Genomic DNA, 72089 nt, shown 5'->3' with positions numbered 1-72089 from the left:
CAATCTGCAGTTAATCTCTCTAGCTTAGCTAAATAACTTTTGACAATATGCATCTAACATATCTTGTAATCTTGACTAAGTAAGATTTGAAAAGATGACAGTTTGTCTCGTTCTTATTTCTATCTCTATAAAAGCAGTTTTGAACTTCATCTAATTTGCATCAAATCTTTTTCACATCTCTATAATTCATGTGCATTCTCATTCTACAATTTTTCAATGGCTCATCAATCTTCTTTCAGTAATCATCGTGATCAATATATGAGATATTATTAACCTTAGTCACAAGTTATTTCTGCATCTATCATAGGTGCCATGATGCAGCATGAGAGTGATTTGACTAACAAGTCAAATGATGATGCCATTTATGAACTTGTGAGTATTGATACTCGATACTCATCGTCCATTATCGCATTTTTCCAGAGGTAGCAGTCTAGAACTCATGAGGTTGAAAAATTTAACGAGAATATTTATGTACTTCTACGACTCGTTCACGAGTCTAACAAAAAAAATGAGACTTCAAGTAAGAAAATAAGGATTTAAAATCATTGTTTGTCTCTTCATTTTGACTGCTTAATCCTTTATATAAGGATAACATGTTGATATATGAAGAGCAAGAGCGATTGAAAAATGAGGCTAAAAGTCTCAAGTTTTTGTAAGTCATTTGAGATAATAAAATAAAAATATTTAACTTTTTTTGGAATGTGATTGTACATGATCTTAAAATTCTCAAGTTGTTGCTTCATGTAAAAAATTTGAGCACTACAACTAGCCGCAACAACATATTCTGCCTTAGCAGTAGATAATGTAACATAATTTTGTTTTTTACTAAATAATGAAACAAGTGCATGACCTAAGAAATGATATGTTCCACTAGTCTTTTTCAATCAACTTTGCAACCAGCATAATCTGCATCTAAGTAGCTGATTAGATTGAAAGAAGTGTACTTAGGATACTATAACCCTAGGTCAATTGTACCAACAAGATATCTAAGAATGCACTTAATTGTAGTCAAAAGAGATTCTTTTAGAAATGATTAAAAACGTGCACATAAGCATACACTGAACATAATATCTGATCTAGTGGTTGTCAAATATAATAGACTACCAATCATACCTCGATATACCTTTGAGTCAACTGGCTTACTGGTTTCATCCTTGTCAAGTTTGGTGGATGGGTTCATTAGTGTTTTAATTTCCTTCGTGCCTTTCATACCAAAATTTTTGAATAATTCTTTGATATATTTTGATTGATTAATAAATGTCCCACTTTTTGCTTGCTTGATTTGTAATCTAATAAAGAAGTTAAGTTCTCACATCATGCTCATTTCAAATTCTTCCTGCATACTCTTAGCAAAACATTGGCACATATTTTTATTAGTAACACCAAATATATCATCCACATAAATCTGAATCAAAAGAATATTATCCTTTTCGTGTTTAATGAAAAGGGTTGTGTCGATTTTTTTCTCTTCAAAAATATTTTTTAATCAAGAAACCACTAAGCCTCTCATACCAAACTCTAGGAGTTTGTTTCAGTCTATAAAGTACTTTTGTGAGCTTGAAAGCATGATTTAGAGAAATATAATTTTCAAAACCTGGAGGTTTCTCAACATATACATCTTCATTTATAAAACCATTTAAGAAAGTACTTTTAACATCTATTTAAAAAAGTTTGAAATCTTTATAACAAAATGACTAATTGAAATGGTGCGTTCCACACAAACACAAGCCCCCGTAGCAAATGAAACGGTGGGTTCCATTTTAAACTCAAAACTTACTGTTTTATTTTTCTTCCCTTGCAGACTAAGCTCCCGACCCCTCCCTGCGCCTTCTCTCCTCCATCTTCTCCATCCCACTCCTACATTATCAAAAGCCATTGTAAATTGTAAATTTCCCATCTACCAGTGACAATACTCTACAAAATCCAACATTTGATGCTTGTATTTACCAAAACACAATAACTTTCTTGTGAAAAAAAGGCTTTAAATCAGATTTAAATATAATTGTAGGCTTGAAAAATATGAGTAGCCATCACCTCTACTACATTCCCATGCGCAAGGTCTGTCAAAAGTCCATCTAGGGATTGGTCTTCATTTGCCGCCTTCTTTTCCTACATGATTTTTTAAGAAAATAAAATTAACTTTCCCTTTCTTCTAGACCAATTGAAAAGGAACTTAACCCAGTTGTGTAAACATTTTTTAACGTTCAACCCATAATCTAATTTAGTCAAATATGTTTCCTTAGCAACTAAAAGAATCTTCGCAAGAACCAAATTCAAGTTACAAAATCCAGAAAACCATGATTACAAAGATACCATTACTGGCACATCTAGGTATGGGTGGGCAAAAACTCCGAAATTCCAACTCCAGCCAAATTCGACAAGGCTCCGCCTCCGACAGAGTCGGAGTTTTCCGAATTCAGAGTCAGAGTCGGAGTCGGAGTCCGGAGCCCGGCAACTTCGAACTCAAACATTTTTTTTTTAAATCACATAATCAAAACGATGCCGTTCCACTTCAAGAGGAACTACGTCGTTTCGCTCAGAAGGGGGTCCAAAATGCAGGACCCCCTACTGAAGTAACTAAACAATTTCCTTCCGCTTTGACTTCGTTTCGTGAATAATGGGGTCCAAAAAGCAGGACCCCCTTCTTCCTCTCTCACTTTCGCACAATATCCACCTGCAACTCCCTTTTGTCTCCCTCCTCTCCACACTGTGCTTCACCTCCCCCGCCATCTGCCGTCACCTAAGGCCGTCGCAAGCCACCTTCTAGTGTTCATCAGTTGATTGTATTTGTAAGCCACTCACTCAGGTTTTTTGTAAATTTTAGGATTCCAAATTCATTTAATTGTTATATTGTGGTTTAAAATTTGTAAAATGTATGATTTGTTGTTTATTTCAATGATGTGTTGTTTGCATTTCAATGATTTCGATTTTTAGGCTGTTATATTTAAGAATTGAGATATTAAGGTTTTGGAAAATTGGGTCTTTTTGTTCCAAACAACGTTCGCTCGAGTGTTGCTAGAGCGATGTCACATAGATTATTCAATCGAGCCTTCGCTCGAGTGTGGCTTGAGCGAACATCACATAGATTGTTCGCTTGAGCTTTCGTTCAAGTGTGGCTCAAGTGGACATTTAGTTTTTTTTTTATTTTATTTTTAAAATCACAAACACGACTAGACACATAGATTTTTCCTTTTCAATATGTTTCCAATTTGTAGATAATTTTCATAACATGTTAAATGACGGTTGTTTGTTAATTATTTCAAATTATTCACATAGCAAATTATGGATGCTACACCATCTTGCTACAATTATTCACAAGAGGATGACGTACAACCGTTGGCGTCACCGACAAGTACTTCAGGCCGTAGACCCCCATCTAAACAGCTATCTCCTATGCAAATAGTTGAGTCTCAATAGAACTAAAGGATGTTGATATGCTTAATGAGAAGAAGGAGTTAATGAATGTTGAGGCTGATTGGTTAGCATGACCAAGTAAAAAAATGTTGTGGATATGAGAACATTTCACCAAAGTTCCCAGTAATCGCGAGAACCTGCAGGCTCGATGCCACTACTATGGAAAACTATATGGTTGTTATTCGAAGAAGCAAGACACATTTTAAAAATCAGAGTTTTCCTTTGTAGAACCACCCACAAATGACGAAAATAGAGAGTATGAAAATGTCAGTGGGAAAACAAGCGTAAAAAATTGGATCTTGGAGAAACAGAACTCTTCTGTTGTCTTCTTCTTATTTTTCTTTTTCTTTTTTTTTTTAATATAAAACAATTGCCACTTCAGTAAAATCCACAAAAGATGCTGCTACGTCAACTGAGGCTTTCCATCAACAGTGCATTTTGCACTTTTTTTTTCAAGAATTTTTTAAGTTCCTTTAAACATTTTTTTTAAAAAAAATATTCACAAATTTATTAAAAAAAATACTTCCTTAATCATGAAGTTAAAAAAAAAACAATTCAATAGAAATTGCCGGCAGATATCGCTGGTGATTTTATCATTTTCCATTTATAAATTCATTCAAAAAATGGACTGCACGTAGCAGTTTTGTAAATAAATACAGATATAATGAAGACATGGAAATTATTAAGACTGAAATTGCTCAACCATTAGGATCTCATCTTGTTAATACATATGCTTCTTCGAAATGGCGTGGCTACAATTTCACTCTTTTCCTCGTCAAACAAGAAACATGTTAAAAGTCAATTTGTGGAATCCACCGTCACCACCATCCAAATAATTACTACCCATCAAGCCAATGGGACCTACCATTTTTTCCAAAACACTATAAAAACTCCTAACTCAAAGATTTTAAGTCATCCTCTCATCTCATTTTAACATCTAAATATCATTTAAATATAAATACTTTTCAATTTTAAATCTTCAATTTTTCATCTAATTATTACTTAATCATTATCATTTTTTCAAACTTCTAATTAAAGCACAAAAAATAATTCATCTTCTTTAAATCTCGAAACAAAAATAATATTAAAAATAATATTTTAACAATATTTTAACTTTATAATATTTTTATTAAACTTTTTATCTCTCTTTTCCTAAAACCTCATAAAATATCTTAACTCAAACTATTTCACTATTATTTACAGATTTTTTGTCTCATTTCAACTCAACATCAAAACGAGGCCTAACTATTATTCATGAAATTCTGGGTGATTTAAAACATGACCTTATCTATTTGATTAATATTAGATATAGTTTTAGAGGGTGCAAGTTTCGCACATCTATTTTAAAGAAAAGTGGGATCTACTGTTAAAGAAAAATGCTAAAGTCAGGCATATGGGAGAGGTCCCATGCACACAATCCAGGGTGTCTTAATGAAACGAAATGTTTCATGGCAAAATGCCACAATCGGGTTCCTCACTACTAATGCCTCATGAAACGGTGTGTTTCATGTAAACACCTTGTGGCCTCCAGCCTCTAGCCTACTTCCCATAGGAAGAAGCTCCACTTTCCTTTCCATTACAGAACCCTAAGCCCTCTGAATCTTGTCGCATCCCTCTAAATCTCGGTGACCCACTTCAAATCGCGAGCCTTTCAAGATTTCCACTATTGGAAGACGATGATTCCCTCCTCCTTTGTCATGGATTGCCTTCGGAGGACCTTGATGCTCTAGTATCGATCACGTCCGATGAGAATCTCGCTAATCTCATCATGTCTATGAAGATCAGAGCGTTCCTATCGTTGGCCAAATCCCCCAAAAAAATCATTTCTCCTCTTCCTTTGTCGTCGTCGACTTCATCTTTATTAAGATCGTCATCATTGTCATCTTCTTCGTCTCACGATTATGCTTCTAGATTTTCGGTGCTGGTAGCTTATTAGAAATTGGCCCCAAAGATTCATCCTCATTGTGCTTACCATGCTCATGGAAACCCTAGGCAGATCTATCTCATCCACAATGGTAACCACTGACAATAACCCCAAAAAGATAGGACGAAAACCACTGCGAAGAAGGCTAAGCAAATCTCTAAAGAAAAATACTACCCAGAAAAGGAAAACAACCTAAAAACAAAAGTTCTTTCTCGTTGAGTTTCCTTTATATTACGTGTGTGTGTGTTGTAATGGGACCGTAAGTTGCTTTTGAATTTGACACCATTAATGAGTTTTCAGTCCAATTTCGTTATGCCTCACAAAGGAAAATGTGGTGGTGAGTTAAATGTTCGTTTCGTTTCTGAGAGAGAGAAAGTATTCGTTGCGTTTTCTTCTTGTTTTTGGATGAAGCTCAAATGAATAGATGAAGATAGAATTAACTTCTTACAAGTTTCTTTCCTTTTTTTTTTTTGTTTTTTTAATAATACAATCGCTAACATTAACGGTGTGCGCTTGCATGCACAAAATTTGTGCCTATATGTAGCAGAACTGACTATTAAAAATAATAGTTTTTTCATGTGTGTTTAGGTTTATCCATTTTTTTCAAATTGAGCATACGAAATTAGCGCATCTTGAAACTACAAGTATAATTTCTCTATCTATTACATGTAAATTGTTATTTTGCGGAGGACGTTAATACAGAAGACGATCAGATATGGTAGAAATTAAGTGCCTAGGCTCTTTTACGTATAATATAGGCCTTAGATCTAAAAAGAGTTATACAAATTGATATATATTTCTTCTTATGTTTGATAATTAATAAGTTTATTGCTTACTTAAAAGGATGTTTTAGGTTAATGGAAAATTGGGTATATACTATATTTTGATATGCATAGAAGAAAAAGAAGTGAGAAATCGCTTATATGGCAGGTTAGGTGCACTCCCAAGAGTTTTTGTAGTAGGCTTGGTCCCAACTGGATTCTGTTGCATGATACGATCTTAAATTATAGTCATTGGGTATTTAATGACGTTATAATGGAATCTTAGATATCACATTATGTTATAGTTCTCTAGTGACATCATGAATTTCATGGACATGACTTAAAAAAATTAGCAGATTTTGCTTCCTAGAGTATGCCATAGTAGAAGTAGTTGCACCTTTAAACTATTAAGTCCTCGTTTGTTTTCGCAGATGAAATGAGATGAGTTGAGATAAAAGTTAAAAGTTGAATAAAATATTATTAGAATATATTTTTTTAATATTTTATTTTAGTTTTGGGATTTGAAAAAGTTGAATTATTTATTTTATTTTGTGTGAGAATTTGAAAAAATTGTAATGATTAAATGAGATGAGATGAGAATGACTGTAAAAACAAATGAGGCTTATCTCTGGGAACTTTGAATATTTTTTTTTTCAAATCAAATAATAATTTTTCAATGGTGTAATAAAAACATCTCTCACCTGACAACAACCCCCTTCCCACCTCTTGGGTACGAATATATCTACAGTTCTTTTGCATACAACCGCGGTGGGAAACTGCAGTACAATCGGCTAATGCCACGTAAGAGAACATATTAAAAAAAAATGAAGAAGAAGAAAACGAACGAAAGTAAATAGACAAAAGGAGAAAAACCAACAGATCCCCAAACTTTGTTAGGAGAAAAAGCAGAGCAGAGGGGTGTCTTCTACAACTCAGATCTGGTTGTCTTCATGGGTAGGAGAAAAATCAGAGATTGCTTGTTCATCTTTAGTCTCAAATCTGCCAGTTCAAAAAATAAAGAGTGATTCTTCCAGATCAAAATGGACTAACAGAATAAAGAGATTTCATCCCATCTACCTCTCGGCTGTGCTTGAGTACCTCGTTGCTGAAGTTTGTTTCCTTTCATTTTGGTCTCTGCATGTGTCTCCACCTGTGCCCATACCTATGCCTCAAGTAAACAAATAAGCTTTCGAAATGATGGGTCGGTTGTGGATTTGAAGAAAGTTTGGTTTGATTTTGAATGATGGATTGTTTTGATTGTGTCTTTGTGTGTAAGAGAAAAAGTAGAGAGAGTAGTCGTCGGCGTGGATAGGAGAAAAGAAGCAGAGAGAGGTCTGTAGAAACTGAAGCAGAGAGAGGTCTGTGCGAGTCATCGTGGGTAGGAGAAATTTGGACAGCTGCAGATTTGCTTTCCAGGATGCATCTCGTCTAGATCTGTAAAATAAATGTCTCGTTCACATATACTTACGCCATTACATTGAATACTAGAATCCCCACCAAAACGAAGCACAACATAATCAGGTACTGCAAGAGAAGCGTCAAGGTCTACCCATAAAAATAAAAAATAAAAAAAAAGAGAGAGAGAGAGAGAGAAAAGGAATAATGTAGATAGCACACAAATACTCATTTTGAAAAGGATACTATCCACAAGAGTATGGGATAGTTTTTTCTGAGCTAAAAAACCCGATTATAGATCTGAAGTTACGGAAAACAGAAACGTGAATGTGAATGTTTAGAGAATAAAGTGTAGGGAAAAGAACTGAAGTATGTGAAGGTGTCAGCGTCCATTAACAAAGAAAGAAAAACTTACTTGACAAAGATAAAAGCACCAAGTCCTAAAACAGGGAGAGTGAGAGACCTTCAATTTATGACAGCTACAGATAACATGAGTGCTCATCCATATTTCAAAAATTATGATAGCTACAGATAAAAGTTGTACACTGATCAGTTCTAGAGAAATGAGATAATGGGTAGACGAAGACGATGAGACGAGACGTTTTGACAAATTAAATTAGACGGTGCCGTTTCATTCATGCTACGTGGATCGCATTCCCCCGTGCTTCCCCCAGCCGATTGCATCTAGCATTTTTCATATATCTATCGTTGACAAGAAAATGTTAGTTGGCAGACAATGGTGGAGTCACGAGGAACTCACGTGACCGATGACAATTAAAGAATAAAACTACATAGAATACACCCATCGGACCTAGAGATAAATCCTAGAAGGATGGCATAATCATCGTGGAAACTTAACCAACCATATCTTTATAAGTTCAGGATCCACAAGATAAGATCGAGTGAGACATCCGTGTTGGAAGAGCACTTGCTATTGACTATAGAATCATACTCAGGAAGGTAACAAGAATCGTGCCCCAAAGGGGTTGTGCTATAGTAGAGCACCTCAACCTCTATAAATAAATAACCATGCATGTTCTAGAGAAGATTACTAATTATTATTCTTTACTAAGAGAAGTAGATCCCTTCCTAACTTAACCATTGGAGGCTTCTCCCACTGGGTACTCTTAAGTATCCAGGTGTGTAACAGATAACTAAGAAGTAGATCCCTTCCTAACTTAACCATCACAGCAACTTCTTAGTCGTAAATTATTCATCTGTTCATCCATATGACATAACATAATATGACATGTACGTGAGATTAATGACATGGCATGAAACATATAAAATTTCGTGACATGACATAATGTGTAATAGATAATATTGTTGACATAGTATATTGTGTAATAGATAAATATTTTGTGACGTAGCATGATGTGTAACGGATAAACATTTTGTGACATAGCATAATGTGTAACATATATATTTCATGACATAGTATAATGTGTAACATATATATATATTTTGTGACATAGTATAATGTGTAACAGATATACATTTCATGACATAGTATAATGGGTAACAGATATACATTTCATGACATAACATAATATGACATGTATAAGATCATAAGAGCATGAATAACCATTCTCTTATCAACACACATACACAATATCCTGACTGTAAGTTAGAGGCCAACTTACAGTGAGCGTAGCGTGACAAAGAAACTGTAAGGAGAGATTTCTAAACGTTAGAAACTCCTCATTAACAATTTGGAAACATAAAAATACTGACTTAGAGTAAAATTACCATTTTACCTCTCTACATGTGGAAAAATGATTACTTTACCCATAACTTAAGGATTTCACGAAATAACTACTAGGTTAACCATTTTACCACAAAAAGTCATAAAATCACTCTTGATACAGTCGATTTCACCCTTTCACAGAAATCGAAAAATATGTGGTTTGGTTTTGATCAAACCCTTAGATCCAAAATATATTATGAAATAAATCATAAATGATCAACATAATATGGTTAATAATCAAGTTCTAGAATAGATCTAAGCATCAAACCTAAGATCACATAGCAAAATTTGCATCAAAACATAGATCTATCCAAAAACCTCACATACAAGACCTATCCGGACCTTTGCATGCATAAAAATTCATATATTTAAAACCAACATCATAAATCCTAAAACTAACATCCTAACATGTAAATCAAAGTTCTAAAAACATCATATGTGAATATTAAAGCCATTAGAGCATGCTTTCTCAACAAAAGATTCAAGCTTATTCAAAACAAAATCTGTTTTCAACCTCTCAATTTTTAACTTTTTAGATCCTTGCAAAACACTTATCCAAAACTTATAACATCCAATGAATCTTCATCAAACTTTTATATTAGCATGTTAACTATAATCCATAAAAAGATCAGACTAAGATCTTGTCAAGGACATAAAAAATCAAAGAATCACACACTGTTCATTTTATCACCGAGAAGGACCTCTTCATGCTTTAACAAAATTTTTAGCCATCAAATGACCATGAATTTATATAAAATATACCAACATAAACTAGACTATAAGAGGAACAACTTATATGAAGGGTAGTTTGTAAGAAAACACTTACAACATTTTCAAAAAAGTCGAGCAAGGTAGGCTAGAAAAACTAAGAGTCTTTTTTATTTCCTCTCCAAGAAAATGTTTCAAAAGTGATCAAATGCAAGGGAAATGGACAAGGACGGCACTTAATCCTCTAGAGGGGTGATAAGAGATGTGTGAAAGGTACTTTGGGTGATGGGGTGTCAACCAAAACCATGGGTAATATCATGTACTACTGCACATGGTTTTCAGCTATGGAAGCTTCCAAGTGAAGGGTGGTGGTGAGGTGGCTTTTGGCCTTCCCATCAACCACTATTTGGAGTTGATTAGGCAATTAAAGGATTGTCATGGCAGGAGGAAACTTCCTCCACAAGCCTTGCCTTGGTGGTGTAATTTCGTGGGCCTTAATGGACCTTAATCAAAAGGGCTTTCGTTTGGGGTTTCAATGAGGTTTGGTTGAGATTAGGGTTTCTATCAAGCCCAAATATAATTTTTCTTTACCCAATAAAAATAACAACGTTTAAAAGAATAAATAAGGATATAATAATATGAATTTGAGTGGTTAATAGTATGTAGAAATAATTTAATCAAATGATTAAACATTAATCTAAAACCGAGTTCAATTAGGGTTTGAAGGTAAACTTTTGGGATTTGGGAAAACCATTTGGGGTTTCGGTTTTCACCAAGATTTTGGGGGTCTCAATTAGATTCCAAGTGTCTAAGATTCTCTGGGGCTAAAACCGTATTTGGTTTGGTACAAATTTGATTGACATGTGTGGTATATAAACACTGACTCTTAAAGAATTGGTTTTAATAATAATAATAATATATAACTAGCTAACTTTTGTTAATCCTACTTTATGATTAAGCTACTCATCTCGCAATGTTAATCCAATATTTCCGGCATGAAATCGATCATATAACCTAGAAGGAGTGCGAAAACATGAGAGATGTTGTGAGAGGAATGAGACAGTCGGCTATTGGTATGGTGAACGTGGGACACACACGGTGCTGGATTGGGTATTTTGGGTTTGGCCGCTGCACTTATGGAGGTTTATGATTTTTTTTTTCAAATAACACACGGAAGGAAAATATTTATAGAGAGATTTGGGAGAGGGTGCCGACAAGTTTAAGTTGAACTCGGTTAATACATGTAGTGATACAAATATGCTAAACATTCAGTCATGATCATCTAAAAAAAGAGTTTAAATTTAAAAATATGATCTAACAGTTCATTCAATGTATGATTATTAATGACTAAAATTGCGTTGGAGATTTCAATGAAATAAATTTCTAATGGTCAATCTTTAAATTCTAAAAGGAGTCCAACTTGTTCAATAATAAATTGGATTTAACCTAGTTATTGAATTTAATTAAAATTTTTAATTAATTTTAATAATTTATTACTTGTGAAGTTATCTAATGTAACTCATTAAATATAATTTAAATTTAATAAAAATTATGAATATTCCAACTTCAGAATTATTGGATGTTCTTTTTCTAGGAAATTACTTCTGCACACCGGGCACGAGAATAGAAATTTTCCATTCTAATTTTCGTTTCGGCTTTGCCTCCTGCAAGAGCTTGACAGTCGTTGTTTATAGAACCGGTCTCATGGTGATGGCCCATGAGTCTGTGATTCGCTGACCAGTAATAAATAATATTTAAAAAAAAAGGAAAGGAAGAAGAGAGCGAAAAAGCTAAAGCCAAATTGAGAACCCACGAGAACAGAGGAATTATCAATTGGATGGTGAGAGCGAGTGCGAGATGATGGAAGCACAGAAATATGTATGGGAAGGGGCGATTCCGCTTCAGATTCATCTCCATGAGTCGGAAGTCACCACCCTCCCTCCCCCACTCCCCGCTCTGGTACTTCTTTCTCGCTTATTATTATTTCCTTCTTCGTTACTTCCTGTTTTCGATTATTTTTGTTCGTCTACAAACTGATTTTCTTTTTGGTGGTTTCTTTCAGATCTTAGCTCCTCGTATAGGGTACCTGCCTTTGTTGATTCCTCATATAAAGCCTCATTTCAATAGTTCACTTCCTCCCGGGGTCGATACCGTTTGGTTTGAGTACAAAGGGTTGCCCCTCAAATGGTATACCGTGTTTCAGTCTTTCTTATTAATTTAACGTGATTGAAACTAACCCATGTTCATAGCAAAGGCGAGATGATGGTTCATCAGGATTGGAAATTTCTCTACTTATTTAGATCCATAGAGCAGACTCTTTGCATGTAAGAATGATGCATAGATAAGGGAAAGAAAATTGCAATTAAATACTATAATAAGGGGAAGAAAATAGTGGATTGGTGGCGTCTGTGTAAAGTTAGTGGCAATGAGTTCATCCTTCTTTGCTGGACTATGCTGCTGTTGGAGGTATTCTCTTGCTGATATGCCTAAGACAAGTTTTGAGTTGCCATATTGGAAAGTGATGTTTCTTGGCATAGAAATTGTATTTTTTATTATGTTGAATATTTAGAAGGAAATGAATAGCTGGACTTTTGATGGTGTCGAGCTACCTCAAAATAAGCTACAACTAATGTTCCCAAGGTCTTTATTTGATTGGATGACACATACGCATTATCCTGACTTCCTCTTAATTGGAAGACACAAAGTGATGTTTTTAGTGTAGGAACTTATAGTGCACACAAATAGCAGATACCATCCACCACTCTTTTATGGAATACTTTATTTTCAAGTTTTTTGGAACTCTTGTTTTTTCAATGATTCGTAATAATTGGAAGCTGTGATATACTGATACAATGTTATCACATTCTAGGTTTTAGGTGAACATTTTGTGAATGGCAATGCAGGATTGGATATGGTATGATTGACTATATGCTTTTATAGGTTGAGGGTACTAATATGTTTAACATGTCACATCTTTCGTTTCATTTTGTTTTTATTTTTCAAATTTTGATGCATTTGTAATGATAAGGTATATACAACTAACAATTTTCTAATTCTTGAGATGTGCCCTTAGTAGTGGCGACCGACTGGTTAATGGTCACAATCCAATTTGACACCTTATAACTACTTGAAAGCTTGTTGGCTCATGCTCTTTTTTCTACAAAATGAATAAATGTATATTTAAAAGTGCATAAAGTGGTAGAAATGAAGTACAAAGGGAGTGCGCAAAATTTAACACCATAGAAAGAGAAAACACATACGAATGAGAAGATTATAAAGTGCGAACAAATTTCAACCCTAAGAAGGGATTATTGCAGTGAAAGCAGAAATGTGATAAATGGCATCTTGTGATAGCCTATGTATTGGCTCCTATGTTAGATGTATTTGTTTCATTGTATTGCAGGTTTTGAGGTTTTGCCGATTAAATTTGAATCCTTTTTGTAGGTATATTCCAACAGGGGTTCTTTTTGATCTTCTATGTGTGGAACCTGAAAGGCCTTGGAATCTGACAGTAAGTTCATTTTATCTTGGCATTTGCATAATTTAAATTGATGAAATTGTCACTTGGATTCCTTGCTTTGAAACTGGGGGTGACGTGATGTATCAATTGCCATTGCGATATGATATAGCTGAAACGACCTAGATTATGCAAGAAAAGGTAAAAAGAATATAGGGTCTGAAAGTGTCCCTGAAAAGTTGATAAATGATGGCGTGCTGGCCACATTGATGGACGTGTCACCATTATAATTCCTTTCTCAAAAACCTGAACCCCCAGACCTTGCACCCCTCTGCCCCACAACAAAACAAATTTAAAAAATATCTGAAATAAGCCCTAAAACAATTATAAGAAAATGCGTAGTAAAGCGAGTAAAGTGATAAAAAGAAGTGTTTTTAAATCACAAAAATCAACACACATCTTGAAAGAGAACGGAAATGGTATTTGAAACTTGAAGACGTCCTTGCACTACACATTGGTGTTCTTTTTATGGCACTAATTCCTTACATGGAAACTAAACAGAATAAAGTACTCTAGTTGAAAAAGGATAATACAATGACCATATAAACCTAAACTGTCTAAAGTTGGAAAGAAAAATAAGACTAAATTATTATGGAATTTATTGTTTTCAAATTTGGAACAAAGTTGGTTGGAAATAGATTGCCCTGAAATTAGGGAAAAAACTGACTGCCTTGTATTTGTTGGAAATCTTCTGGATCTGCGGTGTCGTGACAGTCTGGCTGACATGCTAGCTGACTTTTCTTCTGGAAGTTCTGCGTCAGCGAGGGTTTGCTACTAACTTTGCTGATAACACATTTTGAAACTTTCCTGGGCAACTGTGTCAGGTCTGCTTGTTGACAGCCTTGCTGATACAACATTCTATTCTACATCAGTCATTCCTTCTTGAAAGGAACTTATCGTTGAGTTGACTTCTTGATAGATATGGTCTTTTGGTAGGTGATACTCGAATAAATCTGCCTGTTAAGGTGGAAAAGATGTGTATATTGTCTGGAAGTTCCACCACTTGAGGTTCCTCCAGTGGTATATAAATTAGTGTATAGGCATTATAACTAATTTTCTTCTTTATGGGGAAAGGCCCATACTTGAGGTTCCTCCACTTGTTGTAAGTGTTGATGAGATATTTTTGTGCAGTTCCGCCATCCCTTTTTACTTGTTAGCCACAACAGAGTCTTCTAACTTGCCATCAAAACTTTGTGTCATTTGTATCATACTGTCATGGCCTTCCTAACAACACATGACACAAATCCATCTCTACTACATCATGACAACCTCATCTTTGTAAAAAAAAAAATTTCCAATAGAAAATGGAACTTGACAAGTGTTGTTTACCCATTTGTCTGCCCCATTCTTATGAATCTTATCCAATCAAATGGTTTGGGTGCTTTTTCTTCCTTCAGTTGTAAGGCTGATACAAGTGCCTTGGAGATGATATTCCTGCAACTTGTATTGAATAACTCCCCTTCATCATCCACCCTTGCTTATTGTGTCCTCATAGGTTGTTGTACCCATTGCAACTTGATCTTCATGGCCAGATTTGTCTACCAGACTACCAATAACAATGTCCTCATAGTATGAAGAGTGGCTTGATCTTGGATATCCACTCGTAGACCATCAGCATACCTTGGGACGACCTGTTGCCCCTTCATCTTTGAAAGGTTGTTTCACTAATTCAGTAGATAAAACTTCTCTGTAAATTTGCTGATAGCCCAGCTTCCTTGTTGAAAATTTTGGTATTGCTAACATAAAATCTGCTCGTAACCCCTAAGGGTTGGCTCAAGTGGTAAAGGTCTTGGGCTTGGGCGTATGCTTCCCCTAGGTCTAAGGTTCAAATCCCCTTGTGTGCAAACAATCTCTAGGGGTCATCGGACTGAGGGATTTTCTCCTTGAATTACCCGAGGTGCACTTGCGGAAAACTCCTTGCCGAGGGCCTGTGCACCCCCGACATTAGTCAGGACGTTGTTCCTGGACACTCGGTGCCAATTAAAAAAAAAATCTGCTCGTATTCTGGTGGTAAAAAGGAAAGAGTCCCCATCAGCATCTTCGTCTTAAGCCACGTGTGGACTGACTGCTCTGTGTTTATTCCCACCAAGCAAAAGCATTGCCTCACAATTTATATGATCATTAAACAGGGCATATCAATCTTAACCCGGAAGTTGTGGGATCCTTCTTGTTCATTCCGTCCATTGTTGTTTGCTTTAACAAACTCTTCCAACTCATTGTGGCTCAAAAATGTCTCCACTACTCGATATCTTTGTTGAGGTTTATGAACATTTTTTTCTCCAATTGGTTATAAGCCCTTCCATGGATGTGACTTTGGTTGGGATTGTGATGCCCGTTGCCCCTATCTCAAGTTAGTGATGACTTGATGCATGTAACGCCCGAAGGAAGGCCTTAGCCACATTTGAGTCTATACTCTAAAAAGACTAGTCAATGGTACAATTGGAGACTCATTGAAATCATTATAAAGAGTAAGAACTTCTGCCTCCTAAGTAATGTGGGATCCCATATATCACCTACACTCATTTGTTGAGTATAGGCCCAATTGTGGCTTGGGTCTTCCTTTGGGTCGTTACAAATGGTATCGTAGCCTATCCTGACAAAAAATGTGCGACTTGAGTTGTGTCACCTATTATGGAATGGTCCATAGTGACAGATGAGTGTAGGTGGTGGTTCTTGTTCCCTCCTAAGCAATGTCGGTTCCCATGAACCACCTACACTCATCACTCAGTATGGTGTATGACAATCTCGCCCCCATAATATTTCCAATGTCCTTGTTAGGCTGTTCCATCATAAGTGGCATGGTTCAAGTTCCAGACTTCTGATTGGGATAGACTCTAATATCATTTGTAATGCCCCAACTCACATCTTGACCTATACTCTAAAATGACTAGTCAATGGTATAATTAGAGTCCCATTGAAATCATTATAAAGAGTAAGAATTTCTCTATCCCAATCAATGTAGGATTCCATACACTACTTACCCTCATTTGTCAAAGTGTTACTCCAATAATATTTTGAGGTACAACTAGTTTTCTCTTCGTACAACTAAAACTCCAATGCTGGTAGGTGGGGCTTAGTGGTAAGATTTTTTCTAAGCATTATAGTTTTAAGGTGAGGTTAGCGTGATAATGGGGAATCCGAAACACCTAGAGATTGAGTCTAAACTCTTTGTGTTGAAGACAAATTGAAGTTTCATGATTATTACCAAGAGTCGGAAGGTCTTGAAAGAGGTAAGGCTGGGGATGAACACGGTGCAATGATTTGCTAAATAACTGGAGGACTGCCTCAAGGGTGAAAAAAAGGATTTTTACGCTACAACACGGGAGGGTACCAGAAGCTTCATAGTGTAGAGATGCTCTAATGCCCGCGGTCAATATATGGCATGAGTGGAATATGGAAATGGTGGTAGACGAAATTTTATCTTCGTACTGGAGGCAACGGATGGTATGAGATGGAGGAAGATGGCAGGTGCATTGAGAGAGGGCGGTTGTAATAGAGGGCAGCCGTTTTTGGGGCCAATGGTGGGGTCGAATCATTCCAAATCGTGTAAGGATGTCCTCAATCAGTCGTTGGTCATGGTGCCGGTACGAGTGCAAAAAAAGGGTGATGGGCATGGTGGGGTGGCAGGACAACGAAGAGATACAATGAACCACCATAACAAAAATGGCCTTGGGAAGGATTGTCATACTGCTGGCACAACAGACAACCAGGGGCAAGGTGATGGTGGTCGGCCTACTTTTGGTATGTCAGAGGTCGACGTGCATAGTACACTTTTGGACATGAGATCGCAAATGAGGCATTTGTAGGAGAAAGTGGACTGTCTTATACGTTGTGTTGAGGAGAAGAAGGAAATGGGCTTGGGCCTTGGAGTGGTAAGTGGGTTGGGCAAGGAAATGGGCTGCTCCAATGGGCTTCACAATGCGGTCCTGGACAAAGGTAAGGCTAAGGGGTGACCCTCGGCGGACCAAGCTACTTCTCGAACCCGAGAAGTAGCCGGTTACTAACTTGGGGCCCTCTGTGGCTGCACAAAAAGGGTCGCCGGATGTTGGCGATGCTTTGGGTGACTCAACGGTGTTGGTCTCGATCGACCACCGGCAGATCAAACCACTTCTCGGGTCTTTCTCAAACCCGAGAGTGGTTTCCTCTCTGGATCTGTTTGCGATTGACTTGGGGTCCTCTGGACCGGCACAGAAAAGGTCATTGGACGTCGGCGACCCTTTGGATGACTTGCCGGTGCAGATCCCTGTTCCGACGAGCGAGATTAACATGGAGGCTGCCGGAAATGAGATTTCTCCGTGCTCTGTCACCGTAAATGGTTTGTCGTAGGTCTCCGAAGGTTCCTTACAACCGGTCACAACCTGCGGTTGCCCCTCAGTTGGTGTTCCTACCTAGGATGAATTCGACGAAGGGTCTGTGAGAATATCCTGGAGGCTATCCGAGGAAGGTGTTCCTACCCCTTTTGAGAATATCCTGGAGGCTGCAAATGAGGGGTTTGTGCAGGTGTGTGATCTGCATATTGTTTGTAGGGAGCCAGAGGAAGGTGTGCCTGCTCTGAGGAAGGGACAAGGGATGACCCAAGCCCCTTATGTTCTATGCTACCAAGTTCACATTGGGCAAATTCTTAGTTGGATTGGGTCCTCCAGAAAGTGGATGAAATACAAGAATGTGTAGGGATTTCATCTGAGGGTTTCGAAGATCAATTCAAAGCCCTCCTCATTGCTATTGAATCGTGTGAACCTTTCTTGGCCAGATCTTATGCCAAAAAAGAAAGGGAGTTAAGGAGACTAGCTTGCTCTATTAATTATGAAGTTTGGGAAGGTAGTGCAAGTAGGAGTAGTAAGGGTAGGGCGAATATCTGATTAATGATACCAAAGATTTTATCTTGGAATGTAAGGGGCTGAATGATCTGGGTAAGTGCCTTCGTGTTAAAAACTTACTAAGAAATTGGAAGGCTGATATAATATGTCTTCAAGAGACCAAGTTGAAGTTCATAGATAGAAGTTTGTGGGGATGTCTTCACATGGGCTGGGTTTATCTTGCTTCCAAAGGGGCATCGGGAGGTATTCTTCTGTTGTGGGATACAAGAGTCGTTAATCTGGTTGAGGAGTATGTCGGGGAACATTTGGCGGCCTACTCTTTTAAAAATGTGGATGATGGTTACAAGTGGTCTTTTGCTGGTGTATACGGTCCTAATGTGGACAGCAATAGAAGGTTCCTTTGGGAGGAGATTGCTGGTTTGTGTGTGTAGTTGTTTGGATGGGCCATGGTGTATTGGGGGTGATTTTAGTCCCTCGTTTTCCAAGTGAGTGGTTGGGGGAATCCTGTATTAGTCCGTAGTGGCAAAATTTTCTGATCTTATTTTGAATTGGACCTTGTTGATTTACCTTGGACAGAGGGAATTTACATGGTCCAATGGGAGGGTCTGGTCAAGACTGGACAAATTCATCGTATCCTCATCTTGGGAGGCCCATTTTCCTGATTTATGCAAAGGAGACTCCTGAGACTTTGTTCGGACAATTTTCCCATTTTGCTTGATTGTGGGGGCCTTCATGAGGGACGTAGATATTTTAAATTTGAAAACATGTGGTTGAAAGCTGATGGTTTTGTGGAGAATGTGAGAGTGTGGTGGTCCTCGTCTGATTTTTCTGGTACGCCCAGCTTTGTGTTGGCTGGAAAACTTAGAGCTTTGAAGAAAGACCTGGAAATGTGGAATGATGAAGAGTTTGGAAGATCAATGATCAGAGGAAGATCCTTTTTGAGGAACTTGCATGTTTGGATGAAAAGGAGACTGCCGGGGTTCTCACGGATGAGGCGAAGGCAAGGAAGATTGTTGTTGTGGCTGATTTGGAAAAAACTTAATCTCATGGAAGAGATCTCCTGGCGACAAAAATCCCGGGCCCTTTGGCTGAAGAAAGGAGATAAGTGCACTAGTTTTTTTTTCATAGAGTGGCCAACTCTCATAAAAGGTTTAATGCTATTGAGGTACTGCATTCGGATGGAAATGTCCTTTCGGACAGATCCGATATTAAGAATCACATGGTGCAGCTTTTTGAAAATCTACTAACGGAAAAATTTTCGTGGAGGCTTAAGGTTGATGGGTTGACATTTGACACGATCGATCAATCATGTGCTAACTGGTTAGAAAGGATGTTTGAAGAGGAAGAGGTGCTTAAAGTGCTGAAAGGAATGGACAACAATAAAGCACAGGGACCAGATGGATTTTCAATGGCATTTTTCCAGCTATGTTGGTATATTATCAAGGAGGATGTTATGAAGGTCTTTGTCGAATTTCACTCACATATGAAATTCGAGAAAAGCCTTAATGCAACTTTCATAGCCCTTATTCTAAAGAAGGCCGAGTCGGTGGAGGTGAAAGACTTTCGTTCTATAAGTTTTGTGAGTGGAGTGTATAAGATCATATCCAAGGTTCTTGCCAACTGTATGAGCACGGTCATGGATAAGATCATTTCAAAGCCTCAAAATGCTTTTGTTAAGGGGAGACATTTTGGATTCGGTACTAATAACAAATGAATGTTTGGGCAATAGAATTAGATTCGGCACTCCAGGTATCCTTTGCAAACTAGATGTGGAAAAATGCCTTTGATCATGTTAACTAGGACTTCTTGGTTTATATTCTTGGCAAATTTGGCTTCGGGGAGAGGTGGTGCAATTGGATGAAGTACTGCACTGCCGCTGGATTCTCGGTGTTGGTTAATGACACTCTCGAGGGTTTTTTCAACAGCTCTCGTGGATTGAGACAAGGAGATCCTTTATCTCCTATTCTCTGTCGTAGTCATTGATGTACTGAGTAGAATGCTAAATAAAGGCAGCCATGGATGCGTCTTATTTGTTTGGATTTTCTGTGGGCGGTACTTCCTTTGGGAGCGTCAATGTATCTTATCTTCTCTTCACTGACGATACTTTAATTCTTTGTGAGCCGGATCCTCCGTTCATTGAGAGCTCTCTTGCTTTGTTTTGAAGCTACTTCCAGCCTCAAGGTGAATTTGTCTAAATCTGAACTGGTACCGGTTGGCTTGGTAAACCATATTGAGACTTGGCTGAAATCTTGGGTTGTAAGGTTTCTTCTTTGCCTATGAAGTACCTCGGTCTCCTATTGGGGGCTCCTCGTAAATCCAAAGTAATATGGGATGGTGTGATCGAAAAAATTGAGATTAGATTGGCTGGTTGCAAAAGAATGTATCTATCTAAAGGGGGAAGAATCACTCTTATTAAGAGCACATTATCTAACCTCCCCACGTACTTCCTTTCAATGTTCCTGATTCCAGCTGGTGTGGCTAATAGGATGGAAATAATCTTTTGTGCTTTCTTGTGGGGCGAATTGTGGGACGACAAAGAATTCCACTTGATTAAATGGGACAAGATTTGCAGTCCCCTACCTTGTGGAGGTTTGGAGATTAGAAAGTTGAGTATTTTCAATAAGGCCTTACTTGGGAAATGGTTGTGGCGGTACCATCAAGAAAGCGAGGCTTTATGGAGGATTGTGGTTGATGCCAAATTCGGAAGTACTTGGGGAGGCTGGATCTCTAATGAAGGGCGAGGATCATATGGTGTGGGTGCATGGAACTTTATTAGGAAGGGCTGGGAGGATTTCATTCTTAATTTCGGATTTGTTGCGGGGCGTGGAACTAGAGTCAGATTCTGGGTTGATGTTTGGTGTGGCGATGCTGCTTTAAAGGAGGTTTTTCCTTCTCTTTTCAGAATTGCATTGCATAAGGAAGCCTCTATTGCTGATTAAATGGACTCTTCAAACAGCCTGTTGCAGTGGAATGTGTCATTTACCAGAGCAGTTCAAGATTGGGAAGTGAGAGACACTTCTGATTTCTACAGCACCTTGTATGCACTGAATTTGGAGTGTGGTGTGGAGGACAAACTGCTGTGGACACACCCCGGGAACAAGAATTTCTTGGTTAGATCTTTATATAAGGCTATGTCTACCCACTCTTCTCAGAATTCCCTTGGAAGCGCATTTGGAAGAGCAAAGTGCCCCTAAAAGTTGCTTTCTTTGGTTGGCTGGCTTCTCATGGCAAAATTTGACCATAGACAAGTTGAAGAAGCGTGGTTTCTTCATAATGGATTGGTGCTACATGTACAAAAGGAATGGCGAATCGACAGACCATCTTCTTCTCCATTGTGATGTGGCTAAGGCTCTATGGGATGAAGTCTTCTTAAGGCTGGACATTGCTTGGGTGATGCCCAAGAAGGTGGTGGACCTATTGGCTTGTTGGAGCAGAACATGGAGAAATCGTCATTGAAGGGGATTAGAGACTCATTTTTCCAGACTTTGTTACTTTGGGCTAAGACTATTGTATTAGATGGGGGTAATTTTAGTGACTTGTATGCGTCTTTTTTTGTTCATAGGCTGTAATTAGGTATTTTTCTCTTGTATACCTCCTGTGTACTTGGGCTATACCTAATTTTGAAGATCAATAAACTTTATTAATTATAAAAAAAAAAAAAAAGTGTTACTCCAGTGCTCTTCGTTTGCCATCAAACCATGTTAGTTCTATTTTGATACCATTTGATGTAGTGAAAGTGAATAGGGTGGTAGAAAAGTTGTTTAAAGTCAACACACTTTGAAATTAACTCAAATTATATTCAAAATTCAAAAATATCTTTGCAAGACATTGGTTCTCATCTAACAGCACTAATCCGTACATGGAAACTAAAACAAATAAAGTGAAACTAATTGGGAAAGGAAATATTACAAAGAACAAATCAATCTTGGAAACAAAAATAAGATTTAAACTAGCATGCAAATTCTTTGGTGCTAAAATTTTGAAAGAAGTTGGCTGGAAATTGTTTGTGCTAAAACTGACTGCCATATCTGTCTGAGATCTCCCAGATCTGTGGTGTCAGTGTCCTTGTTGACACGCTAGTTGATGACCCCTTTTGATAATCCTTGTTAGGACAGATTTGCTGAAAGCCTTGCTGAAAGGACATTATTTAACTCTCCTAGGCACCTATGTCACAACAGGTTGGCCATGCTAACACAACAATTTGTCCTACATCATAACACCGTAATCTCTCCCAAAAATCTGAAAACAGTTTTTTGCTAAAACTCCTAAGTTTCATGCCAAATCTAATATCATATAATATTTTTAGAAACTCGAGATTGATTTTGGCTTTAAAGGTTTATACCTATATAAGATATTGGTATTTATGCTTACATATTTATAACAATTTTTTTTATAGATGATGTATACATATATAGAGGATGTATACATTTACTTAATGCTTATATTTACATATATATATATATGTGTATCATATACATATAACATGCATTGTTAATATTTATAGATTGTTAATAACTACAATAAACACTACTTATAAAAAAAAAAAAAAACTACAATAAACACACACATAAAGATTGTTAACATCTTTGTGTGTGTGCACATGCTTAAAATATATACCGGAGTTAACAAGTCAAGCTGAGTTTTATATGAACTTGTTCACGAACACTATCCAAGTTGAGCGAGTTTTATATGAGTTTGTATTATCTAATAATTGCCTAATTTTTTGTGAACGACCTTTTTGGTAATTGAATTGAGTTGAGTTCAAACTTCTTGTCGAGCAGCCTTATTGATTGACCTCCCTAGATGCTCAATCAACCCCACTAGATGCAATAAAATGTGCCTTTTTGGATCTATTCCATGTTGCTTGTGCTATGGATGTGTATACAGCTTTCACCCGGATCTCCTCAGTGAGATGGATTTCATCAGAGTGCACAAGATTGAGAGATGGATCTATTTATTTTATTTTATGCTCGGTTGTGTTTTGCCTGGTTAAGATAGGATGAGGGAGAAAAAATTTGTTGGGTCATGTCCAGGAGGGGAGATGTTTAAAGTCAAGTTGTTCTATTATGCATTGATCCCTCATAAGAATGGTTTTTTTCATGGGCATCGATCTGGAGTAAGACCCCTCAAATAGTGGCTTTCTTTGTTTGGGCTGTAATGGGTGATAATACAACAGGTGGCAGATTTATTAGCACGTTGGAAGGAAGATTTTACGAATCTCCTGTGGAGAATATCTTTGAGTTGTGTAATGTGGTGTATAGGGCAGGAAGGAAGTGATTGGGGCATTGAAGACGATACAAGGATAATGGAAGAACTCAAATTAACTTTACTATTTGATGGATTTCGACTTTGGTTTCTATTGCTTTAATTTACATACTCTTCTTCTACTAAATAAAAGAAAAAAAATTCTAGAATTTTCTTGACTTTGCTTTCTCTAATTAGTTGTAGCTGATGTATACTTCCTGTGTATTTGGATGGTGTCATTTAATAAAATATATCTTACTTATCCAGAAAGAAATTTCTCCAGTTTTTTAGGGAGAAATAATGCCAAATATTTGTGTAAGCACCAATAGAGTTTGGAGCATTAGTTTCCCTTTGTTTATTAAAGTGGATGAAATGGGGTTAGATGGGGTTAGGGAGAAACCGTGCCAAATACTTGTGTCAACACGAATAAAGTTTAAAAGATTAGTTTCCCTTTATTTATCAAAGTAGAGAAAATGGAGCCATACAGAATGCTATGCGAAAACCACTTTTGGGTATTTTAATAGCAATGGGACATATGTCAATTGTCCTTTCTGTTACAAATTAAAGTTTATCTGTTTGACAGCCCTGCATTATTTGGATGATGAAATAAATTGGCGCCTTTTTCCTTCTTTCACCTATTTTTCCACTGTCTTATGCCGACTTTGTTATATCAACTTTCTATTCTTGGATCTCTTTTCTGCAGGTGCATTTTAGAGGATATCCTGGAAATATATTGATTCCATGTGAAGGTGAAGATAGTGTAAAATGGAGCTTTATTAATTCGTTGAAAGAGGTCAGTTAATGATTGTTGTTTCTATTATTAGTGGAATTTGTTGGAATGGACTAATTTTGATGTCCCATCCTGGAATCTTATCAAGGAAAATTGCCATATGTATATACATATATATGTATATTTGCATCAGCATATCAATTCTTTTTAATTGGTAAACAGCATCACCATATCAATCTTTGATATAACATAACCATAGTTCCATTCAAATTGCTGAAAGAATCTACTCTATTTGAATCACCCTAGTTCCATTCAAAAGCCCACGTACACTGGTCGTATGCATGATGAGCACCTAGCTGGAATTAGGGCTGGGCTCCGACTCCGACGGAGTCGGAGTGCTCGTTTTCAACCTCCGACTTCGACAAGAGTCAGAGCCAAATTGGAGCTCCGACTCCGACTCTGAATTGGAGTCGGAGTCCGACTCCGATCGGAGGTCGGAGCTCCGACCTCCTATAGGAGCTCCGACATAAGATCGGAGCTCGACGTGCGCTCGACGTGGCGCTCGAGCAGAACTCTTTCAGAGAGGTTTGCTCGACTTCCGCTCGACATGTCGCTTGAGCGAACCTCTCTGGAAGAGGTTCGCTCGACTTCCGCTCGACATGTCGCTCGAGCCAATGTTCAATACAATGTGTGCTCGACTTGCGCTCGAGCGACGCTCGAGCGCAAGTGTACAGTAAAAAAAATTTCGGAGTCGGAATCGGAGCTTCTTGGAGCTCTGACTCCGACTCCGAATAGATATTCGGAGCTACTCCGAATTCCGACTCCGAATTCCGACTCCGAATTCCGATGACTCCGACGAAGTCGGAGAGGAAGTCGGACGGGGTCGGAATTTTCGGAATTTTGCACACCCCTAGCTGGAATTATAGACCGATACAAGGAAATCATGTAGACGTACTCCATTGAAATCTCTAAAGCAATCATTCAAAGGAACTAAGTTCTATAGGAGAAAGGATCTACTTAATGATCCCAATATTGTTTGTTAGCCACAACTAAGATCTCTACTTGCTGTATACAAGTTCTTATGTAAATAATGCCTACTTTCTATTCTGTCCTACATTTTCAGTCAAGCTTACGGTGAACTCTAGGTTTAGGCTCTGCCAAAAGGAAATTCTTTTGATGATTTTTTCTTTGTTTTCTTGAACTTTGATTGTTGAGCTTTCCTTGTTTATTTTTTAAAGTTTTTTCTTTTGTTAATTCCCTGGTGCGTGCTGGTTGGTTATTGAATTAAATAAGCTTAACTTTGACAGTTACTGTTGGAATTACTGCTCAAATAATGCTGAAAGAGAGATGGTTCCTTTTTTTTTTTTGGCCTTGGGGGGGTGGGGGGGGGGGGGTATCAAAAAGGCTACTGGGAAAGCTGTGTATAAAAGAAACAACCATCCTTGGAAATAAGGCTACTGGGAAAACTGTGCAAGGTTTTAGCAATGATGTCTCCCTTCATAAGTAAAGCTTGGAGGCAAAGTTATGGTCTCAGTTCGATATGATTGTGTTATTCATATTTTTTTTTATATAAGTAAATTGTATTATTCATATGAAAGGATAAATCCGAGTTCCTTGCTGTGAGGAAGCTTGATGTTTTGGGAGATGATGCTGTGATTTGGGACCAAAGGATGATGACGGGTGACACGGATTCGTTTCAGTTGGAAGGTGAGAGGTGGTTGAAGGTGGAATAAAAAACTTTCGTTTTTACAAAAGAGGGAGGAAATAGCTTTCGCATCTCTGAATGTGGTAAAAGGATAGCTAAGTTCATGTGCCTATGTGGGACAACAGCTTCATGGGTTGGTAAGGGGATAGAGGATTGTTTAGAACTTATATGTCATGATGCATTCTTCAGGGAGTTAAGGATGGGTAATGGGGTTCTCATCATTCAACATCATATTAACGCAAGGGGTAATTTTCTGCAACTTTCAGAATTCCAAAATGGGAGGAGGAAAGGTTTGTTGGTGATCCCTGAAGGCGCAAATGGTATCTGATGGAAATGTTTTCTGAATTCCATTCGAAGTGTCACTAGGTCCAAAGCCGTTGTTCTGAAGCATGCAAACAAAGGGGAGTTCGTTGATGGAAAGATAGTGGGAAGGCCTTCCTCGGTCAAAGGTGTCTCGTATGCCTCGGTGTTGAGGTCACCGGCGGGTAGTCCAATTGAGAATAGCTCCGCGGCGGAAGGAAATGGTAAGACACTTGTAGGAGACAAAAGATGTCGGGTGAAATTGGGAGAAGTGGAGGGTAAGCACCATGTGGTGTAGGGTGGAATGCATGCCTCGGTCAAATGTTTGAGTGTGGGAGAAGTGGAAGGGGTCTTGTGGGTTGTTAAAGCTCAATTGACGGGAGTTATGGAGTATGTGAGAGATCTTATGATTAATGTGGATAAGAGGTTGGACCTGGTTATGGGTTTGGGTGGTGGGTTGAAAACGGACGCGGGGGTAGATCCTATGGGTTTGAAGGCCTCAAGTGCGCCAACAAAGGGTACTTCGACGTCGTCACAGATAGGGTCGTCACTGTTCACGCTGGTTTGCCGTCTGACTGCCCTTAGTCACTACCAGTTGCAACTGGGGTTGGTACCTTTTTCTAGGGTTCACTTTCAGTTGAAGATGAGGGTCCTTCCAGGGTTTTGAGTACTTTGGGAGAAGCAAACGAGCTTCTTTTAGAAGATGAAATTGGGGTAATAGAAGGTAGTGCTCCCCCTACCTGTTCTATGCCTCCTGAGGGAGTAGTAGGGTCTGACAAAGTGGCACAGAAAGGGTCATCGGGGGGTGGAGCACCTACAAACAATATTCTCGTTGATGGAACGACAACACCTATGCCGGAGGTGAAGGAACCTCTAATGGTGACAACAACATTATAGCTGTTGAGGAGGTTCGAGATTTGAATGCAGGATACTGCGGGGAGGAAATTATGGGTTTATTGTTGGTGCCTTGTGGAGGAATGTCTAGGGTCGGGAGATCAGTTGGGAATTGCGTCTGGGGATAATGTTGTTCCCCTGGTTTCTCTTCCTTTGACAAACAACATAGCGGGTTCACCATCAGATTGAGTTCTACATAAGGTTAACGAGATTCAGCATATTGTGTGGGTCTTTCATACGGAGGATGTGAAGACCAATTTAAAGCACTGCTCACTGCTCACTGCGATAGAGCCACTCGCTTGAAACCAAATCAAGTTTTAAGAAAAACAGGGAGTTAAATCATCTTTCTTGGACAATCAACTACGACGCTAAGGGAGGTAGCTCAATTCGAGGGAAAACGAAAGGGAGGGCATTATGAAGACGTTCTCGTAAAAGGAGTTTCGGCTGGAGTATTAGTCTTACGGGGGTGGGGGTTGGGGAGGTGTGTTCTATTCCAATTCGGGCTTGATGTATTTTGGATAGATTTCTAATTTTCATGGGCTTTTTGGGTCATGGGGCTAGCTAGTATGGACTAGGTGTTTTCTTGTATATGTCCAGTGTACTTGGTTACTCCTATTGATATATATATAATATTTTTACTTATCATAAAAAAATAATAATAATAAAAAGCAATTAAGATAGCAAATATTCAACTAGGGTGGATGGTTATTTTGTTATGAGGAATCATGTGATTATAATATCTTAGTGGTATAGAATCTCCTCATTGTTCTTGATTGTTAAGATGATGAGTTACAACATCTCTGTAGGATTAAGCTTTAAAGTAATTGGATATAGATCTAGAACTGGAAAGAAATGGATATAGGCTACATTGTTCAAAACCTAAGACCTCCTATTTGATTTCAAATTCAATGTATGAAGTGTACATATGAGGGATGTACCTGGTCTACATTTTGATTGAAGTACTAAATAAAAAAAAGATTATAGTTTTTTTTTTTTGATAAGTAAAAAATATTATATATCAAAGGAGAAACCAAGTACACTAAGGCTTTGTTTGGTACATAAACCCATCTCAACTCATCATTACAACTTTTTCAAATCCCAACACAAAATATAATAAACAATTCAACTTTTTCAAATCTCAAAATAATAATAATATTAATATTTTATTATCTCTACTCAACTCAACTCAGTTCAACATCCAAATGCAGCCTAAATGTATACAAGAAAACACCTTGTCCAAAATGACCCAAAAAGCCCGTGAAAAGAACAACCCAAAATACACCAGACCGGTCCCCAACCCTTGTTTCTCGTAGAACTACAACTCTACCCGAACACCCAACCCCAAACCCTTGATTCCCTGTCTTCACAATGTCCTCCCTTTAGACTTCCCTCTAGTTGAGTTACCATCCTTAGCATCGTAGTTGATTACCCAAGAAAACGCTGTAACTCTCTACTTTTCTTGAAACTATTGGTTTCAAGCACATGGCTTGCCTCAATTGCAGTGATTAGTTCATTGAATTGGTCTTCACATCCTCCATGTGAAATTCCCATAAACTACTGAATCTCATTAACTTTAGGCAAAATTCAGTGCGCTATTGGTGGAAAAGGCACCAGGGGAGCAACGTTATCCCCAGACACAGTACCCAATTGCACTTCCGATTCTAGACATTCATCTACACAAGGCACCAATGCCAAACTCTTTGGTTCTCTAGCAACTCCATTGGTTCGCTCCAATGGTATCATGGTCTCCATTGGAGATTCTGGGGTGACAGCAAGTCCCTTAACCTCTGGGGTTCCTACATCTCCTTCAGACCTTGGCACACTACTTTCCTTCAACTTTGGTGAGGGAGCTTCGAGGACCTGTATTTCCTTTTGGCCCGCCATACTCTCCTAGATCTAGAAATAGGGACAGAGCCGAATCCGATCTTCCGTTTTCCTTTAATTGGGTTTAAATGATTCGGGCCTATCTTATTTCTTACAAACCTATTGCCTCCAACTGAAAGGTCTATTTTCAAAGACAAGAAAGCTATCGCTGCCTTCAGCTCGACAAGTTGGGTTTCCATCTCCTTTAAGGAATTGTGCATCTCAACAAGCTGGTCCTGAGACGTGATTTGCGGATCCCCTTCACTTTGAACTCCCGAAGCATGACCCGTTTTTAGAGCTGCAACATAGGATCACCTCGCCACTGAGGATGTACTAGGATCTTTGTGCACCTCCAAGTTTTCCTTTGCTGATACGCCACTGACATGTCTGCTATGCGACTCCCTAGCAGAGCCACGTCCTACAACACCTTGTCCTTCCAAACCGTTGCTCCCTCTCTTGCCAAAGGAAAAGTCACGCAGCACCTCCCCCATCCTTCTCCAACCACTGCTCCTCTCCTCAGGAATGAAAATAAAATTCCTCCTCCCGCCGCCACCATACTCTTCTACTGCCATATAATGTCCTCAAGCATTTGAGCAGCGGTGTGCCGTGAAACTGTGTCTACCTTCCCGGATAGTGGAGAAAAAATCTTGTTTTTCATCCTTTGTGCACGCTTCTATGGCCTTAGCCAGCCACTGCACTGTTGTCAAACCCAAAACCAACTTAGAAATCACCCTTCGACCCCTTTCAGTAATGGCCAACATACGCCCCTCCTTCACTAGAGTAAAGGATTTAGATTGTATGGCTAACACCATAGAAGAACCCATACTGACCAACTCCCCTCCTTCAACAGCCATTCATCACACATTGAGACCAGATCAGAAATCTGCTACATAGATACACGGCTAAGGACCACTGCTGAAGACCAATGGCTTCAAACTCAAAGCTTGACGCCGGAGTACTCCCAGAAGACTCGCCGGAGAGCGTTGACTCAGTCTGTGTTGACGGCATGACCAACAGATACGTCGGGAGGATCGTCGAAGTGCTCTGAGAGACAACACAGTGAAATCTAGGTCGTCGGAGGGTGGACCGACACCGGATGGTCCTCAGCGAGGCCGCCGGGGTCCATCGGCTTTATTTGTGCCGACCGTGCTGTGTCTCTCGTCGATAAGGGTGGGTGGCGGCAGAACGGACGCCAGAAACAGATCTCAAAAATGGATCTAGAAGAAAACCAGGTCACCAGAGGGGTGACCAACGCCGAACGACCCTCGGTGTAGACGCCGTGGTCGGTCGGTCTATTCTGTGCCGCTGGGAGCCACTCTGTTAGACCCTCACGTCGAGTTGCCTTTAGAGGAGCCGCCCATGCCCTAGTCATGGTGGAGACATGCACCTTGGCTAGCCTACAACCATGCCTTGGCTCGTGGGATGACACGCACGGGGCGCCCAGCATGCATGCATGCCTTGGCCCGCGCGATGGCACCCACGGGGCGCCCAGCATGCAGGCTAGCAGGCACACGGCAGCATGCGTAGCACAGACCTGCGCGCACATGCCCGCAGCGCAGGCCAGCGTGCGCATGCGCGCGGCACCAGGCGCCCCAGCGGGCCGCACGCCCAGACACTTCGCAGTGCGCAGATCCGTGCGCACACCAGTGGGCCGCATGGCCCTGCGAGCACCCAGGCGCCGCACAGGCAAGCCAGCCCGCGAGCGCGCGCACACGCCCAGGTTGACCATGCCGCACACCCGCATGGCCTTAGCAGCCCCTGCCGCACATCAGCTTGACCATGGGCCCTTGCCGCATGCCAGCACGCCCACGCCCACCCTGCAGAGCACCAGCGAGGCTAGTGGCACGCCCCATGGCGTGCCATCCAGCGCACGGCTCCAGCCCGTGCCATGCAGCCAACGTCTAAGCCACCCACTTGGACCATGCCGAACCAACACTTAGCCATGGACCAACCCACCAACATGCAACCACTTAGCCCACCATGGGTCCGTGCATGTCACACCATGGTTTAGTCCATGGCTCTATTTTATTATTTTATTTACTTGATCCTTTAATTAATTGTTATTTACTTTGAAGGGACCATTTTAGGGTTTCCAAGTTGTAACCTATAAATAGGAACCGTAGTCATTTCATGAACATCTTTTGGCAAATTCCCTAGTGGGTAGACTTTTGTTCTTGAGATCATATTTCGGTGCTAGAGCACTTGGGCTTTTTGGGTGCAATTCGTGAATCCCAAAGAGAGGATCACACCTTGCAATTTGTGAATAGGTGTGGTTCATTTATCTATCTTGTCTTACAACTTGGTGCAATTCGTGAATCCAAGTTGTTGTTCTATTTTGATGCTCAAGTTCATCAATAAAGAGGTTTATTTCATCTATGTGCAATTCGTGAATCATAGTTGAATTGGCTATCTTTTGTTCACTTGGTTCTTGATAATTATATCCTTTGTTCATCGTGTTCATCATTTGTTCATTGGTGACATCCATTCCATTACAATCATTCAATCCAAACCAACACAAGTTTAGACCAACACAAGTGTTAGTCAACTTCCCATAGTTGAGTGATTCCTTGTGTTGCCCTAGCCGCATCCTTCCATAATCAATCAAGTCAAATTCGGCAATCACTTGCCTAATTAGACTTGACCTAGCCGACCCTCATACTTCCCATAATTAGAGTTCCTATAATTTAGGAACCCTAATTGACTCTTTCCTACTATATCCGGCCATATCCTTGTTTCCTTCTAAATCCCACGAATTTAGGAAACCTTCCTAAATTCAAATCCCAAGCCGTCCAACTCCTCCATCCTTGTCCAAACCCTAGCCAACCAACATACCTTCCCAAACCCTAAACACCAACCCGAAGTGGCGCCAACCCTAGCACCTCCTAGTGCCGTGCGCCCACAACCATTCCTAACCATACACTACCTTGAACCATTTCCTTGTTACCATCATCCTTCTAGCCTAAACACCTAACCTCACCATACCATATTGACCAATTGACCATCTTTGGTCGAGAACCAAGCAAGAGAGGAACTAGGGATCGGTCAATTCGAGACTACCATTAGCGTGGCGAACTCAGTGTTTAGGGACTTGACCGAGGTCCCTAACACACTCGCCAGCCTAGGTTGCGGCGAAATGGATTTCTCTCTTACAGGTAATACTCCTTAGGCACAGGTGTATCTCTTGCCGGCGGGATGACCAGCTCTGGACAATCCTCCGTGAGATCGCTGGGGCTCAACAATGATATCTGAGCCGGCGGTGAGCAACCACTCGCCGGCCAAGGCAGTGACGAGATAGTATCTCTCACACGGGTGTTTTCTCACGAGTGTTTCTCTCTCCTCTCTCTAGAATAAAAGCTAGAGTTTAAAAAAAAAGAGATTATAGATTAGGCTTGAGCTTTAGAATAACCTTTATTTTAACTTATTGTTGTTATTATGATTTGAAGATTCTTATTATACCAATCCTCTTAGAGAACAAGAAATTGTATGGCTCCTTTATTATCATTAACTCTTGTGCATTTTTTGTTCCAATTGATAGTTTCTCGTACATGGTGGTAATTGTTACATGAAACACGAAATTTAACCCTCAGCTGACATTCAGAATGTGCTGGAATGGAGCTGTTTACATTTTGAGCAGAGTTTTTTCTTAACTACCTCTTCCGTAAGGGTTTAAGCCCTATTGAAGGCCAACTGATGATTAAATATCGTGTTTTATATGACATGTGCATGCCACTTTTGAGAATCCATCAATTAGTACAAATGAATGATGATATTGTATGTGTTTAAACCATAGGGAGGTTTGATCGTGGTTTCTAAATGACTGGGAGGTAATTTTTAAATATTCCCAACCAAGTGGAGTTGATTGTAATATATCCTGCCATGTACCTAAATAAAGAAGTTCTTGTTCTTAACAATGTGTAGTTCTTACTACAGGCATCATATATAATCAACGGAAACTGCAAGAATGTTATGAACATGTCTCAACCTGATCAGGTGGAACTATGGCACTCTGTTTTCAATGGTATGTCTGCTAATTGCTGGATGACTAGGAATGAGTTTCTTTTGCCTTCTCACTTGGGTGCTTCGAGCTGATGGTTAGATAAGTGCCAAAACCAAAGCATTTCTTTATATCAACAGAATGGGTGAAATGCAACATATTCGTTCATAATAAAAAATGAGCCATTTACATTATCCTAATGATTCAAACTGGTACCTTGAGTTGTTTCAATTTCACTAATTCACCCAAGACTATCATTTACAAATTGTATTGATGCGAGTAATTTTCAGATAGTAGATTTTAGGCTGCAAGTTTTTTATTTTTTATAGAAGCGGGCTGCCTAGTAGAAATGATGTTTAACTCTTCAGTGAGATGTTGGCTCTCATAAACAAGCATGCTGTGGGAACCTCATCTACTCATCCTGAATCTAATGATGTTAACTGTTGCCTTTTCAACTATATCCTAATAAGAAACAGACATGTTAGCTCCCTCTATTGGTACATCTTAGGCATGTATCATTCATAATATTATTGTCTGACTTTGTGTCTATTTTTCGTTTGGAAGTAATCGAAGAAAAATGTAAAAAGCATAGCCCGAATACTTAGGAAATATACAAGAGGAAGGCCTAATTGAAAAAAGGAAAAGAAACAACAAAATCATGGAAGCCCAGCCCATTAAAATCTATAGAAGCTACCAAAAAGAACAAAGTATTTGAAAAAGAAAGTTCTAAGCTCCTCCATTGACTGCGCTTGATCTTCAAAACTTGTGTCATTCATTTCCCTCTAAATACACCACATTAGACAAATAAGGATCTTCTTCCACTTGAGTGCAGTTTGTGGGCTGCCATATAACCCTCTTGTATTAGCATGACAATGCAATGGAATTGGTGGGTGTTATTTTCTCACCCTTCTTGAGTAGTAGGGGGGAAATAAACTTGTTGTCATAAGAATCCCTTCGCCTTGACATGATTGACCTCTTCGCTTGAGTTGGGTGGATTGTGCAATAAGCCTCTCTCAACCCTCCCAATTTGAAACCCCAATCAAGTTTGGGGTCTCAATCTGAGACCACCATCACAGGGAATCTAAAAGCACCAAGCTCCGTAGTAAGGCAATGTTAAAAAAACGTTACATGTGTACGGGAATCGTAATCGCATTTCATTTCACGTACCAACTCCTAGGGACAACCTTGAAGACCATTTCAGCAAGCTAGGAGATTCACCACCCTCCTAGGCATCCCCCATGCAATTCCCGATCAGCTAATCTCACCCCAAGGCGCCCTAGCCACCTCACATTTCAATAACAAATGATCCACAGATTTGCCATTCTTCTTACACATAGCACCAATCCATGATAATAAGACCACGCTTTCTCAAATTTTCCATAGTCAAGATTTTTGCAAGAGAGGCCGTCCAAAAGAAGAAATTAACTTTGGAAGGCACCCTACTCTTCCAAATACACTTCCAAGGAAAATAAATATGACTCTGGGATGTCAAAACCTTATAAAAAGATTGAACAGTGAACTTCTTTCTCCCTTTAGGCCTCCAAAGCATCCTATCCCCCATAGAACTACGAAAACTCAGTATATAAGGAACTGAAAAATTCAGAAAAAAACACCAATTCATGGGCAGCTCTAGCAAAATGAATATTCCACTGAAAAGAACCATTGGTGGTGACCAGAAGGTCCAACACAGAGGCTTCCTTATCAGAAGCAATACGAAAGAGGTAAGCCAGCACCGTCTTGAGAGCGAGGTCACTACACCAAATTTAACGTTAGAAACCGATACTCTTCCAACCTCAAAACAGATATGACTAGCAAAACTCTCCCAACCTTCCTAATGTTTTTCCATAAATCCACTCCATAAGCACCCCTCACCTCCTTAGAGCACCAACCCCCCTGCCGCCTGCAAAGCACTACCAAATTTGAGGTCAACAACCTCCCTCCAAAGGGAAAAGGGAATTGCGTTGCAGCCCAAGAAGAGCTTTATTAAAAATCCTCAATTTATGGATCCCGACACCTCCATAAGAAATTGGAGAGAAACTTTGTTCCAATTGACTAGATGGAACTTGGCCTCCTCCCCGATTCCACCCCACAAAAAAGCTCAAAATAACTTTTCAATCCGCTTGGCCACCCCTACAGGCAAGGGAAACAAATATAGAAAATAAGTGGGCAGATTAGAGAGGGTACTCTTGATTTAGGTGAGTCTACCCCTTTCGACAAATACATCATTTTCCACCTTGCCAACCTTCTCTCAATCTTCTCAACAACTCCATCCCAAATGGATTTAGCCTTAAAAGGGGCTCCTAAGGGAAGACGGAAATATTTCATAGGCAAAGAAGTGACCTTACACCCCCAAAAACCAGTCAAGCTTCTGATATTGCTCACAACCCCCACCGGCACCATCTTAGACTTCCAAGATTCACCTTTAGCCCAGAGACAGTTTAAAAGCATAACAAGAGAGAATGCAATGTTTGAATTCGCCCACAGTCTTCCTCACAAAAGAGCAAAGTATCATTTGCAAAAAGAAGATGAGAGACAGTAATCAAACCATTATTAGAATGTCCCATCGAGAAACTGGTAAGAAAGCCTCTACCAACAGTGGCCTCCACCATCTTGCCAAGCGCCTTGATGACAATAACAAAGAGGAAGGGGGACAAAGGGTCCCCTTGCCTCAATCCCCATGAGCTGTTGAAAAGCCTGTAGGGGTGCCATTTACCAATACCGGGAAATGGGCTGTAGATACACAATGTTTGATCCGCATGCACCATCTTTCTATATGGCGATTTACTTAGGGAAGTGTGCATGGAGAAACCTCTTGGGTTTTTCTACTCAGGAGTATTGAGGTGTTATGTGCAAGTTAAAGAAGTCGTTATATGGTTTAAAGCAATCCCTAAGAGAATGGTTTTTCAAGTTTTCTAATGCTATCTTAGGCCCCGTTTGGATACAAAAATGATTTTATCTCATCTCTCTCATCATTTCAACTCTTTCAAATTCCCACACAAAATATAATAAAGAATTCAACTTTTTTCAAATCCCAAAACAATAATAATATTAAAAAAATAATATTCTAGCAATATTTTATTCAACTTTCATCTAAAACCATCTCATATCATCTCATTATCCAAACAGGGCCTTAGAGTTTTATCTTCTTAAGTGTCAAACATTTCATTCAGTGTTTCACCTACATACTAATGCAGGCTTACATTCGATGATTGTATTTGTAGACAACATTGTAATTACTAGAAGTCACTCGGGACGATTGGTAGGTTGAAATGGTTTTTGCAGGATCGACTCCACACAAAGATCTAGGCCCCTCGTGTGCTTTTTTTAAAAATAAAAAATAAAAAAGATCTAGGCAAACTCAAATACGTCCATGGTATTAAAGTCAGTGGGCTAAAAGGGTATTAACCTATCTCAAGGAAAATATGTACTTGACCTGTAGGAAGAATTTGGATTATTGGGTGCTCAACCTACTAATACTCATAGATCCAAATCGTAAACTATTGATCAAAAGAAGTTGTTTGAAGATAAAGGTAGGTATTGTCGACTTGTTTGAAAATTGAATTATCTTAGTGCCACCAACCTTGACAATGATTAGTGAGTCAATAATCGTTGTAACACAAATAATATTTTCAAAAAATCATGGAAAATATGTTTCATGTAAAAAAAAAAACAAAATTCATCATTTGAGTTTTTGCATTATATACTTGCTTCACTCCATAATGGTGAAAGTTTGCAAATGATATGTATTTTAATGAAGCAAACACCCTTCCTAAATGCCCTTATATGGACCAAGAAAGCTGGGTTCAATTTGTGTTTTAAATGTGGGTCCGCATTAGAGAAAAATGAGTCAGATGCAAGGATAAAATGGGAAGTTTGACAGATTATAGTTTTAATTTTGGACACCATCTGTTTTGTGACAGCCCAAGAAAGAAACCATATCATCTACTGTTGGACAGGAATATAGTAATTTTTGGAAATTAAAAGTTAAAAAGTTTGTGAATTATCTTCAAACTTCTCCCTGAATTTCATATACTTAACCCCTCTTGAGAAAATTCCTGGCTTTGCCCTCATATTAGGCATGAGCTCTTTACAGCCTTGACTTCTCTGAGCTGTCATGATCTGATTAACTTTCGGTTGTAAATGCAGCATTTACATGGTGATCTTCTAACAAAGATTGTTTAGCAGGTAATTTGGAAGCCTACCTTAAGGTATCGTCTAAACTTAAGCTTGGAACAGCTGGACATGAATATTCTGCAAATTTGAATTCAGGCTCTTTTGTATCTCGACGAAGTACTGGTGACACAGATGCTACTGGACAAGTCAAAACAGGTGATGAAATTCTCTACTAAGTTTCAAGTGTAACAATATTGGTCTGTTACTTTAAAATAGGTCAATGTTTTTATTGGCTGAGTGTTCATGATTTCCTTGTATCTTTTTCTATTTCTTATTAGGTTTTTCTCATGTATACGTACCGTGTGCTTGGTCTATGACTTTTATGTTATTCTCTTCAATTACGTATAAAAAAACCACGGTTCAATGAGTGAAGCATTAGTGGGCAGCTCCGTTAATTATGCTTCCTTTGGACCTTTCCCCAAATATATGATGTGTATATTTTTGCTCTGGATAGGCAGTGAATCAAGTGTATTGTGAAGAAGAATGTGGAGATGCTGGTGTTTGGTTTTGTTAAGGGCCGATAGATAACTCATGTCTCTATCATGTACTTGGTATATGTTGCCTGGTTCCTTCTATTTTTTTGACGCTAATGCTTTGAGAGTGTTATGTGACATGATAGATGACAACAACTATGTGAATTATGTGAAAATTTGAGCTGGCTGAATACAAATTTTAGGTTATTAATGTCCTGCATGCGTTGATTCTGGTGGCTTTATGTGGGGTGGGGATGATAGGTTTTAGTTTAGTTTTTTTGCCTGATGGAGTCTAATGTTAAAAAAACTTGTCTATACGCATTATTTGGGGCTTTATCGGCTTCACCTTCCATTCAAAACTCTAGTTATTGTCTGTTCTCTGTCTTAACCTTAGGTAAACTTGTGTGAATATTTCCTAGATTCGATATTGCTGAAATTACAACCTTCAGGAGAGCAAATTCTTGTGTTGGTGTTATTTTTCTGTAATGATATACAACAACGTTCAAAAATTCAAAAATATTGGTTAAAAAGATCAAGAAGGCAGACATTAAGTTATACATTGCGGTGTGCATAATAAACAGTAAGATTGCAATTTAAACTTTCATTAGATTATGTCGGTTGGATTAAAAAATTGATGGTGAATACTTTTGAATGCATGGGGAAAATCAGATATCTTTTAAATCCAACAGCAACTATAATTACAATTTTTCATTTTTATGTAGCATTTGATGTTTATTATGCCCATAGTGGTTACATTCATTTGTCAATAATGCTAATTAATTAATAGTAAGTCCACCTTATATCATGTTCATGACTTTATGCTATGAAAGAACTACCTGGCTCTGTCTGATGCTCAAGATTGAAAATTTGAGAGAATGGATCATGTCCTTAGTCTTGGGGGCAACCAATCTTTAAACAATTTAACCTGCCTATCAGAAAGTTGTGTATGGAATTTATCAAAAGTATTTGCTTTCAATCAATTAAAAGGGATAAAATTTTAAATCTCATTGAATTTGTTGAACATGTTGGTCATATGACAAGACAACCATACAGCCATGTGCAATGTGTAAATAATTTTTGCATTAGTTTGAAACAGAAAACTATCTCATTGCTCATCAGATGATACATACATTAGCATATATGCCTATGGACACAAATGCACTTTTAAACATGGTAGCAGGAGCTCTAGGCTCAACTTCTTTCTGTTTAGCGTTATATTAGAAAGTTTCCTTTTGGAATAAATACAGAACTTTAAGTATTATCCACATTGTGATGAAAAATAACCTCTATTGAGCTGATTCCAATTTTAGTAATTGATATGATAAAAATTAAATCCCTCGTTTCCTTCATGATATTGCATTAACATACTATTGTTGTTGTTGTTTTATGGATTTTATTGTTGCTAAGTTTGCTTAAAAATTAAAATGAAAGAAGATTGTCAAGTTTGTTTAAGTAGTTTTATGTATTTTATTATTGTTGTTTTTGTTATTACTATTATTTTGTTGTAGTTCCTATCGTTGTTGTTGGTTCTTGTTGTTATTGATTTCTCCAGTTTTGGGGGAGGGAGTGTTTGTTGTCAAAATAATACAGAGGGGCATTACAGGGTGAAGCTCTCGTAGAAACAAACCAATAGAGTTAAAACACCATAAGTAGATGATTTTGTAATAAAATAAATACAGATTTGAAATGTTAGAAGTATCAAGAAAGTATATAACTAAATTTGCTGTATCGTGTCGATTTGGAACAAAGTCTACCAAAGAGACTGAATATAACTGGTTGTCACTATCCTAATGTGATACAGTCCTAACTGTTACGATCAGGGTCGGATTTGTGTCCTGAAATTCTCCTCCCCCACCACTGCACATTGAATGGAAGGAAATTGACTGTGAATATACGTAGGATGGCATCCTAACTTCTGATATATATATATATGTATATATATATATATGTATATATATATATATATATATATATATATGGGAAACTGCTTACTGCTAAAGGACTTCTTCTCATTTATTTTCTTTCTTTTTTCAGGAAAAAAATACTTTTAAAACAACCCAAGTTTATGGACTTTGAACGGTACCCACAACTGTAACTTTGATTGTTTTTAGGAAATTGGGGTGCTGGCTTTTGGTATAGAAGTTGCACAAACACAAGAAAATTTAAGATGAAGAGGGAGAGGATAGTCTTCAGGCTATGCTGTTTTAATTGGACTTCAACACTAAATTTAGAAGTGAACCCTATAATTTTTTATAACTAGTTGATCTTTGAATTTTTTAGGTTCATGAACGAAAGTGATGTCACAATCGTCACTAAAGTCCATGTCTAGATCATCTAGATATTTGCTAAGTTACCATTGAGCTAAACATTTTTATATGACCCAAGCACTGGCACACTAATGCGGCTGAATATAAACTAGACATGTCCATTTGAGGCCTCAAGTAGGGGAAGTGAAGTCAAAATATATGCCTCCACTTGGAACGAAAGGAATAATCGCTGTTTTGAGGAGGAGCATTCACCGGAAGGGTTTAGGGACTTTTTTTTATCATATTTTATTACTTTGGGCTTCTTCTATTGTACTGAATGGCACTTCTTTCAATGATCTTTACGCTGCTTTTCGCAGCTCTTAGCTTGTATCTAGGCTCTTTTGTATACCCCTTGTGTACTCGGGCCTTCCCTATTTTCATGACTTAATATATTTCTTTTTACTTATAAAAGAAAAATATATGCCTCTTTCTTGTTCATCGTGTTTATGAGCTTCTAGTGGTCTTGTTACATTTGAAAAGTGTACTACTACAACCAATTGAGGATACGCATGCCTAATTTTAAACTTGTAATTTACTTCGTAAAATCTCAGCTTTTCTACCGCATCTCCAAAACACTTTTCGTGGAATTTATTAATTTATTCTGCTTCATATCTTTTTTATTAAGGAAAATGTAGGTGTCACTTCCCTTTTATTGTAATCTATTCAATGAATAGACTCATCACTATTGGAGCTATGATTAGGTAGAGTTCCAGTTCGTTTGTACGTTTGGGGTGTCAGTGAGGATTTTGATGATCTAGAAGATGCACCTCAAATTGATAGTTGGGACAAAATCTCTTACATAAATCGGCCTGTCGAGATCCATGGAGAAGAAGGTAAGCCATATATCAATCACTTACTTAAATCTGTTTCATACATTTTGATAATTTCCACGTAAATTAGTGTATCATCTGCTAAGAAGTGGTGAGAGATCACCATTTCCCCTCTTGAAGGGGGCTTCCCATTTAAATAATAGCTAAAAATGTCCAGCCACCGCTCTAGATATCATCATACATGTAACTTTTATATTCTATTGGGTATGAACTGAAGCTCCGTTTGTTGAATTGTTAGTGTTGTTAGTATTTTTAGTATTGGCTACATTTGGTTTCAAAACAATGGGTAAGGTTTGTTATTTGGTTTCGGTTGATATAGAAGATTTATCTATAAAGATTATGACAATGGATAAGGTTTGTTATTTGGTTAAGGTTGATAGGTAAGATTTATCTATAAGGAGAATGGGCAAGGGTTGATAAGAGATCAAATTTATCTAGAGTGCTCTATTTGATGAGATAAATTTGAGTATCGGATGAAGATGGAGGTTTGAAGATTGCAAAACTCGAAATTTGGATAAAGGCCACGCTATCTGGAATTCTGAAGAAGAGTTTGTGTTCCAGCAGGAACCTGTCACGACAGGTCATCTGCAGTTTTTCAGGGATGCGATTTTGAAATTCAAAAAGAGTTAGATCTAGTCAAGGATCCTTCAAGGAGCACGAAATTGGTTTATAAAATTGCCCAATCAGCTATTGATAAGGGACCCAAGGGTGCCAAGAGAGAAAAGGAGTTTTGGGACTTTTACAAGGATTATCTCTCTTGGAGTTTTCGTAAACCACACATTGAAACAAGAATAGTGATAGTGTGAATTGAGGTGAGTTCATCAACTGAGGTTCCAGGAGAAGAAGTTGAAGATTGTTAGAAGTTCTGGCTGCCATTGTGCAGTAGGGACAAAACAGGTTGTTTTGTCGTGACAAGGGATTCATATTACAAAGGGTTTGTAAGAAACTTGTATTAATTTTCAAATAGTGGAATTGGTTTGTTCTGGGTAGGCTTTGCCGGAGTGGTTTTACCTTTAAAGAGTTCTTTGAAGGATTTCCCTTCATCACCAAAAATCCTTGTCTTGTGGTTGGCTTGTTTTGCGTTATCATTCATATTTATATGTCTATTTCATTGCTAATATTTGACATGAATTAAAATTGGACAAAGAATTGTGACATACACCTATTCAGCCCCATCTAGGTGTGGTTTAGGGTCAATCTTGTAACTTCAAGTATGGTTGATGTGGGGGGCTAGGAATCTTTGTGTTTGACCAATCATTTATTGGGCAGTAGCTGTAGTGGTATTTGAGGGAGAGATCAAGTTTGGGCGCAGGTTGTGGGTAGGAAGTATGGTCTTAAATGGATAATTGGTGATCTGCAACAGCTGGAGGTACTTATGGTATGGGGGGTATGGGAGTATATTCGGGGTGTATGTATAATATCATATATGCATGTGGTGATAGATTTGTTTTCCTTAATTTATCTTTTTTTTTTTTTTTCCCTGTATCCTGGCTGCTACTTGTCACGTTGATCACGGTGCATGTATATCATGTCAAGTGGTGTCTGCCATCCTGTTTCAGCGGCTTCAGGACTATTCATTGCTTATACATCTTGTTCTGCAGGTAAATGCTTCACCTTACTTGATGCAGTAAAAAGTCTTCTGCCAGAGCATTTTCAGTATAAATCCTTAACTAATGAAGAATCATCCAAAGAAGAAGGTGAGGATGAACAGAAAGTTCCTTCAGAAGAGGGGGGAGAAAATTTGAGTGAAGATGTGGAGTCTTGCTACCCATCTGATAATGCTGAAGTGAAGCTTGTCCGCATCCAAGGGATTGAACCAAAGTTGGAAATACCTTTCTCTTGGGTTGTGCACAACTTAATGAACCCTGAGCACTTTCTTCATATTTGTGTGTGCCTGAAAGTTTCACAAGTAAAAATACCTTCAGATGGATGATATTTCTATGAAATTCGCCATCGAACGAGGGACTTAATTGGCAAATCATTTTTATAATTAAATGATAATGGTGAGCTAGGCAATGGAATAACATCATCCTCATATTTATGCTTTCTCTTAGGTTGAACCTAAGCCCTCATCTTTACTAGTGAGAGAAATGCCACTCTTAGTTACAAAGAAAGCCTATGGTATTAGGAATCTCAAAAGCTGTAGATTTTTTTTTTTTTTTTTTTTTTTGTATAGAATCGTGCAGTTGCATTACAGATGTGCAGTTAAATCATTCATTTTATTTTTCGGTTACACTCCATTTGAGAAACCCTGTAGATGAGTGGCTGAATCAGAATGTAATCTAATACTTAAAAAAGACAACAAAAACTACCACTGAAGTTCTTTATGTTCAGTACTTTCTTATTGTTAAGTTTCATTTTTATTTTTTATTTTTTGGGACCTGATAATTGTTCACAAGACGAAATAAAGACGAGCACTTATTTATATTTGACGAATCCAACCTGTTGGCATCATTTGGTCAGGACCTGGTGTAAACCCTCCAACCACGTGCTGCCACCTAAGCATCCTATTAATTTTAAAATGAACTTAATTATACAAGACTATAGACCCTAACTAGGAAGTGTGAATCCAAAAATTACTAATGCTAATTAATTTTAGATGGCTTCCAATCATTGCTCTATAACTGGAAAAAATACCGCATCTGGAATCGGTAACCGTTTCATCTCAGAACTGGCTGTATAATCTGATGATCTGTGAACAGTAACAACTTGCCAATGTTGTAGAGCCCCTTAATTTACTTTAGCTCAAGTGTTGAGCTTTGGAGCATTGGCTAGTCCAATGTGAATGCTTTTGATCACATATAGCCAAATTATAGACTTGCATTGGCATTTGTTGCATATAGCCAAATTAAGGCATGTATGTTGTTGGAATTGATGGCGCCAATCCGAGACAAATCTGATCGATTCAGGTGCCAAATTGGTCGGGTATGGCTAGTTTCAACGTCGGCAACTAAATCCGATGCAATCCTATCACTGTGGTGGCGCAGACCACCCTGAAAGGTGTGGATCTGGCACTTTGTTGCCAAATCCGGCAATTTCAACGATGCTTTTTCTATCTAGCGGGGCAAGGCGCCAAATTTGGCAGATCTGATGGCTCTCAGGCATCAGATATATCATCTAGCCAGGTTTGCTATATGGTGACGTTCCGGCGTTGGATACATCGTCTAGCGTCTTGTTTGTGTAGAATTAGGTAGATCCGACACCTCTCAATCATTAGATCTGCCATTTGGCATTGGGAAGGTTAGAAATCGACACCAAAGATAGCCCCCCAACATTGGACAGCCACCAGCTTTTTTTCTAATTTTAAGTTTAATTAGTTTAGATTTTAGTGAGTGTAATCTAGTGCAAGTGTATTTAGCTTATTGTTCACTAAAAAAGTCGATTTGTCATGTTCTTTTTGGAAGGTGCGAGATTTACACCAGCTCTTAATTTTAAAATTTTTCTATTTTGATTACTATCATTTAAATCAATTAGATACTTTGATTTTTATTTGTGAAAATTTGCCTTGGTGTTTTCCATTCCATGAAAAAATCTTATGATTGAATCATTATGCCTTGTTTTTTTGTGCCAAATAAGGACTTTAAGTTTCGGCCATTTTCCAAATTTGTGTCGTGAGGAACTTTATTATATTCTAGATGTCTTGGTTATAATATCCTAAAAAAATGGTTCTAAAATATTCTCTTATAGATAGTGATGAGGTATTGTTTTAACTTGATAAAACTATGTACATATACATGTCTATATATGTATAAAGCAATGATTTTGAAATGGTGCACGTACACATCAATACTGAAATAAAACGTTTTCTTTATAAGTTATCATATTTTCATAAGGAAAAACGCAAAAAAGCACAATCCAAGTACGATGAGACGTGTACAAGAAAGTCATCTAGCGAAAACTAGAAAATGATATAAGAAAATTGTGGGAATTTAGCTCAATTAAACCTATAGAAGTTGCTGAAAGTAAAATAATTTTTTTCTTCCTTTTTTATAAATAATAAAAAATATTACTAATAGGAAAGACGCATGACATAGGAAGTATACAAGGAATACACCTCGCAACAATTGGGAATTAGGAAACAATTCAAGCAAATTTTGAAGACTAGTCCCATTATAGTCAATGACAATAGCCTAAGTAAATAGTGTGTTGAAGAAGAATCTTTTCCGCTTCTCCAAGGAACTCTCCCAATCTTCAAAACACCTATCATTCCTCTCCATCCAAAGGCACCGTATAATACAATGAGAAATCATTTTCCGAGTATCACCCCTAAATCCCCTCCAACACCTAAAAAGATCCACTACCCTTTTAGGCACAACCCATGTTACTCTAGTCCGATTGAAAATATCATCGCACAAAAATCTAGCTACCTCATAATGTAACAATAAATGATCCGCGATTTTTCCATCTTGCTTAAATAAGTAACACCAATCCATAATGGGGGGATCACGTTTTCTCAGGTTGTCAATAGTAGGAATATTTTTCCAAAAAAAAAAAAAAAAAACAAAAAAGAGCGAAACTGGCAAGTTGGAAAATGATTTATTTGTCCAAAGCCGGTAGAGTTACGTTGATAAAAAATACTCTTTCCAATCTACCTACATCTTATCTCTTTTTCCAATTCCATGCAATGCGGTTTATCGGTTAGAGAAGTTGCAACGAAATTTCCTATGGGGGGGGATAGATGAAGAATTCAAGTTTCACTTCGTGAATTGGGCTACTGGTTTGTATCCCAATATGTGAAGGCGAGCTGGGAATACATAATTTGTTGGTTTTCAACAAGGATTCATTGGATAAGTGGCTATGGAGATACCATGAGGAGAGGGGAGCTTTGTGGAGAGTTATCATAGATTTAAAATATGGTGGATTGTGGGGAGGATGGGTGCTCGAATGAGGTGAGAGGACCTCATGAGGTGGGGTTTTGGAAACACATCCAAAAAGGTTGGACAAACATCCATCGATACACAAATTTTACAGTTGGAGATGGTTCTAGAATTAAATTCTGGACTGATTTATGGTGTGGAGATCGAGTCCTTCATGAAGCTTATCCAACAATATACAACATCACAATAAAACAAGAGGCTTCAGTAGCAGAACTCATGGATCTTTCTAGTGGCTCCCCCTAATGAAATATCACGTTCCTGAGAGCTGCTCAAGACTAGAAAATTGACACAGTTACAGATATCCTTAATCTGGTGTATAATTGTAGAGTGAACGGAAGATCTTATATGATTTTGTCGTCACCATCCAAGAAAGGAAGATTTACTATACAGTCGTATTATAAGTCCCTTATGGAACATTCTACAAGACCATTCCTATGGAAGAACATATGGAGGACCAAGGCCCCCTTAAAAGTTTCTTTTTTTGTATGGACAACTTCATTAGGGAAGATTCTCTCCTTAGATAACCTACGGAAACACCAACTCATTGTGTTGGATTGGTGTTATATGTGCAAGAACAGTGGAGTGTCAATGGATCATTTATTACTGCATTATGACATAGCCATTAGTTTGTGGAATGATATATTTGCTAGTGCGGGGCTCCATTGGGTGATTCCATGAAGGGTTTGGATTTTTTGGACAGCTGGCAAGGCATCGGAGGTACCACTCAAATTACAGCTATGTAGAATATGAAACCGATCTGTCTATGGTGGTGCATATGGATGAAGAAGAATGGTCAAGATTTTGAGAATCGTGAACGAACGATGGATGGGATTAGAATTTTATTTTTTCATACTCTACTCCATTGGTCGATTATAATAGATTTTAACGGCTTGAACATACATAATTTTCTTATATCTTTAGACACTCATGCATAGGTGTTGCTATTGTATATGTCTTGTGTACTTGGTTTTGCCTATTTTAATAAAATTATTATTTTCTGATAAAAAAAAAAAAAGAATTTTTCTAAAGGAAGTGGTCTCATCAAAGAAAGTGATTTTGGGAGGAACCTTATCTCCAAATATTCTTAAAGGAAAATGGTTACCATGATGACCTAAAAAAGCCTTATAAAAAAATATAACCGAAAAGCTCCTACTCCCTCCCACTAGGAGTTCAAATCATCCTATTCTCCTTGACATTACCAATATTCATCGCATATAACATATTGAAAAACTCAGCAAAGATACCAAGTTCCCAATCCTAAGTAGCTCTAATGGAACCATAGCCTCCTTATCCTTTGCTAACCGAAAAAGAATAGGAAAAACATCCTTAAACACTACCCCCTAACACTTCCATACTTTGAGTCAACTACAACCCTCCACAAAGTCATTTCCTCATGATGATACCTCCACAACCACTTATCAAGGAGGAGGGCTTATCTCCAATACCACCACAAAGAAAAGCCCGAAAGAATTTTCCAATACGAGATGCCCCACCTGCAGGTAAAGGGAAAAGAGAGAAAATGGATTGAGAGGTTAGAAAGTATGCTTTTGATTAGAGTGATCCTACGCCGTTTAGACAAATTGAGTCTTCTCCAATCTACCAATCTTCTTTCTATCTTCTTTAATACACCATCCCAAATAGTTCTCGCCTTAAAAGCAACACTTAGGAAGACCGAGGTATCTCATTTATAAAGAGGCAACCTTATAACCCAGGATGTTAGCCAAAGTCCCAATGTTACCCACCAAACCCACATGTACCATTTCAAATTTCAAGAGGTTAACTTTCAGACCCGAAACAACATCAAAACAAAACAAAAGTGCCCTCAAATATTGGATATGACAGTTGTCTGACCGAGAAATAATAACACCACCTATCGAGTAGGACTAAGGGCAACCATGACAGTGACAAATGGGAAAGAAGAGAGGATTTCCTTGTCTCGGCCCCCTCGAACTATTAAAAGAACCCTCAAGAGAACCATTCACCAAAACCGAGAAATAGACTGATGAAACACAATGCTTAATCCAAGAAACTCATATCTCCCCAAAACCACATCTCCCAAGCAGGTAATACAAGAGTTCTCAATTCATATGATTATATGCCTTCTCTATGTCGAGTTTGCAAAATAAACTCGGAACACCAGCTTTGAGACTATTATCCAAACACTCATTAGAGATGAGGATCGAATCCAAGATTTGTCTACCTTTAACAAAAGCATTCTGGGACTTAGAGATAATGCTTCCCATAAGTGTACTCATACAATTGGCTAGAGCTTTGGAGATTATTTTATAAACCCCTTTCATGAGACTAATGGGGCAAAAATCCCTCCGATCTGAAGCCCCAGACCACTTGGGAATAAGAGCAACAAAAGTTGCGCTTAGGGTTTCTTTGAACTTCCCAAGAGAATAGAGTTCGTGAAAAAAACTTTCATTATATCCTCCCCAACCACCTCTCAACAAGATTAAAAATAAGTAATAGAAAATCCGTTCAGGCCAATAGCTTTATCCTTAGCCATCCTACTAATCACCTGGTGAGACTCAACATCCTCAAACAGTCCCTCCAACCAAGTAGCATTCGATTGATCAATAGACTCAAATGTCAAACCATCAAATTTAGGCCTCCGTGTAAATTGTTATGAGAGGAGACCTTCATAATAATTGGCAATTTGGTTATTAATGGAGTCATGGTCAGAAAGAGCATGGCCATCAACCTGAAGCATCTCAATGGCATTACTCCTCTGATGGGGATTAGCCACCCGGTTGGAAGAACTTAGTGCATCTATCCCGCTCAACCAACAGTAAAAAAATGTTAAAAAATAAACTCTTGAGATCTTCCATCGTCTGTTCACAATCTTCAATTTTTTTTAGAATGGTCACCAAAACAAAATTCAAAACTTCGATTCTAATGAAATTTCATATCTTCAATTGTATGTACTGGATTCATGGTGGTTTATCAACTATTATATGCTCAGTGGAGAACAGAATTTTTTACAGCAGGTTGACAACAATCTTAATAATTCGTCATGCTAAATCAAAGTAAACAAAGCAAAAAAGAAAGAAAAAGGAGCTATCTGCCTAACAGCCTAAGTGTACATGGATGTATATGTGCAATTTTTTTGTACTTCCCCCCATTCAAGGCTTTGGTTCAGATGAACTAGGATGTTCTAAATATAACTGCAGACACAGAGGTTCGCTACTCATTGACTTAATAGGGATCAGTATAGGAGGTTGCTGCCACTGCCTTGTGTCCGTTGGGGTCCATAACTCTGCATCCTTGCTCATACTAGCCTGAGGAAGAGATCGAAAATAAGCAATTATCTCCCACCTGCAGTCTGTCAAAAGAAAAGAAAAGAAAACCTTATAGACAGCCCCAGTTCTACCATAAAAGAAAAACAAAATTCAGGACATAGTTCATAAATGCAGCCAACACCTAAGAAATTTGATCAAACATAGGATGCAAGTAAACAGCAAGGAAATTTATAATAATGGAAACAAAGAAAAGGAAAATAATAAAAATGGTGTTGTCTGTGACACATGTATACAGGCTTAAGTATAAAACAAGAAATCAATTGGATGAACTGTAATATTGAGCACTTACCACGGGGAAGGGCCTTAGTAAGGGATTCTGAGACTGAGAGCTTGATCAGGAATGATCTAAGAGAGAACTCCAGGTCAGCTTCTTCCAACTTTGAGCCATAGGACTGGTTCACTACGAGCTTGAAAACAAATCGCTCCACCGGGATGCAGTCAGCGTTGAAAAAAATAACTGCTACTCTCTCCACCAATCCCTATTTATAGGGGACATGACTGTTTCAGGTTGTATTACGAAACCAAAATCTCCCCAGTTTTCATTTGATAATGTTTTTAGAAACTCAATACATAAATAATATGTTATCAGTTGAATTTAATTGAACTATTCAAATGGATTAAGGACTCGATATCTCTTTAGCAGTTACAACTGCCCATGACCAGAAAACAAAAGGCACGCCAAGATAAATTGTTTTGATAGGTGAAGAATGAAAGAGATAAATACACTGTATATTTTATTAACATATACCATAAGATTAAACAAAGGGCTAGATTTTGAACATACACCCATGAGCCTATGAAGTTATTCTCATATTGCTTTGTTTTTTATCGGTAAATAAGATTTTATTGATCATAAGGATATTCTCATATTGCTTTGTTATTCTGTACTTAATTATATCTTGCACTTTCCAAATGGGAGAATACAAGATTCTTGTGATTTCCAAGATTCTTAGACGACTAGGAATCCTAGATTTACCAGGAAATCAAAATTTTGGACTCACACCTAGGGGTAGTTCTTGCATAATTAGGATTCATCCATTGCTGTTTATTTTTTGTTTATCGGTAAACAAAATTTTATTGATCAAAAGTGAGACAAAAAATGCCCGAGTATACGGGACATATACATGAGCAAGTTTAAGTCTAGCTTAGGGATACAAGGAAATCATGAAAAGACCTGCCCTGAAAATCAATTACAAATGACCAATGGAGTAAAGTATTGAAAAACAAAGTTCTAAGCTCTTCCGTTGATCTCTCTTGATCTTCAAAGCATCTTGCGTTCCGCTCCCTTCAAATGCACCACCATAGACAAATAGGTAACATCTTCCATATGGATGCAATTTGAGAGTTGCCCCTAATACCTCTCCAAGAGGCTAAAAAATCACATACCTTTTCTGGCATCACCCATGCTAACCCCACCCGTGCTAAGACTTCGGTCCATAAGGACATGGCAATCTCGCAATGTAGTAAGAGATGGTCAACGGACTCACCGCTCTTCTTACACATATAACACCAATTCATAGCTATAATGCCGCGTTTCCTCAAGTTATCTATGGTATGAATCTTTCCCCAAGAGGCTGTCCAAACAAAAAAAGCTGCCTTTAGAGGTGCCTTTGTCTTCCAAATGCTCTTCCATGAGAACGGGACTGAGTTGTGCACATTTAAGGATTGATAGAAAGAATGGGCAGTAAAAACTCCCTTCTTAGAGGGACGCCAATATAACTTGTCTTCGCCTTCCCCCGACACCCGAGTGGAGTACACAACGTCAAAAAAGTCCGAAATGTCATCCATCTCCCAGTCTTGTGCATCTCTATTGAAAGTGAGGTTCCATTGGGAGGAGCCATTGGAAAAGCTAACTAGATCTGCAATAGATGCTTCTTACCTTCTTGCTAAGTTGTAAACTCGTGGATAAACATCCTTGAGTGCCCGATCACCACACCATAAGTCATGCCAAAATTTTACCTTAACACCATTGCTGACTTTGAAGCAAGTATGTGCTGCATAGTTGTTCCATCCTCTTCTAATATGTTTTCAAAGCCCTACTCCATGGGGTCCACTCACCTCATTAGAACACCACCCTCCCCATGATTCCCCGTGTTTTAACGCAATGACGGTTTGCCACAAGGCCTCCCGTTCATGGGGATATCTCCATAACCATTTGCCAAGCAAGGCTTGGTTGAAGGATCTCAAATTCCGTATACCCAATCCTCCTTCCTTGATGGGGGAGCAAATTGTGGCCCATTTCACCAAGTGAAATTTAAACTCTTCCTTGATCCCTCCCCACAGGAAATCATGTTGAGTTTTCTCCATGCGATGAGCCACCTTAGCGGGAAGAGGGAATAGTGAAAGGAATAGGTTAGAAAGAGTGCTTTTTATGAGTTAACCGGCCCCCTTTGGATAAGTACATCCTCGTCCAACCAGCTAGTTTCCTTTCCATTTTTTCTATTACATCATCCCAAATAGATTTCGATTTGAACGCTGCCCCCAGCGGAAGACCGAGATATTTCATAGGCAACTGAGATATCTTGCACTCCAAGATGGACGCCAGACTCTCCACATTGGGTACATGTCCCACTGGCACTATCTATGATTTAGCCAAATTCACCTTCAGGCCTGACACAGCTTCAAAGCATAATAAAAGAGCTCTCACAGCTCGAATTTGCTCATGTTTGGCTTCACAAAAGATTAGAGTATCGTCAACAAACAATAGGTGAGAAATGTTAAGCGAACCTGAACTTGCCTCTCCCACTGAGAATCCTGATATGAACCCTCCCTCTACCGCCCCTGAAATCATCTTGCTGAAAGCTTCCATCACAAAAACAAAGAGAAGAGGAGAAATGGGGTCTCCTTGTCGCAAGCCTCGGGAACTTTTGAAAAAGCCTTTGGACGTACCATTCACCAATACAGAGAAACAGGCTGTAGAAATACAATGAAGGATCCAGGAACACCATTTAGAGCCAAAGCCACATCTCTCCAGCATATAAATTAAGAAACTCCAATTGACGTGAACGTAAGCTTTCTCCATGTCTAACTTACAAAGGAGTCCAGGCTCTCCCGATTTAACACGACTCTCCAGACATTCATTGGCTATTAGTACTGAATCAAGGATTTGTCTACCTTGAACAAATGCATTTTGAGGCTTTGAAATCAATCTTTCCATCACCTTACTCAATCTGTTTGCCAATACTTTGGATAAAATTTTGTATGGACCACCCACCAAACTAATGGGACGGAAATCTTTCACTTCTTCCACACCTGGCTTTTTGGGAATAAGTGCTAGGAGAGTAGCATTAAGACTTTTCTCAAACTGCCCACTTCCATGAAATTCATGGAAAACCCCCATGATATCATCTTTAAGCACATCCCAACACGTCTGAAAAAAAGCCATGGAGAAGCCATCGGGACCTAGAGCTTTGTCACCCGCCATACCCTTGATCACCAGCCGGACCTCTACCTCCTCAAAAGGCCTTTCGAGTCGTTCTGCAACCTGTGGATCAAGAACATCAAAAACCAACCCGTCAAGTCTCGGCCTCCACTCAAATTGTTCCGAAAGCAACATATCATAGAAATGGACAATGTGGTCTGAGATCTCGGTATGGTTGGATGAGACCACCCCATCTATCAATAAGGTATCTATCACATTGTTCCGCCTATGTGAGTTGGTTACTTGGTGCATCTATCCCCTTCCTTCAACCATAACGCTCGTGATTTCTGACGCCATGATATTTCTTCCAAAAGAGACAGCCGTTCAATGTCCGCAATCACTTAGGATTTACGGGCCCGCTCGGTTTCAGAAAAAAACCTCACCTCTTCCACACCTTCCAAGTCCTTAAGCTCCTCCATTAGAACAGATTTCTGGCTTTCCACATTACCGAACTCTTGTGTATTCCACTCCTTTATGTCCTTTTTCAAAGACTTTAATTTGCAAGCCATCTTATAGCTAGTAGTTCCATGGAAATGGTAAGAAGACCACCATTGTCTTATTCTGTTCAGAAAACCCTCTGACTTCAACATGTTCTCAAATTTGAAGTGCCTTGGGCCTCTTCTAATACCCCCACAATTCAAGAGAATAGGAAAGTGATCTGAACACAACCTGGGTAGTCTCTTCTGGATAAGCTCCGGATAGTGTGCCTCCCATTCTGGTGAGATTAGAAATTTGTCTATCCTTGGCCAAGATGGAAGATCTCGGTTGTTAGATCAAGTGAAGGAACCACCTGCAAGAGGTATATCCTGTAAATTCTGCTTAGAAATGAAGTTAGAAAATTCTACCATGGGTTGGTTGAAGCCCGCACCACCTGATCTCTCACTCGGAAAATGGGTGACATTGAAATCACCTCCAATACACCTAGGTAAGTCCCAAATACTGCTAATACCAGCCAACTCAGCCCAAAGTAAGCTTCGAGACCGATCAAGATTAGGCCCATATACGCCTGCAAAAGCCCACTGGTAGCCATCCATGACATTCTTAAACGAACATGCCACCACATAATCCCCATGAAATTTTCTATGTTTTCCACCACTCTTTTATCCTACATAACTAGTATACCCCCGGATGCTCCATTGGACGGTAAATAATGCCATCCCACTTGCAAACAGCCCCACAAGCACCTAATGATACGAAGAGAAATAACTACCAATTTAGTTTCTTGTAGGCAAATAATGTCTACTTTCCAACTTCGGAGGAGGGATCTAATATATAGCCGTTTATTCACTTCATTGATCCCTCTCACATTCCAAGACATTATTTTAGGCTTCATTAACAAAAGAAACATCCCTCCCTTTTGCTCTATCTCTCCCCGAAGCGCCCTCCTTATTATCATAGTTAATGGAGTATTGCAACCGTTCCAGCTCTCTCTCCTTTTTAACGGCGGACTTCATTACCGTGGATCGACCAGCTTCCATGGCTACTAGAAGGGCCATGAATTGGTCTTCATACCCATCACAGGAAATTCCCACCCAACCATGAAGCTCCTCTACTTTTTTTAATACCCAATCTGATGCCTGAGGTGCTATAGGAGGTGGGAGCATCCGTAAGGGTGACGGGCTCCCCATCTCCTCTTCCTCATTGCCCACAGAATCCCTGAAGAGATCCAACTGATTGGTACCCATCTCCTTTCCATCGACCGAGTCCCCTCCCGCCAAGAACGAGACCATTTTCACCACTTTTGGCACCAAAAACCTCTCGTTTGGCCCACCTATAGCTTCCTCAACTTCAATCGGGACTATCTGTGTCTGATTAGAAGGCAAAGACTCGCCCACAATAACCTGAGCATCCTCCCCTTTTTGTCTCGAAACTTCCCCTTCCTCTAAGGTAGAACTCACGACCTTTCCACAACTCGCAAACGTCGCCATTGGCATCGGCGAAGTTTTCTATGCGCCGATATCTTTCGTCGTGGTGGTCTGTGTAATTTTCGGGTCTTCGCGAGCAATCGAGGCATCAGAAACTCCTCCTCCATGCTCTGAGATTGCACCCTCTGGCGACGGGGAATCCATCGGCATCTCGGCGACCTTCGGCGGAGTCGCATGAACCTTCACCGTCGGTGGTGGCTCGGCCCCATCGATGGGCCAATGTCCTCCATCTGGGAACGAGGGCTCGTCTTCCTCCACAAAGATCCAACTTTCTGTTGGACCTTATTGGGCTGAGGCCCATCACAGCCCGTGACCTTTGCTTTCCCCTTGTTTACTATTGCAATGGGCTCCCTGGGCTGGGTTGTAGCTTTCCACTCCTAGCCCAGACCCAATCCCTCCCTCCCTTTTAATTCAACGCAGCGTTTTAGACAACCCACCCTATAAGTTAACTCTCCTAGCTACGTCTCCATTTCACACAAAACCTGCAACACATTTTCCTCTTTCAGCCCTGCAAAATCTCTGCCACCTCCATCCCGCAACTGTGCACCCCCCAAAGAAGTGACGGGACCTGACTTCAACAGGCCTACTTTCTCTGCACTGTTCACGTCTCGAGGCCTCACCAACTCTCTGCCCCCCTGAAGAACGTTGTTGTACGAACGAAAGTTTGAATTCTGCGTCGTCGTTGATGGTAGCATCCGCCTTGAAACACCACCACTTCCACCTTCTTTCAGCACCTCCACAAGTTTTCTCCAACCCGTTTTGTCCCTGTCACCTAGAATGAAGATGAAATTCCGACGTCCCCCCCCCCCCCCCCCACCCCCACCATACTCCACCAATGCCATATATTCTCCCCTGGAGTTTATACATCGTTGAGCAAAGTACCCCCTGTCCCCATCCTGATAAGCGGTACAGAATCCTTTTCCTTCTACCAATAAGCACTCTTCCAAGGCATTAGAGAACCGATGTACTGTCCCCAGCCCCAAGCTCAAGTTTTTTACAACTTTCCATCCCCTCTCTGTAATGTTCACGTACCTCCCCTCCCTAGACACCTCAAACAATTTAGATTCAATACTGATACGCTTCATGGGCATCATACTTTTCTAATGAAAAATTACTAACAAGTGCACCGTCAAAAACCCGTAAACGCCATCGGAATCACTATGAAAGTAAGAGGTGAAAATGAAAAAAGAAAAAACCGCTTGGTGTACGGAGAGAAAAAAGTTCAGCTTCCTTAGGTGAGTCTAAACTTTTTCCTATAAGAGCTAAATCCTAAGAAGAGCAGCAACACATGCTGCTGCTAACCCAGATTGCTGTTAGGACTCTTAATCTTGGTCAGAAACCAAGATACAAAAGGAAACTCATAAGAAATTGGTTGCCACAACCAAAGGGGTCCTGATTTTAGTGGCTGCGGAGACTCTAAGAGCAATTAGGAAAGGTTCAATCCTCCAAGAAACTTGATGATGTCGATAAACCCTAAATAGAACACAAACTTTTAGCTGCTGGAATTCTGGAAAAGTAGCCTGGATTTACCCTTCAAAACACCAAGTCATTCTTGGAAACCTCAAGAAAAACAGATCAGCCCTAAACCAAGCCCTAGCCACAACCCTTAGCGTTTGGATTAACCAAAACAACTTCATAAAAGCCCACGAAACCCTAAGGGGAGGTTGGATACTAAGTTGAGATGAGTTGAGATGAAAGTTGAATAAAAATATTGTTAGAATATTATTTTTTAATATTATTATTGTTTTGGGATCTAAAAAAGTTAAATTGTTTATTTTATTTTGTGTGGAAATTTGAAAAAATTATAATGATTATATGAGATGAAATGCTTTTTGTATCCAAACCTAGCCTAAGTCATGCCCTAGTTGAAGCCCCCTGTTTGCTAGAATCCTAATCCTAGATTAAAAAAAAAAAAAAAAAAAATCAAAGGAAACCTAGGAACACTTAATTTTATTGGCTGCCAAGACCCTTAGGCGAACTTGGAGAAGAAATATTCACAGAACACTCAATGTTTCCTAGAGTTCTAACAACAAACAAACCCTAAGGACTCTTCTCCATAAAGACTGAAGCTACTGCAACTCCTCCTTGATTCAAACCCTAGAATTTTTCAAGAGAAAGACCAATTACATCTGCTATAACCCTAAGGATCTCTTCTGCCAACCCTAAAGAAAGAAACAAGAAAATTATTTCATCATTACAACCAGGAGTCATCCAAGAACAGAAAGATAAATCAACCTTAGTGTGCCGCCGGCCACCACTCCTTTTTTCCCTTCATGATTTCTTGTCAAATCATCAAAAGAAAATATGTAAGTCAAACTTTAGGAAAATCCTTTCCAATCTTTGATTAAGATGTCAGGTATGCTCTAAAATCTCCTCTGTTTTGATGGCCTAGAATCAAGAAAGTCAAGATTTACAAGTTCTTCCTAGTTTCCCCAAGTTGCCACAGCAAAGGTGAGTGATCGTTCAAGTGTTATGTTCCCATCCATGTGATTTAAGCACTATGCTATTCTTCCCTTAAAAGACTTCTGCATGTGCTTTTACAACCTCGAGATGTTGATCAAATCTGCCCTGAGTCTAGCCGACACCTTAGGTATAAATTATTCCAAAATCTTCTACAATTTCATGACAAATTATCCCTACTATAAATTATCCCTATTATGCCTCTTGTTCCTTCATAGCTTTTTTTATACAAAATATCCACAAAGTTTATGATGCTAAAGTTTGATTTTCACGTTCATTCAAAGAGGGTAGTGGGCAGCAACCCTTAAGAATCCTAGAAGGAGGATTTTTCTTCATATGAAACATGGCCTACAGCAATTACACATGGTTTATAACCCACAAACACAGCAGTAGCATAGCTTAAGGTGAAGTTCATGCCTCAAAAACAAAAATTCTACATGCTTAGTTGCTGGAAACATAGTAAGAGTTTGATTAGTGCCAAACCACAGCCTAATTGTAATTAGATGTTCTCATTGTATACCTCCTGTGCACTTGGGGCCAACCCTAGTTTTCCTTTCAATAAAATTTATTTTACCTATAAAAAAAAAGTCTATGTGCATATTGTTTCGCGAAGTAAACAGGTAAGTAAATATGATACAATTATTGAATGAATGAAAGAAAGAGAAGGAAAAGGAATGAAAAAGAAAAAGAATATGCACATGAATTGATTGAAGCTTACATGAATTGAATGATGAGGGATAACTAATGACTGATAACGGATAACGGGCGGATGGCAATGCTGAAATGACCCATTAGATGTGTGGCTAGTGATGCTCATCTTCTTTTTTATGAGATAGACCTGATAACTTGAGTGGAATGATGATCGTCAAGATTCCCAACACTTTTTTCTTCTTCTTTTTTTTTTTAATGTTTTGAAAGTTCAGGTGAAGAAGTTTATGATGATTCTGTGGGTCAGGAGTTGCTTATGGAGTCTTAGTTTAAGATTGAACCTGATGTAGTTTTCTATTAATTTGAGAAGTTCATTGATTTTTCAATTTTTATGATTAAGCACAAGACTATGATTTCTCAATAAGTTCTACTATGATTTCTATTAATGAAGATTTTGGATTGTTTCTAAATGCTTTTAAATCTTTTTTACCTGTCTCGTATGTTATGGTTATGCTTGTGGCATTTCTAAGTTTCTAACCCAATGGGGAGGGGGTGTTACATCAATAATCTCCCACTTTTTCCTCCACTTTTTTACTTCCTACTTACATATAACAGGTAGATTCTTTTTATACAAGCACATCAAGTTAAATTTTCTTCATTTTACACTAACACCTGACTATGTTCTCTATTATACTATGTTCTCTACTATATTCTTAATTTTAAAACTATCAGCACGACTAATGCAATATACTAAAGAGATCTTCTATATGCATAGAACATTTCAAATTGTATTTTTTTTATAGGTAATATTTCAATTTGTATTAAGAAAACAAAAAAGTATTTTATACTTCGAATGGAAAAAAAGTGGACGATTCAATATTCCTTTGACATACAATGAGCATAGTTTTTTTTTTATAAGTAATAAATTATTTCATTGATAAAGAAAGTAGGCATAGCCCAGGTACACTAGAAGTATACATGTGAATACACCTATTTAAGAACTAGAAACAGTTACAAGGAAATCATGGAAGCTGAGGCCATTCAAATCTAGAGCAACGGCCCACAAAACAAAGTCTTCCAGAAAAAATTCCTAAACTCTTCCATGGAGCGCTCATGATCCTCAAAAAGCCTCTCGTTTCTTTCACACCAAATACACCAAAACATACAAATGGGAGTCATCTTCCACACAGCCTTGATCTGTGGTGTTCCAATGATCCCTCTCCAGCTTGCTAACAGTTCCACCACCCTACCCGGCATTACCCAAGCTATTCCCATTTTGCTGAAGAAATAACTCCAAATATCTCGAGTAAAATCACAATGTAAGAGTAGATGGTCCGTCGTTTCACCACTATTTCTGCACAAACAGCACCAGTCCGTGATGATAAGGCCACGACGTCTAAGATTATCTATGGTCATAATCTTCCCTAGAGCTGCTGTCCAAACAAAGAATGCTGCCTTGGTTGGTGCTTTACTCCTCCATATGGTCTTCCATGGAAAATTATGCCTTTGTTGCATAGTAATAGAGTCATAGAAGGAGCGTACCGAGAACTTCCCTTTCCTAGAGGGTCTCCATTCCAGCGAATCTTCAGTTGTGGCCGCAAAAGGAGTGCTGTACAGCAAGTTCAGAAACTTCACCAAACTAGTCACTTCCCAATCATGAGCATCCCGAGTAAGGCTAATATTCCACTCCTGTGAACCTTGATTAATTACCCGCAAATCAGCCACCATAGCTTCCTTCTCCCTTGCAATACTGAAAATTATGGGATAAGCCTCCTTCAAGGCCGTGTCTCCCACCCACACATCCTTCCAAAAGCTGATCCTACTCCCATCCCCCAAACACAACCGAGTATTACTAGCAAAGGAGCACCAACCTTTCCGTATATACTTCCATAGCCCCACACCATAAGACCCCCTACCTTCTTTAGAAACCCAACCCCCTCGATCACGACTATACTTCAAGTCAATCACCCCTTTCCATAAGGCTCCCCTCTCATTGTTATAACGCTACAACCATTTACCTAACAAGGCCTTATTAAAATCTCTCACATTCCTAACCCCCAAGCCACCATCCCTCAAAGGAGAATATACCTTGTCCCACCCGACCAAATGGAATTTAAATTCATCTCCTATTCCACTCCATAAAAAGTCCCGTTGAATTTTCTCCATTCTAGTTGCAATGCTTACAGGAAGAGGAAATAAAGATAAGAAGTATGTGAGAAGGTTGGATAAAGTACTTTTGATAAGAGTGATACGCCCCCCTTTAGATAAATACAATCTTTTCCACCCGGCCAGCCTTCGTTCAAATTTTTCCAGCACCACCTTCCAAATTGTCTTAGCTTTGAAGGAAACCCCCAACGGAAGTCCAAGGTACTTCATTGGCAACGAAGAAACCACACAACCCAATATGTCAGCCAACCCTCTGATATTGTTTACATCACCAACCGCAACCATCTCCGTCTTAGCAAGATTAATCTTCAACCTGGATACCGCTTCGAAACAAAGTAGGATGGCCTTCAAAGATTGAATATACCCTACATTTGCCTCACAAAATAGCAAGGTGTCATCTGCAAACAAAAGGTGAGAAATAATGGTAGAGCCGTGGATATCTCCTACTGAGAATCCAGAGAAAAAACCTCCCTCTACTGCAGCCGACACCATTCTACTTAGAGTCTCCATAACTAGAACAAACAAGAGGGGTGACAATGGATCACCTTGACGTAATCCTCGCGAACTATTGAAGAACCCCACAGGGTCCCCATTTACCAACACTGAGAAGCGAGCCGTTGACACACAATACCTCATCCATTGCCTCCATCTTTCCCCAAAACCACATCTCCCCAACATATAAATCAGGAAATCCCAATTAACATGATCATAGGCCTTTTCCATATCTAATTTGCATATAATACCTGGAACTCCCGACTTGATCCTGCTGTCCAAACATTCATTAGCTATAAGGACCGAGTCCAAAATTTGTCTCCCTTTCACAAAGGCATTTTGTGACTTAGAAATGATCTTCGTAATGATCGAACTCATCCTAATAGCAAGGACTTTTGAAAGTATCTTATAGACACTACCCACAAGACTAATCGGCCTATAATCTTGTACCTCTATTGCACCAGCCTTTTTAGGAACTAGAGCAATAAAAGTAGCATTTAAGCATTTCTCAAATTTGCCATAAGTGGAGAATTCCTGAAAAACCAACATTACATCCTCCCTCACCACTTCCCAACAAGATTGGAAAAAAGCCATAGTGAAACCATCCGGACCTGGAGCTTTATCTTTTTTCATTTTCCTGATTACTTGTTGTACCTCTTCCTCTTCAAAAGGTCTTTCTAACCAGGCCGAACTATTTTGATCAATGGCCTCAAAGGCTAAACCATCTATAGTAGGCCTCCAGGTCTGAGATTCCGACAACAGATGTTCGAAATGGCCAGCCACATACTCCTTTATCACAACCTGATCTGAGGATGCACCACCATCTATGTTCAGGGACTCAATGGAATTGAACCTCCTATGTGCATTAGCAACTCGGTGAAAAAATTTTGTGCATTTATCCCCCTCCCGAAGCCACAATGCTCTTGACTTTTGCCTCCACAAGATCTCCTCCATTAGAGTCAGACGTTCAAGTTCAGAAACTACTTGATCTTTTCGGTTGTTCACATCTTCTACACCCTCCAAGCTTTGTAATTCTTGAAGTAAGCTCTTCTTCTGTATGGTTACATCACCAAATACCTGTTCATTCCATGTCTTCAAATCCTTCTTCAAAGCTTTCAACTTCCCAGCCAATACATTGCTTGGATTACCCTCAAAGCAGTATGAATTCCACCATTGTCTAATCAAATCCACAAACCCCTCCATTTTTAACCACATATTCTCAAACTTGAACAGCCTTCTACCCCTTGAATGCCACCACAATCTAACAAGACAGGGAAATGATCTGAACATATCCTTGGGAGTCTTTTCTGGCTTAAGTCTGGATATTGTAGCTCCCACGAGGGAGAAATGAGGAATCTGTCTAATCTTGACCAAGCTTGATAATTCAACCAAGTATAATCACCTCCCATAAGATGTATATCCATCAAATCTAACTCAAAAATGAAGTCCGAGAAGTCCACCATAGCTTGATTTTGTCCCCCCTCCCCCCCTCGTACATCCTCCCTCACCACTTCCCAACAAGATTGGAAAAAAGCCATAGTGAAACCATCCGGACCTGGAGCTTTATCTTTTTTCATTTTCCTGATTACTTGTTGTACCTCTTCCTCTTCAAAAGGTCTTTCTAACCAAGCCGAACTATTTTGATCAATGGCCTCAAAGGCTAAACCATCTATAGTAGGCCTCTAGGTCTGAGATTCCGACAACAGATGTTCGAAATGGCCAGCCACATACTCCTTTATCACAACCTGATCTGAGGATGCACCACCATCTATGTTCAGGGACTCAATGGAATTGAACCTCCTATGTGCATTAGCAACTCGGTGAAAAATTTTTGTGCATTTATCCCCCTCCCGAAGCCACAATGCCCTTGACTTTTGCCTCCACGAGATCTCCTCCATTAGAGTCAGACGTTCAAGTTCAGAAACTACTTGATCTTTTCGGTTGTTCACATCTTCTACACCCTCCAAGCTTTGTAATTCTTGAAATAAGCTCTTCTTCTGTATAGTTACATCACCAAATACCTGTTCATTCCATGTCTTCAAATCCTTCTTCAAAGCTTTCAACTTCCCAGCAATACATTGCTTGGATTACCCTCAAAGCAGTATGAATTCCACCATTGTCTAATCAAATCCACAAACCCCTCCATTTTTAACCACATATTCTCAAACTTGAACAGCCTTCTACCCCCTTGAGTGCCACCACAATCTAACAAGACAGGGAAATGATCTGAACATATCCTTGGGAGTCTTTTCTGGCTTAAGTCTGGATATTGTAGCTCCCACGAGGGAGAAATGAGGAATCTGTCTAATCTTGACCAAGCTTGATAATTCAACCAAGTATAATCACCTCCCATAAGAGGTATATCCATCAAATCTAACTCAAAAATGAAGTCCGAGAAGTCCACCATAGCTTAATTTTGTCTTCCCCCCCCCCCCCCGATCTTTCGCTGGGAAATCTTGTTACGTTAAAATCCCCACCAATACACCAAGGAGCCTCCCACCAAGAGCATAAGCCAGCTAGCTCATCCTAAAGCAACCTCCTCTCACTATCTAAGTTAGGGCCATATACCCCAGCAAAAGCCCATACGAAGCCATCCTCAATATTTTTATAAAAACACCCCACCGAATATTCTCCCACAAACACATCAATGCTCTCCACCACCCTCTTATCCCACATCACCAACACTCCACCCGAGGCCCCTTTCGAAGGTAAGTATGCCCAATCTACAAATTGACAACTCCAAATACTCCAAATAATTCTTCTATTGATAAGCTTCAACTTTGTTTCCTGCAAGCAAATGATGTCCAACTTCCATTGCCTTAATAAGGCTCTTATTCGAAGGCGTTTATTAATCTCATTCAGTCCCCTAACATTCCAACTCAGAATTTTTGGCTTCATTTATCAACTATTCCAGCCCTCCCCTTGTTTCTACCACGACTTGCACTTCCCTCCTTTCCATCGTAATTAATGGACCACGTCAACCTCTTCAACTCCCCCTCCCTTTTTGACCCTGCACCTTGATGTCCTGCCTCCATGGCTATAATCAATGCCTTGAACTGCTCTTCATAGCCCTCACACGAAATTCCCATACAACTTTGCAATTCTTCTACCTTTTTCAACACCCAGTCAGAGGACACACTAGGAGGGATCATACTTATAGGGGTAGGATCCTCTCTTGCTGACTCCTCCCCCTCTTTTGAGTTTACACAAGGATCATAAAGCATCAACTGCTGCCCTTCATCTAACTCCCCCTTATCCAACGTACCCCCACACACCAGAGTCTCATCGTGAGTCATATCTGCCCCCCCACACTCCAGAGCAGCAGAATGACCTTCTCGGACTCCCTCCAGAGGCTCACCATGAGCCATATCTGCCCCCCACCACCTTAGTTGTACCTGACCCAAGGGAATCGACAGGTCAAGGTCTGTGACAAGGCTCGCCGGAATAGTCTGAGACAACCCACCCGACGACAGCCCTCCCTGAGCACCCCCCGAGCCTTCCACTTCAACAATACACAGTTCCTCTGCAACGATTTCCCCCACCTCCACTTCCGGCGGCCGGAAGACCACCGACAGACCACCACCTGAGTCGCCTAAAGTGGTCGGCCCTTTCTGTGTCAGACCCGACTCATCACTCGGGCCCGGAGTAAGAGTATCTGGTACCACTGGTTCACCCGATACACTGCCCGAAATCGGGCCTCTTTGCTTCCAGACCTTACGTGGGCTTCTACTTGGGCCCGGCCCATGAGCAACCTTCTTCCCCTTCCAGTCTTCTTCATGGCCCACGAAATTCTTCTTTCCAAACTGATCCCAACAATAGACTTCTTCCCGTATGCTACCTTCTTCCCCTGCTGGAACAAATTTCCTCTTATCATCACTTGGACCACAGCCCACTCCCAATCCCAAGCCCATTCGTCTTTTCTCCTCTGCACACTGTAACAATCCATTGATATTCCGTTGCAATAAATCTATCTGACATTTCATCTCCTGTAGTGCACGCAACTCCTTTTCCTCAAACAAACTGACAGCCACTCTATCACCTTTCTCTCGTGCCTGCACTCCCTCATAAGTGGCGACCCTCCTTTGCAGGCCTGCTCCACCTCGAGCATGTCAAGGTGTCAGAACTATGGCCTCCCCTTCTACTGCCTTTGTGTAGCAGTGCCTCTCGGTATGACCGAAATGGTGGTTGTTGTGGTGGCTGGGGCACAGGACCACCTGTCCATGCAACCTCCCTCATAGTCTCCCCCAGCTTCCTCCACCCCCTTCCCTCCCTATCTTCTGGTATGAATAAAAAGTTTCGATACCCACCACCGCCATATTCCATCAATGCCATGAAGGAACCTCTTGAGTTGTGACGCCTCTATGCAATATAGCCCCTATCTCCTTCCCTATGTGCAGAATAAAAGTCCTTCCTCACAGTCTTCAAGCAATCCTCCAACGCTTTGATGAACCACCATGTCGTGCCTAACCCCAGTCTAATCTCTTTCACCACCTTCCATCCTTTCTCAATCAAATAAACAAACCTCCCATCCCTTACTACCTCAAAAACTTTAGATTCAATGAGAATCTGCTTCACAGTACGCATAACTCACTACAATCAATCACTAACTACCACTACATACACCAGAAAATCACCAGAAGAAAAAACTAGGATTTTCCTTCATTAGAGTTTTTGGATGTACAATGAGCATAGTTAAACTTATAAAGTAAAAGAAACACATATAACTGGACACTTGAAAAAAAAAACTAGTAAATAAGAGATTAGCTTCATAAGCACACAACGTAAACATAAATAATTCAAACCAACCTTTTGGATAAAAGGAAGAAGAGTAGAGACGGTGGAATGTATGTAATCTCGGAGCTGAGTGTGGCGAGCCCTTTGAACGACCACATTCATATATCTCCTTCTTTCAAATGCGCCTTATTCACCATCACCCAATTCAACAGAACGTAGAGGAAGTCGGTAAAAGATATAATCTTTATGTACATATACATACATTAAATTGTGTTGAAAACCAAAGAGAGAAAAGGGTGCAAAGAGAACAGACCAGAAGGGTAAACACCTTTGAGGAAAACAATAGAATTGATGGCCACTTCCAAGAATTCAACCAAAATCCGAGCTGTTTCACCTGCGATTTATTTGTACTCCGACAGATTAAAACGAGAAAGGAAAGTGGAAAAAGAACAAAAAAAGAAAAGAACAAATAGTACAAGGGTAAAATCAATAAAACCTTCAGAAGATTGATTTTCTCTGCGATCCATTACAGTATCCCTTCGGGTGTTTCCCCACTTCGGTCTATGTTTCGAGCTGTGAAGTTTGAGAGGCGTGCAACCTTTTATTTTGTTTGTTCATTTGTTTTAAGGTAATTTTCCGTTTGAAAAATTCTATTGATAAGCTACACAACAATACAATATTGTTACCATTCTCCATTGACTAAGTATGAAATTGATTAGTAGTTTATAAGCTCTTAGACACCCTTTTCTTGTAAGTCGGTTTTCAAGAGTGAGTTATACCTAATGAGTTCATAACAAATGGTATTAGAGTCACCCTACATATAAGACCATGTTACGACGATTACAATCATGTGGCATGGGGGTGATGCCGGTATAACAATGTTCGTTTAGGACTAAGAAAGACCTAGCACACAGCCAACCTGTGTAAGCATCGGGACTGTCGTGGACGTCGACTACAGAGCGTGGTGGTTGTTACAATCTCACATCGACTAAGTATGAGATTGGTTGGTGACACTCTTCCCTTGTAAGTCCAGTTTTCAACAATGAGTTCTATCCACTGTTTTCAATTTTATACAGTATCGACCGGTACGGCCAATATTTGCCGTACCGGCCACTGGGCCGGTACAGGTGCCATATACGTTTCGTACCGGCCCAAATACCGACCGTACCGGCCTCAATTTCGGCCTGTAGCGGCCTATATTTAGGCCTTCATTTTTTTTTTCATTTTTTCAAACTACAATCTTATTTTTTGACATCCCAATTCAGACTAAGCTATTTATAATTTATATATTTATATATTTATATATAATTTATTCATATATAGACTATTATTTTGGAATATAATTTATATATAATTATATATATAATTTATTCATATATCGATTATCTCGAAACGGTACCGGTATCGAAATATTCCGTTACAGTGCCTTGACCGGTACGGTATTTAAAATATTAGTTCTACCTAGTGGGTTCATAATAACAATATATTACATTTTTCTTTTATTTTTTTTTCTTACAAAATGTATAGTATATAAATAATGATTATAAGAATTCAATTAGAAGTCTCATAATAATGCCATGATCCGGTCCGGTCATATCCTCTTCTCTTGATTAAAATGATGGACTAAAATTTGAGCCATAATCTCATCGAATCGGATCGATTATATCCCTAATTAACATGCGTGACACGCATTGTCCAATGGGCTATTTTATTTAACACTCGTGTTTCTTTATTCCTTTTAGCAAAAGACATGATATATGATGTGTGACACCTCTGGGTTAAATTTACACTAGCTAGCAGTCTCTCGGGGGGAACTTGGGACGTATTTATACAAGATCAGATCATGCGTTCTCACTATTATTAATTTGCAATATCAAAATGTGGCCTAGTATGTTTGTAATGTCTTGAGAGGTCATGTGTCTAGCCAACTATAAATTTTATACCAGAGAAAAACAAATAACCTCAAAATAGATAATAATACTTTATGCGAGGTGGCGGTAGCTAGACGTGGGGGGAGGCGCAGTGCTCGGAGGAAGACAAGTTGCAGCACAAAGCTCTAGGGCAATCCCAAGTGTATATGTGCTTGGAGTCTTCGGTTCTAGGGTTTATATAATTGGTCGGGCGGGTCCTGGGTCATAAGAACTGCTCATGGGACACAGACTCACGGTTGGGCTTACTTCCATGGGTCTTGGTCCTAAGTCCTCCAACATATACGATTGGTTTGATCCATGGGTCCTAGATTACTATCCTTAGTATCCTAGTCTAATTCCATCCTTTTCTGGTCCTAAATCCAATGACTTAGACCATAAAATCTCCCTTAGGGTCCAAATCCCAAAGTTTTTTATAAAGTCAAGTTGAATAAAATATTATTATAATATAATTTTTTTAATATAATTTTTTTTTTTTTTAGAATTTGAAAAAGTTGAATTGTTTATTGTATTTTGTGTGAAAGTTTGAAAAAATTATAATAATTAGATGAAATGAGTTGAGATGATTTGTGTAATCAAACGAAGCCTTAATCTATCCCCATAAAATAAATTGAAGCTTAATAAATATCCAACCCCGATGTGGCGCTCCTGACTCTCGGTTGTTCTTTGGCGAAGAATTGCAGTGCCCGAGATGCATGCCGAATGCCCTTCACGCAAAGTCGAAACTTGTATGCTCTTTTGCCAAGCACATATCTGTATTAAAGTCATAGCGAAAAACAGTAAGGTATTAGTCGGAGACTAATGTTAATAGTACTAAAGATTTGTACATTACTCGCCCATTAATAAAAATATCCACAAGTGACTATCACTTCATCTATAAAATAATTACAAACTGCTATTTGTTTATCGCCCAATTCAAATAACATTACACCATAAATTGTTCATCACCCAATTGGAATAAACATCCTAAATTACAAAAGGTTTATCAACTTAATAGGGACATGCCCTCATGGCTATTCCTTAGGCTACACAGGTGCTTCCTCATCGAAGTAACCTTCATGAGTTATATTTGCATCAAAATCTACGGTTTAGAAGGGCGGAATCATAGTGGGACTAGCACAATGGGATTTCAATGAAGCCTCAGTAAGTTAAAACTCATAACAAGACTAACAATGTAAGACAATGGTGATGAATATGAATGAATAAGTTTTATGTAAATAAAAGTTGAATCTACATATATCTAAAGTATATTGAGGAACAAACTTCCAAGTAAAACAGCATAGCCATGAACCATCGTAAACATCTCGTAACATCATTTTCAAGACCCCAGGTCCAAATTAACACGTGGAATCCTACCACCACATCAACACAAGGAATCTTTGAACATGAATCAACATTAGGGCTGAAAAACTGAAATTATCAGTGTGGTTTCGATCTAAAACTAAAACCGCACCGATAGTTTTTTAGATCTCTAATGCCGATCGAAACTGGCCGACAGGGAGGGAGAGAACCGGCCGGAATCTTACAGCTGGTGCTGATCAATTCGACGGTCAGCTCATCAGTGATTAAGCTATCCCCAAATTCACATTACAAACAAACCAACTCAAAATTCACAAAAAATAAAAAAATGCATAACAAATCAACTTGAAATTCACAACAAAATCACAACTTTTTTTTTTTAAAAAAAGTGGACCTTGAGTCATGGATATGTTGGAGATGATAGAGAGATGAGAGAAGGTTGGCGATGCGTGGGTTTAACGAACGGAGGGTAGTAGTGATGTGGGGGTCAGCGGGGCTAGGTGCGGCAGCTTCATTTTTGTTAAGGGGAAGTGAGAGAGAAACTGAGAATCGGGAGAGAGCTGGAACTTGGGCGGAAAGTAGAACGACAGGAAGAGAAAGAAGAAGAAGAGGAGGGGGGGGGGGGGTTATTAAACCCTACTTCGTTAAGTCAAACGATGTCGTTTCTTTTTTATTATTATTTTATTTTATAAATTTCATGTCCAAAACGACTCTGTTTCACTCAATTAAGTGAAACGATGTCGGTTTATATATAAAAAATATACATATATATGTTATCGGCCAGTTCGACTGTTTAGTATTGGTTCAAACAAAGATCGAACCAACTGATGTCGGTTTTAGCAACTTCCTACTGCCGGTCGACTTGTTTTCTACCCGTTCTCGTCAATGACGATCGGTCCAGTCGGTTCCTGTAGACCCATACTACGAATTGTGAATGAAGTTAAATTGTGTTTTTTATACTTTTATCATTGAATAACTCCAAAATCCTAAGATGCTTTAACAATATTATTTTTTATAATACATTGTATTATCTATTATTTTTTAAAAATCATTTAAATATATATATATATATTTTTTTATTCATTTTAAATATATTTTTTAACTATAGTTAAATTTGTAATAATCTCATATATTTCAATATCTTATATTAGTGCAATTGCACAATCTCTCCCTTGCCAAAATGACATCAATATCTTAATAAAAAAATAAAAAAGAAAAAGAAAAGGAAATAAAACTTATTCATCCTACTTTTTATGAACTTTTGAACCATGGATAATTTTTAGCTATTTTTTCCCTCTTGGAAAACGTTACCAAATTATGAAGGCCATAACATAAACCACCATATGAAAATCCAGTCTCTAAACGCACAATCCTAACATATATATACACTAGTTGTGGTTTAACGTGCAAAGCACGTTTACCACGTTTATCTAATTGGAAGAATACGTCCAAATGGCAAATAAAGTGTGACTGATCCTTACATGCAGTACAAAATTTTAAATAATTGAATTAGTGGTTAGTTCACAATTATCAATATTGAAAGAGTACATAAGATAGATTAGTAAATAGCCTAATGCATAGTAGTATAAAACCTAATATAAGCAAGCATCTATGAATTTTCATCTTCCTCTACTTTAATAAGAAGAGTTTGTTCCAACCGCAGAATTTCTATGAATTTCTCTACATTTTCTTTGGGTTGATCATCTGTATGTGAAAGATTAATTACGATCACGTGTTAAAAGCTTTGCATGGAAGTTTCAGTTCTATAAATTAACCATATTTGACGATAGAGATCAATGCATGCATGTCATGTTATCTCCAACTATGCAGAAGATGTAGCGAACTCGTACGAAGCAAATCCACTCTCTATGTTCCTGCTCTCACGTTCTTTCATCATTAAAGTAAGCTTCTTATATTTTGGAAGCCTCAAAAATATTATAATTGTAGAAAATTATTTTATCTAAACGATTTTAGTTAATTAAGAATATTATGAAATTTAAATTATGTTAAAAACTCTAATTATTTATATGGTTTTATTTTCTTAAAATTATTTAGCAAAACTTCGTCATTTATTTAATGATAAAAGATTAGTATTTTATAAATTAAAGTTGATTTTAAATATATGATATGATATTTATTTTTTAATTATCTATTTTAAGTGAGTTTATTTAAATGTATGATTTGATCTACCGTTTGATCAAATCTAGATATTCAAGATGAAATGTTGGGATTTAAAGGTCCAAACTCCAAACCCTAACTTTTCCCCTAACTTTTCTCTCTTCCCTCTCTCTCCTCCCTCCCTCCAGTGGCATGCCTCTCTCCCTCTCGGCATGCCTCTCTCCCTCTCGATCACTCATCCTCGGCTCCTCCCAGTGCCGCCAGCCTCCATTGCCGCGTCACCACCAAGCGCAATCATTGGCGACCTTCCCTACGTCAATCTCCTCCCCACAGACCCCTCTCTCTCTCTCTCTCTCTCTCTCTCTCTCTCTCTCTCTCTCCGCAACAGGTCGAAGCCTGTAGCCCTCTCTTCCTCTCCCTTTGATTTCCCTCCATCGTGCTGCCACCGCGCCACCGTGAGCAGCTCCTCCCACAAGCTTCGACAGCCACCTCTTCCCTACAACGCGGCTCCCCGACGCAGCGCCCGTAGCTCCTCCCTAGCCCCACCACGCAGCGCCTCTACACGCACGAGTTTCTCCCTGTAGAGCCGCTATTAGCCAAGCCCATGCCACCGCACCACCACGACGGCCTAGATCCGCCGCCTACAACCCACGACGCCACCACCAGCCTTCCACGACACCTCCCCTGCTCCTCCATGCCCAGCCGAGCCTCTACCTTTCCCATTTTGTGATTTTATAAATTTGTACATTTTATGACTTTGTAGAGTTAGGATTATTTATGGTGAGTTTATGATCATCCTACGGTAATTTTGAGATTTTACGGTAAGTTTGGTTTGTGCTTGCTATGATTTTGTGATCTGTTATGGTGATTTTGTGATAATTTTGTGTGCTGATTTTGTGATGATCTGTTGTGGTGATTTTGTGATCCGTTCTGATTTTGTGGTATTTTGGGAAGAATGTTGTTGCGAGGATGTAGAGAGGGACGAAGAAGAAAAGCGTAAAATAAGAATACTGTTTATTGGGCGATAGAAAGTATAAGAAGATCTATATATATATATATATATATAAAAGAATATATCTCAATATAAAAAATGGCTGAAAGTAGTCCAAAAGGTGTGCAAATGTAAAACCACAATCACTGTAGGGTTAAGACCATCAAATCAAATTGTTCGATAACCAGACATAGCAAAAAACATAACAAAAAGGCGATCAAAATCCAATGGGATTCACCTAAAAATGTCGAAAGAAAAAACCTCACAGGAATATAAAAATGCTGACAAGGCCAACAGGTAACTCTACTTTGCTCAACGATCTCACATTACGTATTTATAGCTTGTCTTCGAACTCCGAAAGTGGGGTCATCTGCTCCTTCAAGCCCTTCCTCTTGCGAATGTCTGTCACAAGCACCGCTGCCTGTGATCCAGATTCCAAGGGATCAGATGACATCATATCCCAGTGATCGAAGACACATTGGGGGAAAGCCTGCCCTGAGGTTGCAGCCCTCAACGTACTTGAGAATCCGAAAGATTCAACGACAGGCAGGTATGCCTTGATGTTGTAAAGAGGGGTACCAGGCCTCTGGATTTCCTCAAACACATGCCCACGTTTCTGGTTAAGAACACTGTAGATACCACCAAGTGCCTGTTCAGGAGCTTGTATTTCCACCAAGTACACAGGTTCTAGAAGCCTGGGTTTGGCAGTCAGCTGGGAAGCATATATAACCCTCCTAGCAGTTGGAATGACCTGACCACCACCTCTGTGGATGGCATCGGAATGAAGAACCACATCACAGACTTCAAAGCAGATACCTCTCATGTTTTCTTCAGCCAATGCACCTTCCTTAGAAGCCCACTGAAACCCAGCCACAACAGAATCCTTAATTTCATTCAGGTACTGAACTCCCTTACACATATCCACTACCA

The 72089-nt window shown here is 39.1% G+C and overlaps 3 protein-coding genes across 7 annotated transcripts in view; 1 reads left to right on the top strand and 2 right to left on the bottom strand.

Annotated features, from left to right (window-relative positions):
* Positions 1 to 11539: 11539 nt before the first annotated feature.
* On the top strand, positions 11540 to 43128 carry LOC121234607 (autophagy protein 5). Of its 3 annotated transcripts, none has more exons than XM_041130607.1 (8): positions 11540 to 11908; positions 12012 to 12136; positions 13394 to 13460; positions 24231 to 24320; positions 32950 to 33037; positions 37199 to 37342; positions 40667 to 40798; positions 42397 to 43128. In XM_041130607.1, exons 1-8 carry the CDS (start codon positions 11807 to 11809, stop codon positions 42726 to 42728), a joined length of 1080 nt encoding a protein of 359 aa, XP_040986541.1. In that variant the 5' UTR covers positions 11540 to 11806; the 3' UTR covers positions 42729 to 43128. The 3 variants fall into 3 exon arrangements, with proteins under 3 accessions (XP_040986541.1, XP_040986540.1, XP_040986542.1); XM_041130606.1 differs by having other exon boundaries at positions 37196 to 37342; XM_041130608.1 differs by lacking the exon at positions 11540 to 11908 and adding an exon at positions 12819 to 12863 and having other exon boundaries at positions 37196 to 37342.
* Positions 43129 to 48600: 5472 nt separating this feature from the next.
* Positions 48601 to 65473, bottom strand: LOC121234186 (DNA polymerase zeta processivity subunit). The gene is made up of 5 exons (XM_041130020.1): positions 65320 to 65473; positions 65137 to 65217; positions 64896 to 65008; positions 49267 to 49456; positions 48601 to 49000 (listed from the first exon to the last, which is right to left on the bottom strand). Exons 1-5 carry the CDS (start codon positions 65348 to 65350, stop codon positions 48801 to 48803), a joined length of 615 nt encoding a protein of 204 aa, XP_040985954.1. The 5' UTR covers positions 65351 to 65473; the 3' UTR covers positions 48601 to 48800.
* Positions 65474 to 71283: 5810 nt separating this feature from the next.
* The window catches only part of LOC121234184 (elongation factor 2-like), a 4414-nt gene continuing 3608 nt past the window's right edge, over positions 71284 to 72089 (bottom strand). For all 3 annotated transcript variants that reach the window (XM_041130017.1, XM_041130018.1, XM_041130019.1), the window contains exon 4: positions 71284 to 72089. This exon is cut by the window's right edge and continues 1845 nt beyond it. In XM_041130017.1, the coding sequence (XP_040985951.1) occupies positions 71494 to 72089 (596 nt within the window). In that variant the 3' untranslated portion in view covers positions 71284 to 71493.

Source organism: Juglans microcarpa x Juglans regia, chromosome 6D (genome assembly GCF_004785595.1).
Source record: "Juglans microcarpa x Juglans regia isolate MS1-56 chromosome 6D, Jm3101_v1.0, whole genome shotgun sequence".
Taxonomy (NCBI): domain Eukaryota; kingdom Viridiplantae; phylum Streptophyta; class Magnoliopsida; order Fagales; family Juglandaceae; genus Juglans; species Juglans microcarpa x Juglans regia.
This window is presented reverse-complemented; position numbering and strand designations above follow the sequence as displayed.

Coding starts and splice junctions, on each gene's coding strand:
- LOC121234607 (XM_041130606.1), top strand. CDS start 11,807: ATGATGGAAGCACAGAAATATGTATGGGAAGGGGCGATTCCGCTTCAG. Junction 12,137..13,393: donor AAAGGGTTGCCCCTCAAATG/GTATACCGTGTT, acceptor TCCTTTTTGTAG/GTATATTCCAACAGGGGTTC. Junction 24,321..32,949: donor TTATTAATTCGTTGAAAGAG/GTCAGTTAATGA, acceptor TTCTTACTACAG/GCATCATATATAATCAACGG.
- LOC121234186 (XM_041130020.1), bottom strand. CDS start 65,350: ATGGATCGCAGAGAAAATCAATCTTCTGAAG. Junction 65,009..65,136: donor CAAAGGTGTTTACCCTTCTG/GTCTGTTCTCTT, acceptor ATGGTGAATAAG/GCGCATTTGAAAGAAGGAGA. Junction 49,457..64,895: donor TTCTTCCTTTTATCCAAAAG/GTTGGTTTGAAT, acceptor CCCTATAAATAG/GGATTGGTGGAGAGAGTAGC.